We start from the raw sequence: 71696 nt of genomic DNA, 5'->3' as shown, positions 1-71696 counted from the left end.
TTATAACGCAGAGCCGTGAAAATAAAAAAATAATTTTTCTTTCCTCAAAAATGATTTTTAGCCCAGAATTTTTTATTTTCCCAAGGGTAATAGGAGAAATTGGACCCCAAATGTTTTTGTCCAGTTTGTTCTGAGTACGATGATACCCCATATGTGGGGGTAAACCACTGTTTGGGCGCACGGCAGGGCTCGGAAGGGAAGGCACGCCATTTGGCTTTTTGAATGGAAAATTAGCTCCAATCATTAGCGGACACCATGTCGCGTTTGGAGAGCCCCTGTGTGCCTAAACATTGGAGCTCCCGCACAAGTGACCCCATTTTGGAAACTAGACCTCCCAAGGAACTAATCTAGATGTGTGGTGAGCACTTTGAACCCCCAAGTGCTTCACAGAAGTTTATAACGCAGAGCCATGAAAATAAAAAATAATTTTTCTTTTCTCAAAAATGATTTTTTAGCCCACAATTTTTTATTTTCCCAAGGGTAACAGGAGAAATTGGACCCCAAAAGTTGTTGTCCAGTTTCTCCTGAGTACGCTGATACCCCATATGTGGGGGTAAACCACTGTTTTGGCACACGTCGGGGTTCGGAAGGGAAGTAGTGACGTTTTGAAATGCAGACTTTGATGGAATGCTCTGCGGGCGTCAGGCTGTGTTTGCAGAGCCCCTGATGTGCCTAAACAGTAGGAACTCCCCACAATTGACTCCATTTTGGAAACTAGACCCCCAAGGGAACTTATCTAGATGTGTAGTGAGCACTTTGAACCCCCAAGTGCTTCACAGAAGTTTATAACGCAGAGCCGTGAAAATAAAAAATGTGTTTCCTTTCCTCAAAAATATTTTTTTAGCCCAGAATTTTTTTATTTTTGCAAGAGTAACAGGAGAAATTGGACCCCAAAAGTTGTTGTCCAGTTTCTCCTGAGTACGCTGATACCCCATATGTGGGGGTAAACCACTGTTTTGGCACACGTCGGGGTTCGGAAGGGAAGTAGTGACGTTTTGAAATGCAGACTTTGATGGAATGCTCTGCGGGCGTCAGGTTGCGTTTGCAGAGCCCCTGATATGCCTAAACAGTAGAAACCCCCCACAAGTGACCCCATTTTGGAAACTAGACCCCCCAAGGAACTTATCTAGATGTGTGGTGAGCACGTTCAACCCCCAAGTGCTTCACAGAAGTTTACAACGCAGAGCCGTGAAAATAAAAAATCATTTTTCTTTCCTCAAAAAAGATGTTTTAGCAAGCAATTTTTTATTTTCACAAGGGTAACAGGAGAATTTGGACCCCAATATTTGTTGCCCAGTTTGTTGTGAGTACGCTGATACCCCATATGTGGGGGTAAACCACTGTTTTGGCACACGTCGGGGTTCGGAAGGGAAGTAGTGACGTTTTGAAATGCAGACTTTGATGGAATGCTCTGCGGGCGTCAGGTTGCGTTTGCAGAGCCCCTGATATGCCTAAACAGTAGAAACCCCCCACAAGTGACCCCATTTTGGAAACTAGACCCCCCAAGGAACTTATCTAGATGTGTGGTGAGCACGTTCAACCCCCAAGTGCTTCACAGAAGTTTACAACGCAGAGCCGTGAAAATAAAAAATCATTTTTCTTTCCTCAAAAAAGATGTTTTAGCAAGCAATTTTTTATTTTCACAAGGGTAACAGGAGAATTTGGACCCCAATATTTGTTGCCCAGTTTGTTGTGAGTACGCTGATACCCCATATGTGGGGGTAAACCACTGTTTTGGCACACGTCGGGGTTCGGAAGGGAAGTAGTGACGTTTTGAAATGCAGACTTTGATGGAATGCTCTGCGGGCGTCAGGTTGCGTTTGCAGAGCCCCTGATATGCCTAAACAGTAGAAACCCCCCACAAGTGACCCCATTTTGGAAACTAGACCCCCCAAGGAACTTATCTAGATGTGTGGTGAGCACGTTCAACCCCCAAGTGCTTCACAGAAGTTTACAACGCAGAGCCGTGAAAATAAAAAATCATTTTTCTTTCCTCAAAAAAGATGTTTTAGCAAGCAATTTTTTATTTTCACAAGGGTAACAGGAGAATTTGGACCCCAATATTTGTTGCCCAGTTTGTTGTGAGTACGCTGATACCCCATATGTGGGGGTAAACCACTGTTTGGGCACACGTCAGGGCTCGGAAGGGAAGTAGTGACATTTGAAATGCAGACTTTGATGGAATGGTCTGCGGGCGTCACATTGCATTTGCAGAGCCCCTGATGTACCTAAACAGTAGAAACACCCCACAAGTGACCCCATTTTGGAAACTAGACCCCCGAAGGAACTTATCTAGATGTGTGGTGAGCACTTTCAACCCCCAAGTGCTTCACAGAAGTTTATAACGCAGAGCCGTGAAAATAAAAAATAATTGTTCTTTCCTCAAAAATTATGTTTTAGCAAGTAATTTTTTATTTTTGCAAGGGTAACAGGAGAAATTAGACCCCAGCAGTTGTTGCCCAGTTTGTCCTGAGTACGCTGGTACCCCAAATGTGGGGGTAAACCACTGTTTGGGCGCACGTCGGGGCTTGGAAGGGCGGGAGCACCATTTGACTTTTTGAACGCAAGATTGGCTGGAATCAATGGTGGCGCCATGTTGCGTTTGGAGACCCCTGATGTGCCTAAACAGTGGAAACCCCTCAATTCTAACTTCAACACTAACCCCAACACACCCCTAATCCTAATCCCAACTGTAGCCATAACCCTAATCACAACCTTAACCCCAACACACCCCTAACCACAACCCTAACCGCAACACACCCGTAACCCTAATTCCAACCCTAATCCTAACCCTAATCCCAACCGTAACCCTAATCCCAACCCTAACCACAACTGTAACCCCAACACACCCCTAACCCTATCCGTAACCCTAACCACAAGCCTAATCTTAACCCTATTTCAAACCCTAGCCCTAATTCCAACCCTAACTCTAATTCCAACCCTAACCCTAAGGCTATGTGCCCACGTTGCGGATTCGTGTGAGATTTTTCCTCATGATTTTTGAAAAATCTGCAGGTAAAAGGCACTGCGTTTTACCTGCGGATTTACAGCAGATTTCCAGTGTTTTTTTGTGCAGATTTCACCTGCGGATTCCTATTGAGGAACAGGTGTAAAACGCTGCGGAATCCGCACAAAGAATTGACATGCTGCGGAAAATACAACGCAGCGTTTCTGCACGGAATTTTCCGCACCATGGGCACAGCGGATTTGGTTTTCCTTAGGTGTACATGGTACTGTAAACCTGATGGAAAACTGCTTCGAATTCGCAGCGGCCAATCCGCTGCGGATCCGCGGCCAATCCGCTGCCAATCCGCTGCGGATCCGCGGCCAATCCGCTGCCGATCCGCGGCGGATCCGCTGCCGATCCGCGGCGGATCCGCTGCCGATCCGCGGCGGATCCGCTGCCGATCCGCGGCGGATCCGCTGCCGATCCGCGGCGGATCCGCTGCCGATCCGCGGCCGATCCGCTGCGGATCCGCGGCCGATCCGCTCTGTGTGCACATGCCATAACCCTAACCCTACCCCTAACCCTAACCCTACCCGTAACCCTACCCCTAACCCTACCCCTAGTTCTAACCCTAGTTCTAACCCTAACCCTAGTGGAAAAAGAAAAAAAAATATTTTCTTTATTTTATTATTGTCCCTACCTATGGGGGTGATAAAGGGGGGGGTTTATTTATTATTTTTTTATTTTGATCGCTGTGATAGAACCTACCACAGCGATCAAAATGTACCTCTAATGAATCTGCCGGCCGGCGGGCGCACTGAGCATGCGCCCGCCATTTTGGAAGATGGCGGCGCCCATGATGGAGGCGGACGGGGACCGGGAGCCTCGGTAAGTATAAGGGGGGGGAGATCGGGGCACGGGGGGGGCGTCGGAGCACGGGGGGGTGACATAGGAGCAGGGGGGGAGCGGGCAGGAGGACGGGGGAGCGGACAGCAGGACGGGGGAGCCGGCAGGCGGACGGAGGGGACCGGACCCTATAACGGAGCACTGGGGGGGCGATCGGTGGGGTGGGGGGGGGGTCACATTAGTGTTTCCAGCCATGGCCGATGATATTGCAGCATCGGCCATGGCTGGATTGTAATATTTCACCAGTTTTTTAGGTGAAATATTACAAATCGCTCTGATTGGCAGTTTCACTTTCAACAGCCAATCAGAGCGATCGTAGCCACGGGGGGGTGAAGCCACCCCCCCTGGGCTGAAGTACCACTCCCCCTCTCCCTGCAGATCGGGTAAAATAGGAGTTAACCCCTTCACCCGATCTGCAGGGACGCGATCATTCCATGACGCCACATAGGCGTCATGGGTCGGATTGGCACGGGTTTTCATGACGCCTATGTGGCGTCATGGGTCGGGAAGGGGTTAAAAAAAGAAATAAAATAAAAAATAGTTACATACTCACCTTCTGGAGCTTCCGGATCGAAGCGCTCCGGTCTGAAGATTGCATTGCGGTCTCGCGAGATGATGACATAGCAGTCTCACGAGACCGCACGTCGTCATCTCGCGAGACCGCACTGCATGCAGCGGTCACCGGGGTGTCGCGAGGAGCATCGGTAACCGGCCGCTTTGATCCGGGGGGGGCACCAGAGGGTGAGTATGTAACTATTTTTTATTATTTTTAACATTAGATATTTTTACTATTCGTGCTGCATAGGCAGCATGAATAGTAAAAAGTTGGTCACACAGGGTTAATAGCAGCGTTAACCGAGTGTGTTACACCGTGGTCAACGCTGCCATTAACCTTGTGTGAGCGCTGACCGCAGGGGAGTACGGAGCGGGCGCTGTGACCGGAGGGGAGTACGGAGCGGGCACTGACTGCGGGGAGGAAGGAGCGGCTATTTTCTTTCGGACTGTGCCTGTCGCTAATTGGTCGAGGCTGTTTTGCCACGACCAATCAGTGACTTGGATTTCCATGACTGACAGAGGCCGCGACCAATGAATATCCGTAACAGACAGACAGAAGGACGGAAGTGACCCTTAGACAATTATATAGTAGATGGGGACACAGACTGCTTTATACCTCTCATAGAAGATTGGAACTGCTGTATACAAAACATGGGGACAGACTGCTCTATACCTCACATTGGAGAGGCTGCTTTATATACAGCAGTCAGTTTCCTAAGTGATGTATATACATCACATGGAGACACAGGCTGCTCTATACATCACATAGACTGCATATACATCACATAGGGGACACAGGGACTGCTGTTTATACACTGCAAAAAATAAAGGGAATACTAGGTATCACTGAATAAAATGTTCCAAATCTTTATTCCTTACAAAGTGGAATATGTTAAGCGAAATATAAAACAAGGATCTATGTAAACCAAAATTAATATCCCATGGAGGTCTTGATTTGGACTGATATGCAATCGAAGTAAAAAAATCAAATTACAGGCTGATTCAACTTCAGTGGAAATGCCTCAAGACAAGGAAAAGATGCTCAGTAGTGTGTGTGGCCTCCACGTGCCAGTATGCCCTCCCTACAACACCTGGGCATGCTCCTGAAGAGGTGGCTGATGTTCTCTTGAGGGATCTCCTACCAGACATGGATTAAAGCACGAGTCAACTGCTTGAGTTCCCTCTTATTTGGCAAGCTGCAGGGGGAACCTGGCTTCCTGGACCGCACTGGCCGATCGGCGCCACAGCTGTATGTGTTGTGACTGACGCAGCCGTGACACATGCAGCTGAAGCGATGGATCGGCCAGCGCGATTCAGGAAGCCGGGTTCCCTCTACAGCCTGCCGAATAAGAGGGAACCTGAGCAAATTCGCTCATCTCGTCAACAGGACAGTCTGTGGAGCAATGTGATGTTGGTGGATGGAATGAGACATGATGTGCTCAATCGGATTCAGGTCTGGGGAACGGGTGGCCAGTCCATAGCTTCAATGCCTTCATCTTGCAGGAACTGCTGACACACTCCAGCCACATGAGGTCTGGCATTGTCCTGCATTAGGAGGAACCCAGGACCAACCGCACCAGCATATGGTCTCACAAGAGGTCTGAGGATCTCATCTCGGTACCTAATGGCAGTCAGGCTACCTCTGGCGAGCACATGGAGGGCTGTGCGGCCCTCCAGAGAAATGCCACCCCACACCATTACTGACCCACTGCCAAACTGTTAATGCCGGAGGATGCTGAAGCAGCAAAACGTTCTCCAGATCCTGTCAATGTGCTAGGTGTGAACCTGCTCTCATCCATGAAGAGCACAGGGTGCCAGTGTTTAATCTGGGAATTGCCAGTCGTCCTGCATGGTGTTGGGCTGTAAGCACAACCCCCACTTGTGGACATTGGGCCCTCACCCTCCTGGAGTCTTTCTGACAGTTTGAGCAGACACATGGATGTGAGCAGCCTACTGGAGGTAATTTTGCAGGGCTCTGGCACTGCTCCTTGCACAAAGGAGGCGGTAGCAGTCCTACTGGGTTGTTGTCCTATGGCCTCCTCCATGTCTCCTGGTATCTGCTCCATGCTCTGGACCCTGTGCTGGCAGACAGCTTTTACCCTTCGCCATGACAGCACCCCACATGAGAGAGGGATCCGCCAACAGGAAACCTACAGAATAAAAGGAGGCGGTCCCCTCTCCTCAGTTTAGGTTTCCTGTTCCTATAGGAATCCCTGCTTGCCTACAGATGAAGAGGATCCCTGGGCCATGCACCCGCCTGTGTCAGTTCTGTGGGAACGGCAGGGGCTGCGGTTCCAGAAGCAGCGGCGGGGGAGCCCCTGCTTGCAGCCTCCCCCCTCTTCTGTCACACACCCATGGTCCGGGTCCGGTCACCGCTGGTCCACCCGGCTCCATGAGGGCGCGCGCTACAGCGGCCGGCTTAATATCTCTGGCCGCCGCATGGTGAGGAGAGCGGCGCGTCTAACCTGGAAGTCGCCGGAGCACTTCCGGGTTGGGTCCGGGGAGGCAGGAGATTCGGCACCAGATTTAAAAAGCGGCGCTGGCGTCGGACCGGTGTGTATGAGATGGCTTCACCGGCCGACGAAGCACACCTGCCTGCAGCAGAGCAGCGTTCTCCCAGCAAGGAGAGAAGCGCTAGGAGGAGCACTAAAAGTGATGGTCGACCTCCAGAAAAGAAATCTACCACCAAACAGAAGGATCACTTGCCAAAAAATCCGCCTCCAGAACCGGTACCTGTCAGCTTCACTGGGTGAGTTTTTAAAAAGCCTCTTCCTATATGCTGATATATGTTCCTCCTGTATCCCCTTCCTCTAGACTAAGAAAAGGACACACAAGTCCAAGCACAAGGAATGTGCCTTATGTACGCAGCCCCTTCCGGATTCTTATACCAAAAGGTTATGCTCAGAATGTATTATGCTAACCTTACGGCAGGAGAATATAATGACTCCATCTGATGTTAGAGCCATAATCCGGGAAGAGATGCAGGGTTTGGCGCATACAAGTAGCACCAGTACCCGTCGGCCTAGCAGGTCCCGATCTCCAGTTAGTTCAGAATCAGAGGATGTACATAGATCCTCAGACGAATCTGGATCCCAGCCGAGTTCATCCGAGAATGAAGGGGGGCTTTGTCTACCTAACAGCAGTATAGACAACTTAGTAAAATCTGTCAGAAGCACAATGGGGTGCCCAGACGAGAAAGGGAAAAAATCAGCTCAAGACATCATGTTTGCGGGGTTAGGACAGAAAAAACGTAGATCCTTCCCCGTCATACCCACTATTAAAGAGCTAATTAAAAAAGAATGGGATAAGCAAAATACAAGAGGTTTCCTACCATCATCCTCTAAGAGACGCTATCCCTTCAGCGATGAGGAACTAAATTCCTGGTCAAAGGTTGATGACGCAGTTGCTTCAACTTCTAAACAATCGGTCTTGCCAATTGAAGTTTTGGGGGTCCTAACAGACCCGTTAGACCGTAAAGCAGAAGCCTTACTAAAAAGATCGTGGGAAGCTAACAAAGGGGCATTCAGGCCAGCTATCTCTAGTACCTGCACCGCAAGGTCACTACTAGTGTGGATGGAACAGCTGGAGGAACAAATTAGAGGTAGAACTTCGAGAGAGTCAATCTTACCGAAAATCCCTCCAATAAAGGAAGCGATAGCATTCCTGGCAGATGCCTCTGTGGATTCGCTATGCCTAGCAGCCAGATCAGCCGGCCTAGTAAACACAACCCGGCGAGCACTCTGGTTAAAAAACTGGAAAGGGAACGCACAGGCAAAGGCAAAACTTTGTGCGATCCCTTGCCAGGGTGAGTTCCTTTTTGGGAAAACATTGGATGAGCTCCTAAATAAAGCAGGAGAGAGAAAGAAGGGCTTCCCTAATCAATCTCTTCCATCTTACAGGAGAGCCTTCAGAAGACGCCCCTTTACCAGAAACAAACCGTTTGAAACTCAAAGGGAGCGCTGGGAGACAAAGGATCCAAAACAAAAAGGTGCTCTGTTTAGTGGATCCTATAATACGAAGCGTAGCAAGTACCACTGACCATGAAGTGGGCGGCAGATTAAAATTTTTCTTTCCTAAATGGAAACAAATAACATCTAGTCAATGGATTCTGGACATTATTCAAATACGGGTTAAGATTGGAGTTTGATCGAATCCCTTGGGATTCTTTTGTAGTAACAGCACCAAAAGGACGGAAACAACAAAGGGCTCTGGAATCAGAGATCGTATCTCTTCTATCTAAAAGAGTCCTGATAGAGGTTCCCCAGGATCAAGAAGGGAGAGGGTTCTATTCCCCTTTATTCTTGATCAATAAACCAGATGGTTCATTCAGAACCATCATAAATCTCAAAAAAATTAAATTCTTTTTTGCGTAATCATACTTTTAAAATGGAATCCATTAGTTCTACCATTAAGCTTTTGTTCCCTAGATGTGTCATGGCCGGGATAGACCTAAAAGATGCCTACTATCATCTTCCCATACATGCCGAACGCCAGCAGTATCTAAGGGTAGCAGTCATCCTGGCAGGACAGGTTCGTCACTTTCAATATGTAGCAATGCCCTTTGGGCTTTCTATGGCTCCCCGCATCTTCACAAAAGTGATATTAGAAGTGATGGCTCATCTACGCCAACAGGACACTTTGATAATACCCTACCTAGATGATTTTCTAGTAGTAGGAAATTTTATACCTCAATGTAAGATTCGATTGTCTAATACGATCTCGTCCCTACAGGAGTTGGGTTAGATCGTCAACTTCGAAAAGTCCAGGCTGAATCCAGAAATCGTTCAAATATTTCTAGGAATCCAGCTAGACTCCGTAAGTCAGAAATGCTTCCTCCCACAGTCAAAAAGAGTGACTATACAATCAAAAGTGTCAGAGGCAATGGAAAACCCACACATGACACTAAGGAAGGCTATGTCCTTACTGGGATCATTATCCTCGTGTATTCCAGCTGTGCCGTGGGCTCAACTTCATACCCGTCAATTACAGTATGAAGTATTGTCGGTTCAGGGAAAAGAAGGACATCTGGAAAGTAAACTAATTCTTTCCAGAAATGTCATAGAATCACTATCCTGGTGGGTAGATATGGAGCACCTTTCAAAGTACCATGGATAATAGATCCTTCTAAGATAATTACCACCGACGCCAGCCCTATGGGGTGGGGTGCACATATGGAGGATAGTCTGGCCCAAGATACCTGGGATCAGGCAGAATTAACATGTTCTTCCAATTGGAAAGAATTAAGAGCGGTAGAATATGCCTTAAATCATTTTTTTTCCACAGATTCAAGGAGCACATGTAAGGGTTTTCTCGGACAATTCCACCACAGTGGCATATGTGAACCATCAAGGTGGTACACGGTCAGGAAGTCTGATGACCATAGCAGCAGACATCTTCCAGCTAGCAGAGACTCATCTCGCATCCCTAACAGCCCTACACATCAGAGGTGTAGAAAACATCAAAGCAGACTACCTCAGTCAAAACATGTTACGCCAGGGGGAATGGACCATATTCAGAATGATAACAAGAACATGGGGTATACCACAAATAGATCTATTTGCCACAAGAGACAACAGACAAAAAGGTTCACTTCCCTGAACTTCATGGATCATCCAGACATGTTGGACTCTCTTCACCACCCTTGGAAGTTCAAACTGGCATACGCCTTTCCTCCGATGTCTCTGATTCCACTAGTGATCAGAAAAATCAGGAGGGAACGAGCAAGAGTAATCCTCATTGCAGCCTTTTGGCCAAGGAGACCATGGTTCTCTTGTCTCCAGACCATGTGTCTATGCGACCCATGGATTCTTCCATCAGACAAGGAGCTGCTGTTCCAGGGCCCCTTTTTCCACCCGCAAGTGAAAGGTCTTCACTTTACGGCGTGGAATTTAAGAGGCAACTATTAAGTTCAAGGGGGTTTTCAGTGGAACTAGTAAACACCCTTTTACTAAGTAGAAAAAGATCTACCACCCTAATCTATAGTAGGGTATGGAATAAATTCTTAAACTTTTATACGGTACCGTTCACTATGCAAGTTCCGGTGACACCTATTCTAGAGTTCTTACAAAAGGGCCGAGAATTAGGATTATCGGTAAACACCTCCAGAGTTCAGGTCTCAGCATTAGGAGCCCTATATGGATGCAATATAGCAGCTAATAGGTGGATCTCCAGATTTATAAAGTCTTGTGAACGTAGTAACCCAGTCCATATTCCCCGTCTACCGCCGTGGGATTTAAATCTAGTACTGGAGGCCTTAACCGGCTCCCCATTTGAGCCACTAGATTCCATACCTCTAAATGTCCTAACATATAAAGTAGCCCTATTGGTAGCCCTAACCTCAGCCAAATGGGTTAGCGACATCCAGGCCCTATCAGTAGACCCACCCTTCTTACTGATATTTCATGATCGGATAGTCCTAAAACCAGACCCCTCATACCTCCCTAAGGTAGCATCCACCTTCCACAGATCGCAAGAGATATTTCTCCCTTCCTTTTTTGATTCCCCTGTAACTCCAGAACAACATAAGTTCCACACCTTAGATGTCAGAAGAGCCATCCTGACCTATATAGAAAGGTCTCAGACATGGAGGCAGAGTAGGGCTCTGTTTGTCTCCTTTCAGGGCCACAAGAAAGGACATGGGGTCACAAAAGCTACCATATCTCGGTGGATCAGAGAAGCTATCTGTTTGGCCTATGCATCAAAAGGCGAGATTCCTCCAGTGGGTATAAAAGCACATTCAACACGAGCCATGGCTTCCTCCTGGGTGGAACAAGCAGATGTACCAATCTATTTAATATGTAAGGCCGCAACCTGGTCAACACCTTCTACTTTTTACAACCATTATAGACTTGATCTATCTACATCTTCTGACCTGACCTTTGGTAGAGCTGTTCTTAGTACAGTAATCCCACCCAGATAATGACTCTCTGAAAATCTCTCATGTGGGGTGCTGTCGTGGCGAAGGGTAAAAAGCCCGATTACTTACCGGTAATGCTCTTTTAATGAATCCACAACAACACCCATTTACTACCCTCCCAAATTTTGCACAATTTCCTTCTTTTAAGCTCACAAATAATGGTTGTATAGAGTTTAAGACCATTTTAATTGCTGATTCTGAGTTAATACTAAAACTTTGCGGTTTCCTTTATACTCTGAAAACTAAACTGAGGAGAGGGGACCGCCTCCTTTTATTCTGTAGGTTTCCTGTTCCTATGGGCGGATCCCTCTCTCTCATGCCGGGTGCTGTCGTGGACTCATTAAAAGAGCATTACCGGTAAGTAATCCGGCTTATTCTTGACACAGCTCGAATTGATGTGGCATCTTGGATGAGCTGCACTACCTGAGCAACTCCTGTGGGTTGTAGACACCGCCTCATGCTACTGTACCTCTAGGGGTGAGAGCAATGATAACATGTAAAAGTGACCAAAACAGCCAAAAAAGAATGAGAACAGAGAAATGGTCTGTGGTCACCCCCTGCAGAACCACTCCTTTATAGGAGTTGTCTTGCTAATCGTTTATCATTTCTACCTGTTGTCTGTTCCATTTGCACAACAGCAGGAGAAATTGATTCACAATCAGTGTTACTTCACAACTGGACAGGTTGATTTCACCGAAGTTTGATTGACTTGGAGTTACTTTGTGTTGTTTAGGTGTTCCTTTTATTTTTTTTGAGCCGTGTACACTATACCTCCCATAGGCAGACTGCATATACATCACACAGGAGACTGGGACTGCTGTATATACTTCACATAGGAAGCTAGTACTATATATACAAAACATGGGGACAGACTGCTATATACCTCACATAGGAGGCACTGAGACTGCTGTATATACATCACATGAGGACACCGAGACGGCGCTATATTTTACATGGAAAGCACCGTGGAATAAATGTCGCTATAAGAATAATATAGCTCATATAGGAGACACCTTGACTGCTGTATATACACAGCACATAGGAGATACTGGTGCTGGGGTATATATCATGAGAAACGGGCTGTGGCATACATGTCACAAGAGCCCACAAAGTATGTTCTGCACTGGCTGGTGTCTGGATGTAATATTTCACTGCGTGCGCTGCTTTGTTCATTAGTGATGATGTGTGCTCTCAAAGTAAGAAGACATTAAAAGGGCCAGCAGCCATCAAACTTCAGCTGCTGGCCTGAGCACTGCGGTCCCTGGGAATCTGCTGGAGGACAGGTTATCGGCCTGGGGCCCTGAAGTTCCCGTCCCCTGTCCTAGGTGCTCACTGCTGAATTTACATTTTATAACCAAGAATGGGCAGTGACAAGGTATTTAGCGTTAATACTAAATTAGAGCCTCACAGACATCATTTTTACATAGAAGCCAACCTGGATGGTTAATCTTGTTACTAACAGGACATGGATTCTAAGTGCAGTCATGCTGTGGATTTTGCGATCGCAGCAATAAGATGACGTCCCAAGGCCTTGTTCACATGTGAGAATTTTAGTTGTATTTATGAGAAAGCAAATTAATAGATGCATAAACCATAAGAGGAAAGACGCCTTCCTTCAGGGCTCGTGGTCCTCGGTGTCCATCCTAATCTGCAGGAGTTATTTTCTGCTAACTCCTAGGTAAAAAGGGCGAAATCCACAACAAATTAACATGAAGCAAAATCTGCAGCCCAGGTCTACTTAATTCTGTAACTAGGATAATATCTGCTCGCTGGTGCCGGTCATAGGAGTAAGACTCCCAGCAATCAAGAAGTTATCACTGGAGAACCCCTATAAATAGGGATTTTTGTGTACTCACCTTAAAATCCTTTTCTCCTTCGCCTCATTGGGGGACACAGACCGTGGGTGTATGCTGCTGCCACTAGGAGGCTGACACTAAGTGATACAAAGAAAGTTAGCTCCTCCCCTGCAGTATACACCCTCCTGCTGGCTCTCAGCTAACCAGTTCGGTCTAAAAGCAGTAGGAGATCAATAACAACATATGAGCTTACAGCATGTCATATTATATATGAGAGTATAGCATAACAGATTATAAAACAAGCATAAGCTAATACCAGGGTGGGAGCTGTGTCCCCCAATGAATGGCTTGGAGAAAAGGATTTTACGGTGAGTACACAAAAATCCCTATTTCTCCTTCGCCTCATTGGGGGACACAGACTGTGGTACGTCCCAAAGCAGTCCCTGGGTGGGGACAACATCTGATCAGGCCCTGTGTAACCGCTACTTACAAGTGCGCCACCGCGGCCTGCAGAGTCCACCTGCCCAGACTCCCATCTGTGGAAGTGTGGGAATTATAGTGCTTCAAGAAACGGCTAAACCCTTCCTGTAAACGTCAAGAAGCCTTCCTCTTACCGTCAGGAAGCCCAAGAAACAGTGTCCAACCTTCGGAAGGACGCCTTCCTCGAGACGTACCTACTCAGAGCACTCACTTCGTCCGGAATATGGGGAACTCATTCCATTTTGTGGACTGGTGCCGAAAGAGATGAGGGAAGAACTATGCCCTCATAACAGTGGTAATGCAATACCACCTTGGTAACAAGGGACGGGGATGGCCTGAGGACAACCTTGCTTTGAAGGAAATAAGGGAAAAAAGTCTGAAAGGACCGAGCAGTTAGCACCGAAGACTCGTCAGGATGAGGATATCGCAGAGAAAAGAGGGACGACCTTCCCTGATAGTAAGGTCTGTCCGGATCAAAAAAGAGTCTACTGTAAGACTCCTAGGACCATTAAGGTCCCAATGATCTATCGGTATGCGATAGGGAAGAACTACGTGTGAAAACTCCCTGCGAGAAAGTCCCTACTTGCAGTTTTGTTGCAGAAAGGCGGAAAGCTACCAGCTCCGCAAGCAAAAAAACTGACGTGGTCAGTGCGGATTTCCGAGGATCACTGGGGGCTCTTTCTGCTTCTGAAAAGCTTTCGGAAGTAGTGGAAGGGGAGTTATGGAAACTTGGACCACGGAGGAACCAGAGCATGCAGTGCGATGGCTCTTGGATCTCGAGGCCAAATCACGAACGCAAGTACATAGGCGATCAGTCTGGACGCCATCCGACCTACAACTGGAGAGCTCCAGTGAAGGCAGGTCTGATGGAAGACTTCCGGGTGAAGTTCCCTCTCAAGGCGAAACCCTGACGGCTGAATATGTTCGCCGCCCAGACTTATACTCCTGGGATATGTACTGCCGAGATCACCGAATGATAGATCTCGGCCCATCAAAGAATGTGAGGTACCTCGGCCATGGTGCCTGAACGTGGGTAACTGCTAGATGATTGACGTATGGCACAGCCGTGGCATTGTCTAATTGAATTCAGATGGGGTGACCCGCCAGAAGGCAGTGGACCTACTGTAGGACTACCGTTCGGATCTCCAGAGCAGTGATCGGGAGAAGAGGACTGGCATTGGTAGTTACTAGTAACCATTGAACTGGGAGAAAGGCCCTGGATGAAGGAGCTCAGAGACTATCGACTGAAAGTCTGTTTGACTTGCTGAAAACGAGCGGAGCGAAGTAAACTGCTTCCATTGTCGTCACCATTTTTCCTCAGAACCCTACCAGCAAATCGAATGAAATGAGGGGATGAGTGATCAAGTGCGCGAGCTCCCTGTTGAAGGGCTATGACCTTGTCTGGAGGGAGAACTACCATCCTTCTGGAAGTGTACCGGATCATCCTCAAAAAGGATATCTGCTGGGCTGGAAATGAGGAGAACTTGTCTAAGTCTAGCCGCCAGCCCAGGTGAGAGGGTATCGCAAGTGATATAGACTACTTAGCGTAGTACTGGAAGTCCGGCTAGACAGTCGGCCAAACAGGGCAGGACGACCATGCCTCTAGGGTGGAAGAGGAACATGACAGCCACCATGAGCCTTGCAAACACTCTGGGTGCGGTAGCAAGGCCGAAGACAAGGTCATGACTTGAAAATGCTGCTCACCAATGGAAAAGCGAAGGAATTTTTTAGGAGGGTAAGCATCTCGAATGTCGATGGATGCCAGAAACTCCACCTTTTTCTGTTGAAGTAATGGCTGAGCGGAGGAACTCTATTCGAGGAAGGAGAACCTTGTGAAAAATTGTTAGAAATTTGAGGTCCAGGATCGGTCCTACTTCTCGTTTCCCTTTTTGGAACCAAGATCCCTTAGATCTAGACTGTCCTGGACAACCCTTCCACTGCTGGTCGGGGCTGTAGGAAAGTACGATCCTTTGTTAGTCTCCCGCTCAAAAGATTTGATTGACCAGTCGTACTGTCTTCAGGAAAGGGTTACTGGTGTGAATCAAAGTAGTTAAGGTCTCCAGCCAGGAGACCATTGCTCTAGCAATCCATGCGGCGGCTAAGGAGGGTAGAGCGCTGGACCCGAAGCCGCAAAACGGAATGAACCAGATTTGCTATCTGACAGACCGTGGCATTTTCAATTGATGACACATCGGGCAGGGATACTGGTAGGTATACCACAGGAGATTCTACCCGGTTAATCTGCCAAGTGGCAGAATGCGTGGCTGCATCCAGCAGGTCATAGTCTCTTGCCATCGCCGCTCTCGTTTGACGGTGCAGAGTTAAAAATTAGGAACCCTAGATCCACCATCCTCTTAACAAGGAAGTGGAGAGGGATCATCCGCCTTCTTGCATCTTCTTTTAAATAGTGGTGATGCAGAGTGGGGTGCTTAGACGCCCAAAAAGGGTGCCTCTGTACATCCACAGAGTTCAGGTCTCCGGGTGGACAGGACAGGTTGTCTGGCATTAGGCCTGGATGCAGAAGAGGAGACATGGAGGTGACACTCCGTGTGCCCGACTGTTGATGGTGTGGGGAGATCGGTGCCCTTTAAAGGGTCTGTTGCCCTTAAAAATCAGACCAGGCATGGCATCCCACGTAGAGGCTTCTGTCCAGAGAATCGCTTATCCGGACTGAATGGCAAATGCTCTACGAGGGAGTTTAGTCTCCTTATGAGGGACCCTGCTTAGTCTAGAGCAGGACCGGAGTCCTCGTCAATGTACCGGGATTGGTTGATGGTATAAATAGGCAAGTTCATCCTTTACTGAAGCTCTGGCAAGTCCAGGTCCAAGGCAATATCCGATCCGTGTTCAGAGTCTTGTTCTCAGAAAATCCTTGGAGAGAGATCATGAAATGAAAACTTCTGTTTTCTAGGTGCCTGTACGTTTCTATATATTGAGCGAGGTGTACTTATCCAATAAATTAGAATTGTATTTATAGCACTGGATAAAATGTAACCTTTATTAGGTATACTTTGAAAGGAACCAGTCAATGGCCCATTTGTATATATCCTCGAAAAAACAAAAACAAACAAAAATGAATACCTATTGTGATAAGTGCCCTATTACCAACACAGAAAGGGGGAAAGAAAATATATCAACAGACAAATACAAATATAGACACATGTACCAACAGCACTGTAAGAGTAGCGAATCACTCACCAATCCACAATTGTTTACATAGATACCCAAAATATAATGCAGTGTAGACTACCGTATGTAGATATTAATTATTCTCCCACAATACGGTTTTCACTATAACTGCTTGTATCTCACTAGAAAAAATGTATATAATGCAACCTCTAATCAAAACTTACGGTGATTTCTAGACCACCAAAATCCGTATGCTGTGTGTCTATTAAATACACCAATGCCCTGCATACAAATATTCCACTTAGTCTGTACATTTAGATACTATGTAGGATTGGGGTACTTTCAGTGCTGATTAGCAAACCATACCAAGTATCTTTCAAGATGCAACCCCAACATAACTCCCCATCCGTATTCATGGGAGACTGCCTAACTCATTTTCATTATATGAGTGTTCCCTGATGGGTGAATGGTTGCACCTTATAAGGGTAATGATGGTGGGATATCCTTCATTAGAACGTTGCAATGCTTGGGACAAAATAACTATAAGTTTGGGTGGATCTCACCGCATATTTAGCTCAGTCATTTCCCAGCTGTTCCTCTCATCTCCGTCCACCTCATATCCGTCCCTAATGTACCGGTATGCTGCTAGAAGGAGCGTCTCCCGACGCGTTTCTTCCTTATGGAGTCATCAGGGGAGAATGCTGCTGCCATTACGGGTCTCCCCCCTGTTCTCTGTGTTATTTATCAAATCAGCTCGTGCCGCGCTAATCTAAGCTCCGCCCTCTGGCGTGTGACGCGCACACCGGGCTTACCCTTGTGTTTCCGGTTAGTTTCAAATGCTCTCCTGTGTCATTCAGCACTAGGATTCCCCGCTCAGTAGCGCATGCGCACCACCAAGTCTGGGATCTACATGTCCCTAGATATACGAGCACACTATTGCCGGATATATATACAGTGAAGGGTTATAACTTAAATGCATTTGTTAATGCTATTTAGTCCCCTTTGGTGCCTCTTCATACTGCGGCACTGATTCTATTCTCAATTCATTGTGCCGTATATCACAAGAGACCTTAATAACAGGAAAATCAATGTACTAATTAATCCTGTTCACCTATTGGCATGATTCATGATTTTCTCAGTTTCTTCTTTGACTACACAATTATAAGAGACCCAGGTTGTGCTCTCAAAAATCCCTTTCAATAATGTAACCTGGAGAGCAAGCAAGGATGAGAGGAGGAGTACCAGTAATGTATCAAATCATTGCAGTATGAAAATGATGATATGAATTGAAATAATATATATATACAGCCTATTATTAAACTAAATATGGGGTACAAATTCCCATGTGCGGGACAGCACCCTCCATCACCTTCAACAAACGTGGGAAAGGGTGACCCTATGGATGCCCTACTTCATGTATCTATACTCCTTTCCCTACCTGTCGCGGAGGTTGGCACCCTAGGAGAAACCTGCGCTTATGGCGCCCCCACTCAACGTAGACTATCCCGAATTAACTCTCCCTAAAAATCCCTCTCATGTACATAGGACAGCTGGAAGGAAAAGAAAAATATGTAAAAGAAATCGTTTATCCCGAATAACTTATAGGGGCTTCTTGAGGTGTTGTGGGGCATCTCACTATCTCTGGCCCTACCTATCGCGGGGGTTGGCACCCTGATAACTTTCGCTTATGGCGCCCCCACTCCACGATGGCTAGCCCTCATTAGGATTCTATTGTTCTTCGTATCAAATGTATTACATAGTTATTATCAGGACAGTCTTGTATAATTTCACTAAAAGCTACTGTATAGTTGTGTTTCGTTCAAAGAGATACTCTGATAGTTGTGGTCGGGATAATCTTATCACATTTCACAAAAAGCAACTATATGATTGTGTTTCATTCAACCCTGACGGGTATACTGTCCTCAACATAAATATCCATCTGGTCTCCTTTTGAAGTATGCGTTTGTCCCAGTCCCCCCCTCTTGGTGGAGGCACTATCCTGTCAATCCCCATGAAGTAAATTTTCTTAGGATTACCCTCATGAAAACGATTCATGTGAGATGCCACCGGAGTCTCTCTTTTGTTTGCAATGTCACAAAGATGCTCTCCGACCCTTCTACGAAACTCCCTTTTTGTTTTGCCAACGTACTCAAGGCCACATTCACACGTGGCTTTATATATAACACCTTTCGTGCGGCAATTGATTAAATGCCGAATCGTGTATGTGGTCCCCGTGACATTGCTTACAAAACTTTTTGAAGATCTAATGGAGGCACAACTTTTGCAATTTCCACACCTGTAACAGCCTCTCACTTGGTTTGTTATTATACCAGATCTGTTTCCAGTGTCAAAATGGCTATGGACAAGTCTGTCACGGAGAGATCTACCCTTTTTATAGGTGATTTGAGGTACCGGTGAGACATATTTATTTATGTCTTTATCCATTTGTAAAATCGACCAATGTTTTTGGACAATTTCTCTAATCTGATTTGCACCGTTAGAATACCTGGTAATGAGACGTATCGTGTTTTCGTCATCAGATTTAGGCCTAGGTGTCAATAAGTCTTTCCTTTCTTTTCTCAAAGATTCTTTATAAGCTCTATTCAGTACACCCTCGGGATAACCCCTTTCCAGGAACCGATTTTTTAGGTCCTTAGCCTGTTCTTGAAACATGTCATTATTTGAACAGTTTCGACGTATTCTAAAGTATTGTCCCTTGGGGATGCCTCTTTTCAATGGAGCAGGATGACTGCTCTCCCACCTGAGGAGAGAATTTGTGGCTGTGTCTTTCCTGTGTGTTCTTGTGATTAATTCACCATTGGGACACTTTTCAATGTGTATGTCCAGAATCTGATGACGAAAACACGATACGTCTCATTACCAGGTATTCTAACGGTGCAAATCAGATTAGAGAAATTGTCCAAAAACATTGGTCGATTTTACAAATGGATAAAGACATAAATAAATATGTCTCACCGGTACCTCAAATCACCTATAAAAAGGGTAGATCTCTCCGTGACAGACTTGTCCATAGCCATTTTGACACTGGAAACAGATCTGGTATAATAACAAACCAAGTGAGAGGCTGTTACAGGTGTGGAAATTGCAAAAGTTGTGCCTCCATTAGATCTTCAAAAAGTTTTGTAAGCAATGTCACGGGGACCACATACACGATTCGGCATTTAATCAATTGCCGCACGAAAGGTGTTATATATAAAGCCACGTGTGAATGTGGCCTTGAGTACGTTGGCAAAACAAAAAGGGAGTTTCGTAGAAGGGTCGGAGAGCATCTTTGTGACATTGCAAACAAAAGAGAGACTCCGGTGGCATCTCACATGAATCGTTTTCATGAGGGTAATCCTAAGAAAATTTACTTCATGGGGATTGACAGGATAGTGCCTCCACCAAGAGGGGGGGACTGGGACAAACGCATACTTCAAAAGGAGACCAGATGGATATTTATGTTGAGGACAGTATACCCGTCAGGGTTGAATGAAACACAATCATATAGTTGCTTTTTGTGAAATGTGATAAGATTATCCCGACCACAACTATCAGAGTATCTCTTTGAACGAAACACAACTATACAGTAGCTTTTAGTGAAATTATACAAGACTGTCCTGATAATAACTATGTAATACATTTGATACGAAGAACAATAGAATCCTAATGAGGGCTAGCCATCGTGGAGTGGGGGCGCCATAAGCGAAAGTTATCAGGGTGCCAACCCCCGCGATAGGTAGGGCCAGAGATAGTGAGATGCCCCACAACACCTCAAGAAGCCCCTATAAGTTATTCGGGATAAACGATTTCTTTTACATATTTTTCTTTTCCTTCCAGCTGTCCTATGTACATGAGAGGGATTTTTAGGGAGAGTTAATTCGGGATAGTCTACGTTGAGTGGGGGCGCCATAAGCGCAGGTTTCTCCTAGGGTGCCAACCTCCGCGACAGGTAGGGAAAGGAGTATAGATACATGAAGTAGGGCATCCATAGGGTCACCCTTTCCCACGTTTGTTGAAGGTGATGGAGGGTGCTGTCCCGCACATGGGAATTTGTACCCCATATTTAGTTTAATAATAGGCTGTATATATATATTATTTCAATTCATATCATCATTTTCATACTGCAATGATTTGATACATTACTGGTACTCCTCCTCTCATCCTTGCTTGCTCTCCAGGTTACATTATTGAAAGGGATTTTTGAGAGCACAACCTGGGTCTCTTATAATTGTGTAGTCAAAGAAGAAACTGAGAAAATCATGAATCATGCCAATAGGTGAACAGGATTAATTAGTACATTGATTTTCCTGTTATTAAGGTCTCTTGTGATATACGGCACAATGAATTGAGAATAGAATCAGTGCCGCAGTATGAAGAGGCACCAAAGGGGACTAAATAGCATTAACAAATGCATTTAAGTTATAACCCTTCACTGTATATATATCCGGCAATAGTGTGCTCGTATATCTAGGGACATGTAGATCCCAGACTTGGTGGTGCGCATGCGCTACTGAGCGGGGAATCCTAGTGCTGAATGACACAGGAGAGCATTTGAAACTAACCGGAAACACAAGGGTAAGCCCGGTGTGCGCGTCACACGCCAGAGGGCGGAGCTTAGATTAGCGCGGCACGAGCTGATTTGATAAATAACACAGAGAACAGGGGGGAGACCCGTAATGGCAGCAGCATTCTCCCCTGATGACTCCATAAGGAAGAAACGCGTCGGGAGACGCTCCTTCTAGCAGCATACCGGTACATTAGGGACGGATATGAGGTGGACGGAGATGAGAGGAACAGCTGGGAAATGACTGAGCTAAATATGCGGTGAGATCCACCCAAACTTATAGTTATTTTGTCCCAAGCATTGCAACGTTCTAATGAAGGATATCCCACCATCATTACCCTTATAAGGTGCAACCATTCACCCATCAGGGAACACTCATATAATGAAAATGAGTTAGGCAGTCTCCCATGAATACGGATGGGGAGTTATGTTGGGGTTGCATCTTGAAAGATACTTGGTATGGTTTGCTAATCAGCACTGAAAGTACCCCAATCCTACATAGTATCTAAATGTACAGACTAAGTGGAATATTTGTATGCAGGGCATTGGTGTATTTAATAGACACACAGCATACGGATTTTGGTGGTCTAGAAATCACCGTAAGTTTTGATTAGAGGTTGCATTATATACATTTTTTCTAGTGAGATACAAGCAGTTATAGTGAAAACCGTATTGTGGGAGAATAATTAATATCTACATACGGTAGTCTACACTGCATTATATTTTGGGTATCTATGTAAACAATTGTGGATTGGTGAGTGATTCGCTACTCTTACAGTGCTGTTGGTACATGTGTCTATATTTGTATTTGTCTGTTGATATATTTTCTTTCCCCCTTTCTGTGTTGGTAATAGGGCACTTATCACAATAGGTATTCATTTTTGTTTGTTTTTGTTTTTTCGAGGATATATACAAATGGGCCATTGATTGGTTCCTTTTAAAGTATACCTAATAAAGGTTAAATTTTATCCAGTGCTATAAATACAACTGTACGTTTCTAGAATACTCGCGGCCCCTGCTAGCCGACGGATCCCATGTAGGAGAGGGACCATGTATATCGGTCCTGCGAGCACTCCGACCCATGGAGGGATCACGGAGGGATTCAATCTCTTGGTCAGAGAAACCATTAGTTGCGACAGTGACGAAGTCCACTGAGGGAACTAGTTACACTGGGATAAACTGGGATCAGTGGTTGAGGGCTCCTTATTTATGACCAGCTTCGGATTGGTCATGTACCTTTAAGACCAGAGAATACTGGACATGTGCCTTTAAGACCAGGGAATACTGGTCATGTGCCTTTAAGACCAGGGAATACTGGTCATGTGCCTTTAAGACCAGGAATACTGGTCATGCGCCTTTAGATAAAATCTTGCAGAGAGTGAGAAGCGCCAATTCGGGGGGCGGAGCCACAGGCACGACGTGGGCAGAGCCTCGAGACTTCCATGAATAGGCTCAAGCCGGGTCCTAAATTTCTGCAGCCGGCGCCAGCGTAGAAGTGAGGGGCGTTGCAGTGGCCGAGAAAATTGAGCGCTTCCGTGCCAGGCGAAAAGCGCCAGAAAAGCGGGCAGAGGCGCCATAGTGCGCTTCCGGGGTGCGGACTGCACATTGGCCGAAGCCGGGGGCTAAATTTTTGCAGCCAGCCGGAGCGTTACCTCAGGGAGGTGGACCACAGGAAAGCCTGAGACTGCCTGTGAATATCCCGCTGCAGGGGCCCATCGCTGGCAGTCCACTCACCATCTGTGCGCGTCCCGGCATGGAGCCGCCGCGGACGTCGGGTATTGCAGCGTGGACGGTGCAGGGATAGAGGGATAAACCTCAATCCATCATCCCTTTGTTCGGGAGGTGGAGAGGAACCGTCCGCCTCTTTGTGCCATCCGCTTTCACAGTAGTGGGACAGTGGGGGCTGCTCGGACGCCATAGAGAGGGGCCTCTGTACATCCACGGAGTTCAGTCCTGTCCAGCATTAGGCCTGGCTCCAGGAGAGGATACATGGAGGCGACACTCCATGTGGTCGCCTGCTACTGGTGTGGGGAGATCGGGACCGTGAAGGAACCGTTGCCCCTGAAGTGAGCTGGGCGGGGCTCCGGCGGTTGGCGGGAGATTTCAACTGTGGTCTAGTCCGGCTGAAAAAGCCGGGGACTAAATTTATGGAGCCTGCCGGTGGAGCGCATCGGCGGGCCGCGACGTAACGCCGAATGATTGCCTCTGATGTCCAGCCAGCGGCACCTCTCCCCAGGGACCAGGACCGCACCTTCCACGCAGGCAGCGTGAGGAAGGAAACTACTCACCACCACCGAGCAGAGATGCAGCCTCCATTGTGAGGGAATAAGCTCAATCTTTGCCGGGGGATGGAGAGCATCTGTGCATCTTCATATGTGCCTGCAGCAGGGGGCTTACAGCTACTGTGGGGACTACATGACTCCAACAGGTGAGGGCCTGAGTGCGGAGGAGCCAGGGGGATGCACATAAGAGGTATACTCTATGTGCTCGCCATCTTACAGGGGGGAGATCGGGACCGTATAGGAACCATCGCCCTAGTGTAGATTAGGCGTGCCCCAGTCGTCGCAGGGGAGGTATACTCGCCGTGCTCGCCTGTTGATGGTTCGTGGGAGAGCGGACCCTAGAAAGGAATCCGTCGCCCCCTTCACTCCGTTAATTAAAAAATAAAAATTTACAGAAAATAAAAATAAAATAAAAAATGTTGAGGTCAGAAAGCAGACTCAAAAAGTGCCTCCTACAGACACTAAGCAAGAACTGGTTAGCTGAGGGCCAGCAGGAAGGTGTACACTGCAGGGGAGGAGCTGAGGGCCAGCAGGAGGGTGTATACTGCAGGGGAGGAGCTGAGAGCCAGCAGGAGGGTGTATACTGCAGGGGAGGAGCTGTGAGCCAGCAGGAGGGTGTATACTGCAGGGGAGGAGCTGAGAGCCAGCAGGAGGGTGTATATTGCAGGGGAGGAGCTGTGAGCCAGCAGGAGGGTGTATACTGCAGGGGAGGAGCTGAGAGCCAGCAGGAGGGTGTATACTGCAGGGGAGGAGCTGGGAGCCAGCAGGAGGGTGTATACTGCAGGGGAGGAGCTGAGAGCCAGCAGGAGGGTGTATACTGCAGGGGAGGAGCTGAGAGCCGGCAGGAGGGTGTATACTGCAGGGGAGGAGCTGAGAGCCGGCAGGAGGGTGTACACTGCAGGGGAGGAGCTGAGAGCCGGCAGGAGGGTGTATACTGCAGGGGAGGAGCTGAGAGCCAGCAGGAGGGTGTATACTGCAGGGGAGGAGCTGAGAGCCAGCAGGAGGGTGTATACTGCAGGGGAGGAACTGAGAGCCGGCAGGAGGGTGTACACTGCAGGGGAGGAGCTGAGAGCCGGCAGGAGGGTGTATACTGCAGGGGAGGAGCTGAGAGCCGGCAGGAGGGTGTATACTGCAGGGGAGGAGCTGAGAGCCGGCAGGAGGGTGTACACTGCAGGGGAGGAGCTGAGAGCCGGCAGGAGGGTGTACACTGCAGGGGAGGAGCTGAGAGCCAGCAGGAGGGTGTATACTGCAGGGGAGCAGCTGAGGGCCAGCAGGAGGGTGTATACTGCAGGGGAGGAGCTGTGAGCCAGCAGGAGGGTGTATACTGCAGGGGAGGAGCTGTGAGCCTGCAGGAAGGTGTATACTGCAGGGGAGGAGCTGAGAGCCAGCAGGAAGGTGTATACTGCAGGGGAGGAGCTGAGAGCCAGCAGGAGGGTGTATACTGCAGGGGAGGAGCTGTGAGCCAGCAGGAGGGTGTATACTGCAGGGGAGGAGCTGAGCCAGCAGGAAGGTGTATACTGCAGGGGAGGAGCTGAGAGCCAGCAGGAAGGTGTATACTGCAGGGGAGGAGCTGAGAGCCAGCAGGAGGGTGTATACTGCAGGGGAGGAGCTGAGAGCCAGCAGGAGGGTGTATACTGCAGGGGAGGAGCTGAGAGCCAGCAGGAGGGTGTATACTGCAGGGGAGGAGCTGAGAGCCAGCAGGAGGGTGTATACTGCAGGGGAGGAGCTGTGAGCCAGCAGGAGGGTGTATACTGCAGGGGAGGAGCTGAGAGCCAGCAGGAAGGTGTATACTGCAGGGGAGGAGCTGAGGGCCAGCAGGAGGGTGTATACTGCAGGAGAGGAGCTGAGGGCCAGCAGGAGGGTGTATACTGCAGGGGAGGAGCGAGCTTTCTTTGTATCACTTAGTGTCAGCCTCCTAGTGGCAGCAGCATACCCCCACGGTCTGTGTCCCCCAATGAGGCGAAGGAGAAATCTGCAATTACCAATATGATTGGAGACCCTACATCTCGTGACTGAGTAATATGGTGCACGGCGATCTCAGAGCAGTATATAATCTCTTACCTACATACAGCGGCCGCAGACACCACAACACTGATCTCCAGATCTTTATTTTACGCTTTAGTTTTATTTCTTTCATTTTAGAACATATGAGAGACAAGTAACATAAAATGTACAGGAGATAATTTATTCCAGGTTAGCATTTTCCTGTGCAGCCGCCTTCCTCTCCTCCATCATCCTCTGTCGCTGCTTCATGAGACATTTCCTGGCCCCCGAGAAATATCCCAGGTCCTCATCTGTGAAAAAAAGGGTTCACCTATTAAGGCAGACATACCGGCAGCAGGAGACGACCGCCGGCGAGGTCACTGGTGGTCTAGGGGCGAGAAGGGATTATTGGTGATGTCACTGGTGGTCTAGGGGAGAGAAGGGATTGATGGTGAGGTCTCTGGGGGTCCAGGGGAGAGAAGGGATTGATGGTGAGGTCGATGTTGGTCTAGGGTAGAGAAAGGACTCATGGTGAGGTCCCTGGTGGTCTAGAGGTGAGAAGGGATTAATGATGAGGATGCTAATGGGATAGAGGAGAGAAAAGATTTATAGTGATGTCCCTCGTGGTCTAGGGGTGAGAAGGGATTTATGGTGAGGTCCCTGGTGGTCTAGGGGTGAGAAGAGATTCATGGTGAGGTTCCTTGTGGTCTAGGGGAAGAGAACATTCATGGCTAGGCATGGTCCCTGGAGGTCTAGGGGAGAGAAATGGATTAATGGTGAGGTCCCTGGTGGTCTAGAGGCAAGAAGGGATTCATGGTGATGTTCCTGGTGGTCTGGGGAAGAGAATATTCATGGTATGGTCCCTGGTGGTCTAGGGGAGAGAAATGATTCATGGCGAGGTCCCTGGTGGTCTAGGGGTGAGAAGGGATTAATGGTGAGATATCTGGTGGTCTAGGGGGAACAGATTAATGATGTAGTGGCTGGTGGTCCAGGGGAGAGGATGATTTCATGGCAAAGTTCCTAGTGGGAGAGCAGCAGGAGAGACACTGAGCCGGGTGACGGAGGACTCCTTACATCTGGATTTATATGCCTTGCAGACTTCGGCGTACTGTTTGAGCAGCGGTGCACAATTCTGGTCAGCGCTGTCCCCTTCTCTTGTTCTGCACGCCTGCACACGGCTGCGGATAATCTTCACGATCTCCTGATCTACAAGGCTGGAAGACAGAAAAGGGAAGAAAGTCACTACTGGTCAATGACGGCAGAGGACACATGGCTCCCCTAAAGGGAAATGCCATTCTCCTAGAGCAGGGGTGGGCAATTAATTTTCCCAAGGGGCCACATCAGAAACTGGCACTGCTGTGGAGGGCCGAAACAATCGCTGAACTTAAAGGGGCGGTCCAAAACCAAAGGTGAATTTCATATTAAATGTATATCTATTCAGTGTAATAATCTAATCTTGCTTTCTAATATACTTCAATGAAAAATTCCCTGACGTACCCTTTACATTCTGACTTTCTGTCTTTTTTTTTTTTTTTTTTTTTTTTAAATGTCCCATGACATTTTGTTTGAGATTCACCAGTGCATTCTGGGATACTCAAATTAGCCGTCATCAGGGGGCAGAAGCTGCGGTCACTGTCACAAGCTCTGCACCCTCTCTGAATTTAGGCGCCATCAGTGATGTCTGTTTTGGAGGCTCGGCTAGTCCTCACCTGATAATGCTTCGGCTGTAAATTCTGATGCATACTCGGTATGACTTTTCTGTGCTATATTCCTTTGAATGCACAGTGTCCGTGCGCTCCTTTGCTGGCTCTAAGGAGAAGAGATGACCCGGCAGGGGCCAGTCCAGTCCCTGAAACAGATGACGCTATTTTCATGGTGGGGAAAGCAGCTGGGGCAGTGACCGCAGCCTCTGCCCCCTAATGATGTCCCACGTGAGTATCCCAAAGTGCACTGGGATTCTAAAAAAAATGTCATTGGAAGTAAAAGAAAAAAAAAAAAACACAAGCAGACAGGAAGTTACATTAGAGAGAAAAAGGTAGAATTTTTTTAACTGAAATATATTAGTAAAGTGATTAGATTATTGAATTAAATTTAGTATGAAAGTCACCTTTGTTTCGGATCACCCTTTAATTCTGCTTAATATTAATTTTATTACTTTTTAAAAAGCAGTTGCTTATGTGATGAAGTTTACATGAGCATATAAAAAAATCACGATTTTTGTCCAGAAAAAGACGATTTTCCATCTGTATTGTCATCTGTATGGCATCCATTTTTATAGAGCAGAAGTGAATAAAATTTGAAAGAAGAAATACAGTGTCCTGTGTTAGTACTGGAAATGTATTCGTAAAAATCGGATGCTATATGGATGATTCATATGGGATCCAAATTTTTTTTATTTTTGCACACCCATAGACTTCAACAGGCGGAACAGTCTGGAGTGGATGTGATAAGCCACAGATCACAGGGGGGAGCACTATGGGGGACTTAACCCTTACCTCTCCTGCACAGGACATACAACAGTACAAGCTGGAAGCAAAGAGGGAGGTAAGGGTTAACCTTCACATACACAGGTGAGGAGGCATACATGGTGGGGGCAGAAGAGCAGTTTGGGGAGCACAGAGAATATGTATGTAGTGGAGGTGAGGGGGCACTTCACTGCTGGACCCCATATTCAGAGGGAATACTCAGTCCAAGTGTTCTAACCCCCTTCAGCTTCCAGAGAGATGCAGTGGCTACTAATAAGCTGCTCTCCCTGAACCTAAACTACAGCCCCACAACTTTCATTCCACAGTGTGAATGGAGGCAACGCAGGTGCTGTGACCTCCTCAGCACAGCGGACACAGGATGCTGCTTCCCAGGTGGTATCTGGGCTCCTCTTAGAAGCTACCTGCCCATTATCTGCAGAAGATGGGTGTTGTAGTCCATGCTTCCCTCCTCCGGTCCTGACCGCTCTGCCTCCTGACCTGCACAGGTTTCAGCAGCTCTGCAAGCCAGGAACTGAGCAGCCCCGCATCCACCAATGAGAAGACGGGGCAACAATCGCTTCTGAGAAAGATCAGACTCCTAGATCAGTCCCTCTCCGGCCCGCTGGCTGTGAGAGTCAGCGGGCCGCACAGAAACAGTCAGGGGGCCGGATGTGGCCCGCGGGCCGGTTTGCCCAGGCCTGTCCTAGAGGGTCCCGTGGAGGATGGGCACCTATTTGCCCCTCTCTGGACCAGTGGGAGCACCCAGCACTCACAAGTCCCTCTGCCACTGCATGTCGGCCTCGTAGTGGCACACGTAGTCCTCCTCCAAGCAGTGGGTTATATCGGGGATGCGTCTGAACTCGCGGTGGTAGTAGTGAAGCCTCCTCTTCGCTCGCTGACGTTCCATCCAATCTGTAAGAGACGATCCGGGGGACATTATTGTTGTGTTTACACATAAAATGTTAGAACAACTAGTGACATTCCCTGCTGGCGGCAATTTTTTTTTTTTTTTTTCATTTTAGGAACGATGTCAAAACTTAGAAGACCTAAGAAGGCTGGTGTACTTACTTTGAAAAATCATTTATCAGTATTATTATTATGGCTCTGTATAATCCTTAGTGAAAATGTTGCTGCCTATTATTAACCCCTTAGTGATATCACAATATGGAGCGGGATCTATATTTTATACACGCATATATTATATACATTTTCCCCAAAATATTGAAACATTTCCTTTTTTTACATATTGCTGCTACTTTTGGGCAAAATGTTTAAACATAAAATATATAGATGTGATTTTTATTACATATGATAGAAGTCACAACTATATATTTCATGTTTAAACCTTTTGCTAAAAAATACGATATAAAAAAAATCCTTATTTCTTATTGCCATAACTAATAAAATACAAAAATATTTATCCCATAAGGTAAACGCCAAAATGAGAAAAAAAATAAAATAAAATTTGAAAATTTGAAACCTCCAACATTATCGTCTTTTCGGTCACCGCACGTTCCCAAAATACGCAGTACAAAGTGGTCAAACCCTGTAAAGACCCCAAAAAGATATCAATAAAAACTTCAGCTCAGAGAGAAAGAAGAAAAATCCCAATAAAGTCAATTTACAGAAAAAAATTGTTCAGATAAAGGCAAAACAAACCAAGAATAACAAACAACCAAACACTGTGGCAGAATTTGGTATTTTTTTCAGTACATTTTAGGGTAAAGTGAATGGGGGTTGATCAAATCTACAACTCGCGCTTTTTGGATAAACCTGGGATTAGGCACAATCATTACTTGGCCGTCCAGGTTAGGCTGTGGTACTACAAGTCCCAGCATTGCGCCCCCTGCTCACCATGGAAGGCTGTCACCGGCTTGTCTATGGCGAAGTTGAACAGGCTGACCACTAGGGGCACCGGGTCGGGGAGGGTGGACAGCCGGTTCGGTGCCGGGGTCTGGCGCGGAGGCTCCGGGTACACATCTCTATCCACGGATTCCGGCATTTCTCAGGTCACCCCGACCCCTGTGACAGGGAATATGGCGGCCGCAGGACCCCAGGACTCAGGACCCCAGCACTGCCGCCCCTGCAATAATTCACACACACATTGTGGCATCAAATGTATTGAAGTTTCTTTCCTAATACCTAACGAGGCGCTTCTCCCACACGGGACCTTCCCACATTACCTCATATCTACACAAATCAGGTGACATTGAAATGTCAGGCGCCGAGGGCAGCTCACTTTAGGCACGTGATGACTCGTAGCCAATCACAGTTTGTCTTGCGTTTCATGCCTCGATTTCGCATTTATTAGCTCTGGTATGGGTGTGTTATTCTTTTTTTTTTGTGCAGGGGGCGCTCTAATGCTGCTGAATATAAATAAAACACAGCAGCCATTGGATTTTTTTTTTATTTTTGTGCTGAGCTGTTGGGGCTAAAAATTGAATTGTATACCTACAATAGAAATGTATCAAAACTAGTGCAACTAGCATGAAGGGTTACCCATAGCAACCAATCAGAATTCAGCTCTCATTTCACAGCAGGCCTCTGGAAAATGAAAGCCGTAAGCTGATTGGTAACTGTTGTCGTGTAGCACTTATTTTTACTAAATCCGCCCCAAATTCACTTGCTGGTTTCCCCGACCTGGTTATTTAGTTACAAAACATACAGGGTCCGTGACATACAGGGGCCACTCATAAACTAGTTAGGAATTATTATTGTAGTTTACTGGGTGACTCTACTGGTTATGGAGATCCAGTGTCGTCACCCACTGGTTGCAGCGCCTGTTGCTAGGCAACAATGTACAAGTGTTACCTGCAAAAGGGGCCACTTGTAAAATTCACACATAACAGATTTGAAGTGGAAAATATCCGTGCATTTAGCTGTTGGCCTATTCTAATAATCCCAGGTGCAGACGGGGGTATGTCACAATCTGTAAATGGACCGCCATTCCCAGACTGACCACGTCCTGGCTGGGAGACTCCTGCTCAGTCGCAGGATTGTGGTCCGTATACAGGCCGTAAAATACCATCTGACCCGGCCTGACTTATTGTTTAACATGAAAAGAACAATCCCATATCCCTCCCATGATGACGCTTTCTGGTCCCCCTGCCGGTCTTTGTTGCCCCTGCTCCAGTAATACCATGTTCACACAATCACCGAGGGCCTCATAGGTCGTACCCCAGCGGCCACAAAGTTATGTCCTATCCCATGGATAGAGAATAACTTGTTTTTTTGGGGAAATAACCCTTTAAAAGGGGTTGTCTCCTTTCAGAAAAGTTTCCCTATAAGCTCACTTTGTAAGAGAAAAAAAAATCCTTTACTCACCCTCCCCGGGTCCAGCTATGCATCATTGGAGAAAGGATAGAACTCGGTCAAAGGAGCGCCGAAAGGAAACTCTGACACCAAAATGGGGTTAAGCCACAATGTGTAAGCCACAATGTGTTTCAACGGAAGTCAGACGCCCACCTGATGAAGACAGTACTTCCGTTGAAACGCGTTGTGACTTAACCCCATTTTAGTGTCAGAGTTTCCTTTCAGCGCTCCTTTGACCGAGTTCTATCCTTTCTCCTGTTTTTGTCCTCCATTGGAGGTGTTCGGCTGGAGCTGCGGGGGGACTCTGCACCCTTCCCCCACTGGGGCTACCTTCCCAGTGCTCATAAATAATCCGCCTGCTACTGACTTTGTTTCAGCTATGCATCATTGTCACTATTCCCACAGTTTGTTATTGTTTGTAGCGCTAATGTCATGTCGACAGCGCTGCAGCCAATCAGTGACCTCCGCGGTTCTAGAAGGCCCATGCTATCTACATTGGCAGAACCGCTGCGCTCACTGATTGAGTGCAGCGTTGTCAACGTGACATCAGCACTGCAGACAATGAAAGACTGAAGATGCAGGGGCGGAGACTCACCGCTGGACCAGGGGGGTGTGAGTAAGGCACAATTTGTTTATTTTTCACAGACCTTATGGGAAAAACTTTTCTGACAGGTAAAAGTAAAAAACAGAGGCCTTGACAACACTGTGAATACCAACTTCCCAATGAGCCTTTACTTATGCACGGCAACCAATGTGAATGAGAAAAGCTGCAGTGTAAAGCAAGGAAGATGAGCATAGCAGGAGGGGGATTTCACCCTCCAGTAAGCAATGCAGCTACGTTTGAGTCGCTAATGGAGAATGTGTAAAGAGAAGAAAATAAAATTCTCCATAGATCTTGCTGTGTGACTTGGACGGCAGCAGTAGTGACGACGGGGGCGAGATTTGTTTCCGTGCCTTCTGATATATCGGCCTAATTTACCGTCTACACCACTGAGAACAGGACTTATTCAGGATGAGAAAAAAGCGTAGGTCCTCATTCATTCCGAAAGGAGCGGGCGATAAGATGCCAGCGAGCCTCTCACAATGACACGCTCTGTGCAGCAGTGCCACCTTTCTAGGTTAACGTTCCTCAGGGAATTCACTGTCCTCCCCTCATCGGACGCTCCTGATTAATATCAAGGGTTCTCCGCACCCCCCTCTTACACCCCGTGCCTCTGACATCAATATAGAAGACTATGAAGCCTGGAGCTAAATTTGTGCCTCCAACTTCTTAAGTATCACGGTTGGATCAGCACTTGGCACAGGCCCCTTTCCTCCAGCAGCTCGCTCCGGAGCAAGTCCTATGGTCTGTATCTGTATGTCTCTATCAAAGCTGGGCAATTTAATATTAACCTCCTCATAGCAGGGATCAGTGGGATTATTGCTGCCGGGAGGGACAATTATTTTGTGCCCATCCATTTTGGCATGGGACCAGTCTTTGTCACTATAAACAGGTGTCTTATCTTCAAGGGCAAAGAACAAGTTTGGGGGTAAATGTACTATTACAGTCACCTCCTTCTAATTTATAAGAATTTGCCTTCTCTGGTATCCATTAATCAGAGTTTGAGGGGCCACCTAGTGGGTGACCCAACTGGGGTGAGAAACCATGTGCTTATCTAGATAGTCAAGGGACTGGGCTACATGTCTGTCTGTTTGGAAACGGAGGATACCATGGGAATAATTTGTATAATTTTGACTTTGCTTCTTTTTTGTAACTGAAAGGTATGGACACAGGGCAGACGTACAGAGCCCCAAAGGGTCAGTGGGTCCTCTTTGGCTATAACCATGAAAACGTTGGTCCCTTATAGATTACACTGTAGCTCTGTAATTTGCAAGTGTACTGTCCAGTTGGAAGGGACCCACATGTTGTGTTTTTGAGCAGGTGTCCCCTACAGTTGTCTATGTTTGCCATGTCTGGACTTATGACTATAGGTGCATTATTACTGAGTCTCCAAATGTTGTTGTGAAGGTCATCAACCTAAGAAATCCTATATTAAGTTGTCACTTTTACAAAGTTTTTGAAACTTTTTTGATTCTCAGTTTTTAGACATTCTCTTTTTTTTTTTGGGGGGGGGGGTGAACTATTCGTGGCTCCAGTGAAGGTCCGGTGTATTGTCTCTGATGCAGATTTGATAATTTTGGATGTGAAATTAGCCATGCGTGCCAAACTATTTTTCCCAGCAAAATGAGGGATATGTCAGCAGACCCCATTATAAGTCAGTAGGGTCTTTTTTTTATCGTGGGTTATGTTCATCGTGTATAATAGATCTAGCACTGACTGAGTTGTGGTGTCCATTTATGACGGAAGCCACTTTGCAAATGTGTATAAGAACCTAACGTAGGGTGGGGAGGAACAATTGGAAGGAAAAAGAAAAAGTCAAAAGAAAAAGTGGGCAAAAGAGAGAAGAGAGACTTAGAAGAAAGAAAGAAGACTTTCAGAGCAAGGGGGAAAGAAGAAAAGGAAGGAAACTGGAGCGCCCCCACACCGCCGCAGGGCCTAGGGGTACCCGGAGCTGGGCCTCTAGGTCTCAGTCCTGGGGTTGTCACGGTGGCTAGACCCGGTCCGTGGCCCTGTCTGTCAGTGGGGGACGTCCGGTGAAATAAGAGGTGTTGTAACGGTGCAGTTGTGGGGTGCAGGTCGCGATAAATAACAAGGACACCAGGTTGCAGTCTCTTTACCTCTTTACTGAAGATCTCTGAGTCCTCAATCCAGAATACGGCTCACCAGGCTGCGCAAGTCCGGCCGGTCCAATGGCACTTCCAGAGTTCTCTTCACAGGAGGAAATCAGTGCCTTCCCCCTAGCGCTATGTGTTGTAGTCCTTCCCTGCTGTGCTTACGGAAAGTACCCCACAACTGTTGTGTCTGTTTCTGATGTTCCCTCACAACTCGATTAGATGATGTTCTGCTAATCCTCCGTCCCTCCCTGAGGTTCGGGTAGGAACGGCACCCGTTTGATGGGTAGGCCTGGAGTTCTTCCGGGACCCTAGAGACGCCCCTCTCCCACAATTGCCTCCCAAGACTTCATAGGTGATTTGAGTTAGACAGCCCGCCTGAGACTGACTGTCCTGCCGCTGTTTGGAGTATTGCTTGAAGCTGAATGTTATGATACTCCCTCGGCGTTCCGGCCACCGGTTGTGCGCCTCAGTAGGATGTTGCTTCGGTCTTACAGCACGACTCCTACTGTTATTTCTCCTTTGCGTGATCCCGTTTCTCACTCAGCACAATCTATCTCTCTTCTAATCATTTCTTGGGCACCGCCGCTACCCGGAGCAGGCACGGTCCCGTTACGTTCGTTCTCGTTGCCAAGCCTCTGTCAGGATCCCACCCCTGACAGAGACCCTACTGTATCTTCCCCTACAACACCCTCTGCCACAAGGTGTTGCCTGGTTCCAACCCAGTCAGCTTCTGATCTAACTTCTTGCCTGACCCCCAGTTTACCCACTATGGTGGGGAGTGGCCTAATGAATAGCACCCTTAGCTCCCCCCGGAGGCCCGGCTGTGAAATGTATTGGTGTCTGTGATACCTGATCAGATGAACTCCTTCAGTGCCATCGGACGCACCGTAGCTCCCCTTAGTGGCGGAGCCACGGTACTGCAACGACCAGGACTCTGGGGTGCTGCACTCCCCCCTGGTTAAACACAGTATGCCGGGACTGGGAAGAAAACAACAATACAAGTTTAGCAAAAAGACATACAATTTTTGTTGAGTGCAAATAACAATACGTATACTTGAACAAGCTTCCCTTTATGGGAGGTGAGGACACTTGAACGTTACAAAACATGGTTAAACATTAAACATTATAAGTTGCAGGCTATAAATAACTCCTGTTACCCAACCGGGTATTCTACTAAGTGCAAAAATTGCTGAACAATACTTTAACATTGCCTTTAAGGACATACACTCTGTATCCACTAAAGACCTTCCTATAATCACATTATAAGGTAATTTTAACTTTTTCATTCTCCTTCTTTAAATCTACAGGACCGCCTGTCCTATCGGCACCAGACCTACTGCCTCTCCTTTCGGTTACAGGACCGCCCCGTTCAGCCAGGGCCTACTGCCTTTTCAACTTCTATACACAGTATAGAACATAACATTACTTTCAGTTTTAGAAGCACTGAGCCATCTACGTATAGCTCCTAGGAGGACTCACTACCTAACCCCTACGGGTTCACTTTCTGTCCTCTGTAACACATTATTAACTCTTTCTTTACAATAACCAACTTACTATGGAGGACTCAGGGTTTACCTTCTATCCCCAGTTTCTTATCAACATTATCACCTATCCCCTTATAACATCAATCTTCATTACTACTTTCTTGCTGAAAACATCATCTGCATTTCTTTACATTTAACCAATCAAATACATATAACTTTTACATGTAAGGACCATCATCACTCTTGTTCATCAAAACATTATTGCTATCCATCAGTCTTAAAGCAATACGGTTCTGCAAATGTAAAACATGGAGGTCCCCTTTAAGAAGGGACCAAGTCTTTAGGAGGTAGCATTTGTTCTCTAGCTACCAGTCCATACTCAGCAAAGGCTCCAGTGTGGTATCTTCACAAAGAGTCTCTTTCTAAGTAAAACCAGTAGGAAGCGCCTTTAATAAGGTGCAAACTATTTACAAGGAAAAGTTTGTATCATGCACGGTCCATGATTACTGCAGTTCTTGATAACAGGAAACAAAAAGTGGAAAAACAAACCAAACAATTGGGATCCCGGGTCAACAAAGGGATCCATAAGGAGTTAACCCTGGACGGGTTTAGCAGCAACAGTAAACAAACAGTTAAACAGAGAACTATTCACATTTTCATGGTTTCGAGGTTTATTCTTACTCAGGTGGCCTTGGCTCCGGGCCCCCGACTACTGTGGCACGGATACCAGCGGCAGGCCCCGCAGGGACCACCAGGTCACCCGGTGTCTGAATTTGAAGACTGACCCTGCTGGCGAGTTCGGGAGCTACTACAAAGCGCACAGTGGAGACAGTAACGAGATCTGGCAAATCTGGATCAACCATAATTGGGGCCACAGGTGACACTCCCTCAGGCTCACATCGCTGAACATTCCGGGCACGCCATCCTTGTGCGTTCCAGTGACGGGTGTACGTCACCTGATCCCCTTCTCGCAATGGTTCGCCATCCCGATCACAGCAGGGAGTTTCCACGTCATAACTAACAACGAAGACATCAGTCGATAGACCCGGTTCCTGTATAGAGCCCCATCCTTTCCTTGGGTGGAAGGCCGACACCATTCCTCGCTTCACCACGTCTTTCCTGCCATGCACAGACTTCTTGCGTTGTGTCTCCCGTTGTTCAACTCCATCTCGCTGTTTCCAGTGCTGGAGCACGCATTGATTGTACTGGTCCCAGGTAAGTATCGCGATGGTGAGACCATCCACCGGAACCCCATCCTGCTCAACCCAGGGGGTGTCCCACCGGAACATCACTCTGTCCGGGCCCATCTCTATGGGCTCCCCCCACCTGGTTGGTAGTGGCGGCAACAACTTCCCGATCGCGCTGGGGCCGAGGACCACCCGCTCGATGGTGAACGAAGGATTACTGCTGCGGGGAGGATCGGTCGCGGGAGCGGGATCGAGCGTGGGGGCAGGGGTATCTGTCGTACCTGCGCCTGATGTGGTTCCACTGGTGTCGATCCGGTCCGCTGACAAGAACGCTGGAGTCGTCTGCTGCTCGGACTGCGGCTCTTCCAATACGGTCCCCGGACGCGGCTCCGCTCGCTGTGGTTCCTCCTCCGCTGGCTCCGAGGTCGGGATTGGTGGACTCAGCTCCGCTATCTGTTCCAGGGGCTTCGGATCCTCCGGCTGCAGGGGACACGGGTCCGCCTCCGGTGAACGAGGGCAAACCGGGACTGCTCCTTCCCCGTTCCGGCACTCGCTGTTCTTCGTCATGGTCCGCTGATCGGTGGCAATGCATGCATCGGACTCCGCCATTTCTCCGGGGCCGAGCTTCTCCATCTCCTGCTTCCCGCTGTTGCAAATCAGGGGGTCGTCCTCTGCTTGAGGGCAGGTCCTCACTCTGCAGCCAGAAGCGCAGGGGGCGGTAGCCATTTCTCGCGCCACTCTGGTGGTCTCCTCCCATGGCACGCCCTCCTTCTTCTCTGGCGTAGCAATGGCGGCGGCTTTTGGCGGGAACTTCTCTGGTCAATGGCAATACACAGTCTCTCAATAAAGCACAATAAATCACAGTTCCAAGGCACACATGACCTGATTCTTCAGGCTTAAGTAGATCCTGTTCGTGACGCCAAGTTTTGGAGCGCTCTCACACCGCCGCAGGGCCTAGGGGTACCCGGAGCCGGGCCTCTAGGTCTCAGTCCTGGGGTTGTCACGGTGGCTAGACCCGGTCCGTGGCCCTGTCTGTCAGTGGGGGACGTCCGGTGAAATAAGAGGTGTTGTAACGGTGCAGTTGTGGGGTGCAGGTCGCGATAAATAACAAGGACACCAGGTTGCAGTCTCTTTACCTCTTTACTGAAGATCTCTGAGTCCTCAATCCAGAATACGGCTCACCAGGCTGCGCAAGTCCGGCCGGTCCAATGGCACTTCCAGAGTTCTCTTCACAGGAGGAAATCTGTGCCTTCCCCCTAGCGCTATGTGTTGTAGTCCTTCCCTGCTGTGCTTACGGAAAGTACCCCACAACTGTTGTGTCTGTTTCTGATGTTCCCTCACAACTCGATTAGATGATGTTCTGCTAATCCTCCGTCCCTCCCTGAGGTTCGGGTAGGAACGGCACCCGTTTGACGGGTAGGCCTGGAGTTCTTCCGGGACCCTAGAGACGCCCCTCTCCCACAATTGCCTCCCAAGACTTCATAGGTGATTTGAGTTAGACAGCCCGCCTGAGACTGACTGTCCTGCCGCTGTTTGGAGTATTGCTTGAAGCTGAATATTATTCTACTCCCTCGGCGTTCCGGCCACCGGTAGTGCGCCTCAGTAGGATGTTGCTTCGGTCTTACAGCACGACTCCTACTGGTATTTCTCCTTTGCGTGATCCCATTTCTCACTCAGCACAATCTATCTCTCTTCTAATCCTTTCTTGGGCACCGCCGCTACCCGGAGCAGGCACGGTCTCGTTACGTTCGTTCTCGTTGCCAAGCCTCTGTCAGGATCCCACCCCTGACAGAGACCCTACTGTATCTTCCCCTACAACACCCTCTGCCACAAGGTGTTGCCTGGTTCCAACCCAGTCAGCTTTCTGATCTAACTTCCTGCCTGACCCCCAGTTTACCCACTATGGTGGGGAGTGGCCTAATGAATAGCACCCTTAGCTCCCCCCGGAGGCCCGGCTGTGAAATGTATTGGTGTCTGTGATACCTGATCAGATGAACTCCTTCAGTGCCATCGGACGCACCATAGCTCCCCATAGTGGCGGAGCCACAGTACTGCAACGACCAGGATTCTGGGGCGCAGCAAAACTATAGGGCTATTAATGGGAAAACTTATACAAAAAGATGCAAATTACCCCAAAAAATTATTTGCAGTCATATGAGAATGTCTCCAGGTGTTTACATGCTCCTACACAGTGTACGTGCAGTCAGTAGATATTAGATGATATATTTACAGACTGATGACTTCACGTCGAAAGACGGATCATGTTACCCCTCTACTCCTCTGTGTAGAAACTGCGAGTGATTATAAAGAGGCTCTTCCTCTGCTAAAACCAACCAAGCTTTCCCAATTCAATGGTGGTCACCATTTCTGGCAGAATAGGAATATGAGTACGTAAATTCAATGATAGCTCCAGCCAAAATATTCTCTATAATTTAGGATCAAAGCATCAAAAGATAGGAACAACAGATTATTTTATTCTCACCCAAAATTACGCAGAAGATATTGATATCAGTAGCCTTCACAATCTCTTCTAAAATTATATTTATTTGTATGAGTGATAAATGACCTAAATTTTATAAAATTTGTTTACATGTCGTTTTCAGTCTCATCGGAAGTTCTCAGCCCCCCGTCATGGACATCTTGGGTTTCTCCCCCATAAGCGCAGCAAACGCCATCGGGGTAAAGTGAAGACTTGGCCAAAAGATGACCCTAGCAAACCGGTTCACCTCACGGCCTTTCTTGGTTACAAGGCTGGAATGACCCACACTCTACGAGAGGTCCACCGAACGGGACTCAGTATGTGGAACAATATGCAAAATGATATAACATAATCCATCTATTCTGAGCTTTGTTCCAAAATCAGGAAGAGGAGAGAAAGTTGAGAATATTCTTATTCAAAAAGTAGGACTGAGCATTTTACTGGAGGAGGGAAGAGCCTTATCCAAAAAGTAGGATTGAGGCACAGACCTCCTTCCTCCGATAGCTCGCTCCGGGGCACGTCCTATGGTCTGTAGCTGTATTTCTCTGTCAAAGCTAGGCGATATAATATTTACCTCCTCATACACATAGGAATGATGAGTGGGATTCACTCTGCCCACATTTTGTGACCATCGGTTGTGGGATGGGACCATCCCATGCACTATAGAAAGAGGTAATATCTAGGGCAAGATGCAATTTTTAGTTACTCTCCAGGATAAATTTACTATTACAGTCTCCTAATTTATAACGATTTCCCTTCTCTGATATCGATTAGGCGGGGCGTGAGGGGCCACCCAGTGGGTGGGAGCCACTCCCTTTATGGACCTGTAAGTATAGGTGTCATTGAGTCTCCACCAGTCGTTGTGAAGGACACTGACCTAGAATAGGGAAGTAGGAAAGAAACATCCAAAAAGTAGGACTGAGCTTTATCAAAAAGTAGGTAAGAGTCATATCCTTGAGTAGGACTGAACTTTGTCCTGTAGTGGAGACTTAGCCATTAGTAGAACGGAGCTTTATACTAAAGTAGAAAAGAATCATATCCAAAAGAAGGACTACTCATTCTCCCAGAGTAGGGAAGACCCTTTATTACAGTAGGACTAGTAGAGATGAGACATCTTCAATAGTAGGACTGAGCTTTATCCTAAAGTAGGGAAGAACCGTATCCAATAGTGGGACAAGGAAAAAGTATTCTTCTTTAGAAGGAGGTCTGAACTATATCCCAGAGTAGGAAAGAGCCTTATGTAAAAGTTGTACTGATCTTTAGTAGTAAAGAAGAGCTTTACCTAAAACATGACCAACTTTATGCTGGAGTTGAAAAGAGACATCCATAATTTTGAGTAACTTTATCCAACAGTAGAAACAAACGTTATCCAAAAGCAGGACTAAGCTTTATTCGAGAGTAGAGCCTTTTGGTAAAAGTAGGACTAGGCTGTATCTGAATTGGAGTCTTATTCACAAGTAGAACTGAGCATTATAAGAGCCTTATTAAAAAATGGGACTAAGCTTTAAACGAAAGCAGAGACATTTTTTTTTCCCAAAAGTAGAAGTGAGCTTAATCTTAGAGTAGAAACGAGCATTATCCAAAACTTGGAATGAGCTTTATGCTTAAGAAGGGAAGAGCCTTATTAAAAAGAATAAAGCTTTGTGGTAGAGTAGAATAAAGCCTTAACCTAAAATAAGACTGAGGTTTATCCTAAAGCAGAGACCAGCTTTTTTACATAAGTAGAGCTGAGCTTAGAGTAGTGAGGTGTCTTGTCTAAAAGGACTGAGCATAATCCTAGAGCACCAGAGTACGGGCATTTAAAGATATTACAGTGTATAATCTTTGATGCTTCTATAAGTAAAAAATTCATGATAAAAAAATGTGCTGCAAAATTAATTTAGAGATTTCTAAACGTGAAGAAGTGGAAGCAGTAACAATCATAGAAACTCCTCCAATGGTCGTGGTGGGAATAGTAGGATACGTGGAGACTCCTCGAGGCTTGAGAAGCTTGAAGACCATATTTGCTGAGCACATCAGTGACGAGTGCAGGAGACGCTTCTACAAGAACTGGTACGTTTTTCAGGGATAGACCTGTAGGAGAACTTGACTATTATTTAATCATTGGTGTTTTATAGGTATAAGAGCAAGAAAAAGGCCTTTACAAAGTATTGCAAAAAATGGCAAGATGAACAAGGCAAGAAGCAGCTTGAAAAAGACTTTTCCACTATGAAAAAGTACTGCAAGGTTATACGGGTTATAGTGCATACTCAGGTAATGAAAGGTCATGGATGAAGAAGAATAGACTTAATTTAAGTTTTTGGTCAAGTAGGTGGAGTTTATAAAATGAGCACATTTCTCATGTCATCTTATTGAAACCGTTGAGCACTGCCGATCAGTAGAGTTGAAGTTGCAACCTCCAACTAATCCATCTACTTGGTCAAAACCACGAGGAGGATCCAAGCCTCATCACTGCTTTGATTTTAATATCTGAACTCTTTAAAGTCATTGATCTTCATTTTTGCAGATGAAACTTCTGCCCTTACGGCAAAAGAAGGCCCACGTCATGGAGATCCAGCTTAACGGCGGGACCATGTCTGAGAAGGTAGACTGGGCTCATGAGAAACTGGAAAAGCAAATCCCAGTGAACACCGTCTTTGGCCAGGATGAGATGATTGATGTTATCGGTGTGACAAAAGGAAAAGGAATGAAAGGTGAAAGAATGGGTTCTCTCCTTTCTACCACCCAAAAAATATGCCTGTTTTATCAACCACTAAAGTAACATTTCTGGTCAATTTCTGTTGCCAATATTTAATACTATTCCATTCATATTAGGTGTAACCTCGCGCTGGCACACCAAGAAATTACCCCGTAAAACACACAAGGGTTTACGTAAGGTAGCCTGCATTGGAGCCTGGCACCCTGCTCGTGTGGCTTACACCATTGCCCGAGCTGGGCAAAAAGGCTACAACCATCGTACCGAGATCAACAAGAAGGTACAAGAAATATTTCTGAAGACAAAAATTGCTGATTAATGATCAGTGGTTTGTCTTATGAGGGTCAAACCTAAGTTCCTAAGTAACAGACTACTGATTAGTCATATTTGTGTTTTCAACAAAGATTTATCGTATTGGCAAAGGTATCCATATTCTTGATGGAAAGGTTGTAAAGAACAATGCGTCAACACAGTACGACGTAACAGACAAGTCCATTACACCACTGGTAAGTAAATCAGTAAGAAGAGCTCCCCAATGTGATGTAAAAAGAAAACCCTCCAAGTCCTTGAGTGGAGGAGACAGTCAATGTGGTCACAGTTAAAGCTCCACCAGAAGTGTAACTTGCAGCTCCTACCAATGCAAAATTTGTACCTGGTCCCCCCAAAGAAATATGTAACATTCATAGCGACCTTTATGGTCATTGAGACTCTAGTGAAAACCCTACCCTAGTGGTTGTCACCTGCCAATTCTTAGTAAATTGCTAGACACTTTTAGTGTTTAGGAGTCTAATGGTGCATAACGTCACTGAAAGTGGTAATTTGGCAGCATCCAATGATACCCCCTACCTCTAATGCCAAGTGATGCCTTTTAAATATCACAATTTTTTTCACCAGGGAGGCTTCCCACATTACGGTCTGGTAAACAACGACTATATCATGGTTAAGGGCTGTGTTGTAGGAAGCAAGAAGCGTGTCCTCACCCTCAGGAAGGTAAGTGAATGATCGAGAGTGGTGCAAAAAGGAACAGTGGTTTTCACCCCACAGATATCAATCAGTGGTGAATATATATGATCATTAGCGATCAGATCAAATATGAAGAGCATTGATATGGACAATCACTACTAAACAGCCATATAAGAAGATCATTGCTATAATTGTTAATTAACAATCAGACTAAATAGGAATATCACTGATGTAGATGATCATTAGCGATGAGACCATATATACGAACCTTGATGATGTTGCTAATCATCTTACTATATTCTAAAATCCTTGATGTAGACGATCGTTAGCGATTGGACCAAATTTGAAGATCATTGATATAGAGGTTCATTGGCGATCACACCATATCTGAAGATTGTTAATATAGATGATCATTAGAGATCAGACCATAAACGACGATTGTTGATATAATCATTGGCGATCAGATTATATACAAAGATCGTTGATATAGATGATCGTTAGCGATTAGACCATATACGAAGATTGTTGATGTAGACGATCATTAGAAATCAGACTAAATTTGAAGATCATTGATATAGATGATCGTTAGAGATTAGACCATATACGAAGGTCGTTGATATAGATGATCTTAGCGATCAGACCATATACGAAGATTGTTGATGTAGATGATCATTAGCAATCAGAACAAATTTGAAGATCATTGATATAGATGTTCGTTAGAGATTAGACCATATATGAAGATCGTTGATATAGATGATCGTTAGCAATCAGACCAAATTCGAGGATCGTCTATATAGATGATCATTGGCGATCATAAAATATACGAACATTGCTGATGTAGACGATCATTAGTGATCAAACTAAATTTGAAGATCATTGATATAGAATATTATATTATAGATGATCGTTAGAGATTAGACCATATATGAAGGTCGTTGATATAGATGATCGCTAGCGATCAGACCATATTGAAAGATCGTCGATTGTTGAGATGATCTTCAGCAATCAGGCCATATTCGAAGAATGCGAATAGTAATAATTGTAATAAGATTATCCTTTTGACTTATTGAAATATGTTTTCTTGGTTGGAACGTGTAAGTATCACATTACATATATTTCAGTTTATGCTTCTTTATCAAATAGTCCAGATAATGAAAACCGAAGCATGTCTTTATGTCTATATGTGGCTTCAGACAGGTTTTGAAGAAAAAAAGCAGCTACTGATTGCTGTAGAAAACAGAAGATATTGTGCATTAAACAACACCCTTACAATACCCTCAATGCCAGGTTGAGCCTTGGTAAACATCAGGGTTGGTAATATGGCCTATAAAGTCAGCCATGTTGTGACTTCATTGAGCTTTTGTCAGGAAGAGAGTCCACTTGCCCAATACAGAGCCAAAAAATAATCACTACTGAGTATGATGTCAATATTTCAGCTGGTATTTTCCTCTCACAGTCTCTGTTGGTCCACACAAGTCGTCGCGCTCTGGAGTCCATCGATCTGAAATTCATCGACACCACATCAAAGTTTGGCCATGGATGCTTCCAGACAGACCAGGAGAAGAGAGCTTTCATGGTAGGTTTACAGAAGTTGAACCACCAAAAACGTTTATCAGCTAGACAGATCTGATCAATGAGAGTCTGACAACTGATCCCAAGAACATAAATCCTCGTCATGTTTCCGAGTGGAGAAATAACCGACAACTCTCCATGGGAGATATGAAAATAGTCAGACGCACTCTTTGGTGGGAAACCCTTCCGTATAGGCTTGTATTGCAGAGCATTGGGAATGATGAGGTCACTATTTGACAAATGGCTTTTGTGTCGCCCCCTACAGGGACCCCAGAAGAAGCATCTGATAAAAGACAAAGAGGAACCAGCAGAGGAGCTGTAGGCTTTGTGCCATTGAATGTTTCTGTAGTCAAGGAATGGAAATAAAAATGGCCCGATGAGGTCATCACCCTCATATTGTTCTTTTCTCCACCCTGAGCCCAAGCTTTAAAGTGGGGGCAAATCCTTTAGCGGTGGCATAAGACAGGGGGTCCTTATACACATCATAAGGTCAGTGAGTCCTGACAAAATTGTCGAGTTCTGATTAATTTAATCTAATGTGCATAGGGGCTTTAAGGGGGACTTTTCACCAAGTTAAAAGTGGACAGTTTTTGCTCTCATTTTATTCCCGCTTCTCCCCTTAGAATTAGTTTTTTCGTTTTTTTAAAATCTGCCAATTGGTTCTAGAGATATGAGCCTTTTTAATTAGGCCTAGTTTTTATAGCTTTTATGAAGGGGCGTGTCTCACAGCAGCCTTAAGACACGCCCCAGAGGTTCCTATGAGCCACACCCCCTTGAAAGACCATAAAACTTTGCGCTAAATGGCTCATAGTTATGGAACCGTATGGCAGATTTTAAAAATGTAAAAAAGCAGAAAACTCAGAGTAGCAGCGGAAATAGACTAAGAGCAAAAACTGGCCACTTGAATTAGTCACACGTCCTCTTTACATGGTCAATCATGACTACCCAAAAGGGAACCATTTTGATTTTTATGTTACCTTCCTTAATCTGGACCCCCAAAACGATGCAGCGGAGTTTTGCAAATTGAATACATCCATCCCGACCCTCAGAGACAAAAATAACAACTCGCCCACACTTGTTTAATGGTGTTTATTCCAAAGTGCCAAGAAATATCCACAGCGAGATGGAATCCATGATGGAATAACACACGATATGGAACAATTCACTTCACTGGAGAAAAATGATATTTTATTGCTTGTGCTCCCTACTAGACACAGTTCCAAAATCAAGCTAATCTTGAGGGATTTCTGAAACGCACTCAGGAGGAGGTAGCCATTCTTGTGGGATCCAGACGTAGACATCCATGACCCTAATTATGGGAATACTTTATAGAGCCGCAACAACATTGCCCAATATTAGGAAGAATTGACGTAAATTACAGGAGCTTTCCTGAAATCTCTAACACAATGTTCTAGAACGAGACCCTATGAAATATATCTACTACCACTGCCAAAGGGGGGCATGCTCCCTATAGAACGCTCTTATATGCTATACCAGGGACTTTTAGGGTAACAGTAACCCCCAATAACCCTCCCTTCTACTAACCCGAGCAGAAAGGCTTTCTATTTAGAAGACTGCGATGCTCCATTAAAATAGGACCTGTCTTGGACACACAAAGTCCAATCCATCACCATAGTGTTGCCTATAAAGAAGGCCGAGAGTCAACTCTCCACCGTATCTGCAGATCATACATATCTTCCGTGGAAGGATCTTCTTCTGGTGAACTGGACCCATTTTCTCCCATGAACAGATGAGGCCTACAGTAGGTCATGCATTTCACTTCTGTCCAGTTATTACTATTTGACTGTAGGACCATGCAGGGTCTTGTATCCTATGTATTCACAATGGGACTGGCATGGACTGGTCGCTCGGTGGCTGCTTGGAGGGATCCAGCCCTGACTGCATGATTGGAAATAATAGGTCATCCATGTTTGGCATCACTAAAATTTTCTGTAAAATAAGAGTAAAAAAAAATCATAGATAAAATTATGAATAGATGCAGCCACCACTAGAGGGAGCTCACTGCACACTGTTCTATTATTGAGTTCTCTGTACGCAGAGTCTGCAGTGAGCTCCCCCTAGTGGTGACAACAGGCAGACAGAATGTCACCATATATCCCTCTATGTTTATGCAGGGGATTTGGAGCGCCGTATCAGGAACATGGAACTTTGACATATTAAGCTAATAATCAGTACAGAATTTAGGATCTTTTTATATAAAATAATTAATGTTGAAGACTGGAGACTTTTTTGATATTGGAGCAGGAATCAATCTGGGTAGGAAGGGGGCTGGCCTGATAGATTGTGAGTCCTATGGGTACCTGAAACTCATCTTGTAGCTTCTTCTCGATCCACTCCGTCACGTGCATGAATGTCACTTCCCTTTCCCCCAGTTTTGGCCGAACCTTCATCTCCACGTGTGGAGGCGCCCGGAAGCTGTACCTAAAATAAGGGGCAACGGATGGTGAAACTGTCACCATAGTTATTTTAAAAAAATAATAATACTCTAAAATGACAAAATAAAATCCCCAGTAAATATAATCCAACTTTTTTTAATTACTCAAGTTTCATAGAACTTCCCAACTTAGTAGAACTTTTGGCAAGAGGTGACTGGGGATTCTGTAATTTTGGAGATGCCCTTTAAGTTACCATATGCGGTCAGTAGGTGGCGGCGGGATGTTCACGGCCAGCATTCCCCCCAGCTCCTGCAGCTCCACCGTCAGCAGCAGGGGGGTATTGGACACCTCTTCTATCTTCCTCTTGATGTACTCGTTCTCTGTGGCTCTCTGGAAGTAGCGAGATTTGGCGATTTTATCTACAAAGCGCAGGATCCGACGACTGGTGCTGTTTCCGCCTGTAAAACTGCAGAATATTCGGGGATGAGAAATCATTAAAGGGGTGTGTGGGAAAGCTGGGTGACAAATAATAAATTTTTTAAATTGGGGATATCCCTTTAAGCAGGTGCAAGGACCACTCTGGTGCTTATGTGTGCCAGGGATGCTGCAGGATGCAAATAAAGAGATGGCGTGGCGCAGTGAGGAGGAAGCAGGCACAGGGGCCCTGGGCGCAAAATTTTGAAAGGAGTAAAAGATAAAGTTCAGCTGCCGTCACACACCCTGGACCTGACCGGGTCCCTGGGTGTCCGGACGGGAGGCACTTTGAACTGTAGGACCTAGGCATACTCCCATAAAAAATTACGTGTATGGTGACCCCCCAAATGTCCCACAAAAAATGGATTTCAGGGGAAATAACTATCGGTCATGTTGAATCCAATGCCCAATCCTTTTTATCACGGAGGAGATAATCAGGACCAGGAGCTTCAGGTTATGCCTCTGACTGCACCTTTCAGCATTATTGGGGCTGGCTCTGTCTGCCAAGTTTCCCGGTGTCTCTGTGATGGTGATCTCCTCGTCTTCGGATGAGCCGGCGCTCGAGGACTCCTCGTCACTGTCCGTGAAGATCCTGCATCTTGGTATCTTAGCCCTGCAGTAGATACATAGGTAAAGATGTAACATTACTGCCACCTGGAGGCTGTACAGGATATTACAGCACCTGCAGGGTTTTATGTAACTAAAGGGAACCTGTCAGCAGGATTGTGCTCAGCAACTACAGACACTGTCAGGTCGGCGCCGTTATACTGATTACAATGATCCTTGGTTGATAAAAGTCTTGTGGTTGCTGTTTAATCCTTATTTTCAGTTTTGAGTTAACGATATGCTCGTGCTCCGGGGGCGGCCTGTGGGGGTCTTCATGTGGTGCTCTGATTAGCTATTCATAATGAAACTTGCTGACAGATCACTGATCCCTCATTGACCGCCCCCTAATTTATATAATAAATATTATACATATTAAAAAAAAATCCCCTTCTGCAGGCATCGGCACCTGCGCTGCAGCATGATCGCATTTATAATGGGTATGTAATTATTGCTTTTGATGGTATAACACAGGTGCCGGTGGTGCCATCTTGCTAGAAAAATAAAAAATTCCTCCTCCAAGATGGTGCTGCCTGCCATTGCCTGCACAATAGCAGCCATCGGATCGCAGATGGTCGTTACTGCGCAGACGCGGCCAGTGCCATGTTAGTAGAGACAATTTTTTTTTCTCTAGCAAGATAGCGCCACCTGCACAGTAGCAGCTATCGGCGATCCAATAGCTGCTACTGCGCAGGCACATTTGGCGCCATTTTCAGACTGATTTTTTTTTTTAAATTTATCTATACCATCAAAACAATATTTAAATACACATTATAGATGCGATCATGATGCAGCGCAGGTTCCGGCGCCTGCATAAGGGGATTTTTTAAAATATATATAATATTCATTGTGTAACCTAGGGGGCAGGTCAGTGAGGGATCAGTGATCTGTCAGAAGCCACATAGATGAATACCTAATCAGAGCACCACATGAAGACCCCCACAGGCCGCCCCGGGGCACGAGCATATCATTAACTAAAAACTGAAAATAAAGATTAAACAACAACCACAAGATGGATTTCATCACCAGGTACCATTGTAATCAGTATAACGGCGACGACTTGACACTGTAGGTTACTGTGCACAATCCTGCTGACAGGTTCCCTGTGAAGTGACAGTAATATAACAGGAAGAGGAGTAATTAAAGCAGGAAATGTTAACCATCAAAACAGGAAGTGCAGTCATCACAACAGGAAGCGCAGTCATCACAACAGGAAGTGCAGTCATCACAACAGGAAGCGCAGTCATCACAACAGGAAGTGCAGTCATCAACCATGGCAACCATTTTTATTCGGGTCATCACCTATTTGGTCATAACTAACTATGATATATTTTTACTTTGTCTCTATATTGCAGCAATATTACAATATTAAGCAAAATTTACTTCCAAGAGTCTAGGAAAAATGGGTGAAAACTTCCATAATAGTTTTAATGGCTGCTAATTCGCATTTTCACTTGTACAAGGAGAAGAAACAGTTATAATAAGAGGAGAATAATCTGCGTCTCATATATTCGCTGGGGAGTTTTTGATATCAAGTGGAAATGCCCTTTAATGGTGTTTTTGGTGCTTTAGGAAAATAGGTCACAAGGAGGGAGAAGCAGTCTATACTTACCGATTTATTCCCCACTGCCTGTTTGGTCGTCCCTGTAGGTCTGTGCTTACTGTTCCTTCAGTGTTGACATGCAATGTGACCGCTGCAGCCAATCACTGGCAGATGGAATGAAGAGACCTTCAGGGAACGCCAGAGCAGCAGTGCTAAGCAGTAAGCAGAGGATACTTCTTTATCTTATAGCACGTTAATGCGGAAGGTTTCCAAAAAAATAATGGAAAACTCCTCTAAGTAGGAAAGTTATCCTAGTGTTAAAAACCAACCCAACTCTGTGCCCACATTCTGGCCTTTGCTCCATAGACCCGACCTGTTTTTGCTGTGTCTTCTGCACATGTTGCTATATTGGGCGGCCTCATGTGACAGGTGCGCCCCCTCCCCGCAGGGTTTCGGAGGTCATAGTGTAGAGCTTATTCCAGCACTTCTCTTAATTATCCGTTTCCAGCTGAATCAGGCGGATCCTCAGTTCTGCACATTGTTCTGCACCTGACAGAGTGACGCTTCGGCCTCCTCACAGTCTAACTACTCCTCCCAACATCCGCGGGTGACAATGCCGCCCCCGCCATAGTCATCAGCTCCCACCGGCACCGGGGCCCTGAATTCACTGCTCGGATCTCTACTTTAACTCTTAAAGGCTTCATACCCCAATGAGTGCTTTACATGCCAATTTTTAAAGTGGGGGAAATAAAATGAAACTTTGGGCCCTTTTTTATGCACAATTTTAGTAAAAATATAATGTACAAGGGAGGTGAGGAAATCTCTGGGGGTGCACTCACAGGAGGCGGATTTGTAGCAGAAATTATCATACATGGATTTGTGCAAACTCCACAAATGGGGCATTCTAAGAACGTTGTGCCACAAATCTGCCACGTGGAAATCCAGACTCAGTACTTTGCTGTGTATGGTCCAATTACTCTTCATCGCCATGTCGCTCTTTTTGCTGTCATGGGATTGTGGAGCTGTGCTCCAGTGGATTGTGGAACTGTGCACCAGTGGATTGTGGAACTGTGCACCAGTGGATTGTGGAGCTGTGCACCAGTGGATTGTGGAGCTGTGCACCAGTGGATTGTGGAGCTGTGCCCCAGTGGGATTGTGGAACTGTGCACCAGTGGATTGTGGAACTGTGCACCAGTGGATTGTGGAGCTGTGCACCAGTGGATTGTGGAACTGTGCACCAGTGGATTGTGGAGCTGTGCACCAGTGGATTGTGGAACTGTGCACCAGTGGATTGTGGAGCTGTGCACCAGTGGATTGTGGAGCTGTGCCCCAGTGGGATTGTGGAGCTGTGCACCAGTGGGATTGTGGAGCTGTGCACCAGTGGGATTGTGGAGCTGTGCCCAGTGGGATTGTGGAGCTGTGCACCAGTGGGATTGTGGAGCTGTGCAACAGTGGGATTGTGGAGCTGTGCCCAGTGGGATTGTGGAGCTGTGCACCAGTGGGATTGTGGAGCTGTGCCCCAGTGGGATTGTGGAGCTGTGCACCAGTGGGATTGTGGAGCTGTGCACCAGTGGGATTGTGGAGCTGTGCCCAGTGGGATTGTGGAGCTGTGCTCCAGTGGGATTGTGGAGCTGTGCACCAGTGGGATTGTGGAGCTGTGCTCCAGTGGATTGTGGAACTGTGCACCAGTGGATTGTGGAGCTGTGCACCAGTGGATTGTGGAGCTGTGCCCCAGTGGGATTGTGGAGCTGTGCACCAGTGGGATTGTGGAGCTGTGCCCCAGTGGGATTGTGGAGCAGTGCCCAGTGGGATTGTGGAGCTGTGCACCAGTGGGATTGTGGAGCTGTGCCCCAGTGGGATTGTGGAGCTGTGCCCCAGTGGGATTGTGGAGCTGTGCACCAGTGGGATTGTGGAGCTGTGCACCAGTGGGATTGTGGAGCTGTGCCCAGTGGGATTGTGGAGCTGTGCTCCAGTGGGATTGTGGAGCTGTGCCCAGTGGGATTGTGGAGCTGTGCCCCAGTGGGATTGTGGAGCAGTGCACCAGTGGGATTGTGGAGCTGTGCACCAGTGGGATTGTGGAGCTGTGCACCAGTGGAATTGTGGAGCTGTGCACCAGTGGGATTGTGGAGCTGTGTTCCACTGGGATTGTAGAGCTGTGCTCCAGTGGGATTGTGGAGCTGTGCCCCAGTGGGATTGTGGAGCTGTGCTCCAGTGGGATTGTGGAGCTGTGCACCAGTGGGATTGTGGAGCTGTGCACCAGTGGGATTGTAGAGCTGTGCCCCAGTGGGATTGTGGAGCTGTGCACCAGTGGGATTGTAGAGCTGTGCTCCAGTGGGATTGTGGAGCTGTGCACCAGTGGGATTGTGGAGCTGTGCACCAGTGGGATTGTAGAGCTGTGCCCCAGTGGAATTGTGGAGCTGTGCACCAGTGGGATTGTGGAGCTGTTCCCAGTGGGATTGTGGAGCTGTGCCCCAGTGGGATTGTGGAGCTGTGCCCCAGTGGGATTGTGGAGCTGTGCACCAGTGGGATTGTGGAGCTGTGCTCCAGTGGATTGTGGAACTGTGCACCAGTGGATTGTGGAGCTGTGCCCCAGTGGATTGTGGAGCTGTGCCCCAGTGGGATTGTGGAGCTGTGCACCAGTGGGATTGTGGAGCTGTGCCCCAGTGGGATTGTGGAGCAGTGCCCAGTGGGATTGTGGAGCTGTGCACCAGTGGGATTGTGGAGCTGTGCCCCAGTGGGATTGTGGAGCTGTGCACCAGTGGGATTGTGGAGCTGTGCACCAGTGGGATTGTGGAGCTGTGCCCAGTGGGATTGTGGAGCTGTGCTCCAGTGGGATTGTGGAGCTGTGCCCAGTGGGATTGTGGAGCTGTGCCCCAGTGGGATTGTGGAGCAGTGCACCAGTGGGATTGTGGAGCTGTGCACCAGTGGGATTGTGGAGCTGTGCACCAGTGGAATTGTGGAGCTGTGCACCAGTGGGATTGTGGAGCTGTGCTCCAGTGGGATTGTGGAGCTGTGCACCAGTGGGATTGTGGAGCTGTGCACCAGTGGGATTGTAGAGCTGTGCCCCAGTGGGATTGTGGAGCTGTGCACCAGTGGGATTGTAGAGCTGTGCTCCAGTGGGATTGTGGAGCTGTGCACCAGTGGGATTGTGGAGCTGTGCACCAGTGGGATTGTAGAGCTGTGCCCCAGTGGAATTGTGGAGCTGTGCCCCAGTGGGATTGTGGAGCTGTGCACCAGTGGGATTGTGGAGCTGTGCCCCAGTGGGATTGTGGAGCTGTGCACCAGTGGGATGGTGGAGATGTGCATCAGTGGGATTGTGGAGCTGTGCACCAGTGGGATTGTGGAGCTGTGCTCCAGTGGGATTGTGGAGCTGTGCACCAGTGGGATTGTGGAGCTGTGCACCAGTGGGATTGTGGAGCTGTGCACCAGTGGGATTGTGGAGCTGTGCCCCTGTGGGATTGTGGAGCTGTGCACCAGTGGAATTGTGGAGCTGTGCCCCAGTGGGATTGTGGAGCTGTGTTCCAGTGGGATTGTGGAGCAGTGCCTCAGTGGGATTGTGGAGCAGTGCCTCAGTGGGATTGTGGAGCTGTGCACCAGTGGGATTGTGGAGCTGTGCCCCAGTGGAATTGTGGAGCTGTGCCCCAGTGGAATTGTGGAGCAGTGCCCTAGTGGGATTATGGAGCTGTGCACCAGTGAGATTGTGGAGCTGGGCACCAGTGGGATTGTGGAGCTGTGCCCCAGTGGGATTGTGGAGCTGTGCACCAGTGGGATTGTGGAGCTGTGCACCAGTGGGATTGTGGAGCTGTGTTCCACTGGGATTGTAGAGCTGTGCACCAGTGGGATTGTGGAGCTGTGCACCAGTGGGATTGTGGAGCTGTGTTCCAGTGGGATTGTGGAGCTGTGCACCAGTGGGATTGTGGAGCTGTGCCCCAGTGGAATTGTGGAGCTGTGCCCCAGTGGAATTGTGGAGCTGTGCCCCAGTGGGATTGTGGAGCTGTGCACCAGTGGGATTGTGGAGCTGTGCACCAGTGGGATTGTGGAGCTGTGTTCCACTGGGATTGTAGAGCTGTGCACCAGTGGGATTGTGGAGCTGTGCACCAGTGGGATTGTGGAGCTGTGCACCAGTGGGATTGTGGAGCTGTGCACCAGTGGGATTGTGGAGCTGTGCCCCAGTGGAATTGTGGAGCTGTGCCCCAGTGGAATTGTGGAGCTGTGCCCCAGTGGAATTGTGGAGCTGTGCACCAGTGGGATTGTGGAGCAGTGCCCCAGTGGAATTGTGGAGCTGTGCCCCAGTGGGATTGTGGAGCTGTGCCCCAGTGGGATTGTGGAGCTGTGCACCAGTGGGATTGTGGAGCTGTGCACCAGTGGGATTGTGGAGCAGTGCCCCAGTGGGATTGTGGAGCTGTGCCCCAGTGGGATTGTGGAGCTGTGCCCCAGTGGGATTGTGGAGCTGTGCTCCAGTGGGATTGTGGAGCTGTGTTCCAGTGGGATTGTGGAGCTGTGCTCCAGTGGGATTGTAGAACTGTGCCCCAGTGGAATTGTGGAGCTGTGCACCAGTGGGATTGTGGAGCTGTGCACCAGTGGGATTGTGGAGCTGTGTTCCAGTGGGATTGTGGAGCTGTGCTCCAGTGGGATTGTAGAACTGTGCCCCAGTGGAATTGTGGAGCTGTGCCCCAGTGGGATTGTGGAGCTGTGCACCAGTGGGATTGTAGAACTGTGCCCCAGTGGAATTGTGGAGCTGTGTACCAGTGGGATTGTGGAGCTGTGCACCAGTGGAATTGTGGAGCTGTGCACCAGTGGAATTGTGGAGCTGTGCACCAGTGGGATTGTGGAGCTGTGTTCCAGTGGGATTGTGGAGCTGTGTTCCAGTGGGATTGTGGAGCTGTGCTCCAGTGGGATTGTAGAACTGTGCCCCAGTGGAATTGTGGAGCTGTGTACCAGTGGGATTGTGGAGCTGTGCACCAGTGGGATTGTGGAGCTGTGAATAGAATGAATTGCGGAGTTCTGGATGTGTTACACTGACACTATGATCGCAGCCTTAATGAAGGCATCGCTGGAATAAAATGCACCTACGTCATTAAGAATAATAAATGAGGTGCGTTTTACCACTGCCAGGAGGGTTTCTCCACTCAGGGTCTGGAATACATTTCTGGTGTGTGCAACAGATTTAGATGCAAAATATTTCAAGGTGTTTTAAACCCTAACACTGGAGAACCCCCCTGAAGACTCAGACCCTACATCTCTCTGTAGGTTCAGCCCTATAATTTGGATTAGACTATTGCAGTTCTGTGACTTGGGGATAATAGTGTTACAAGCTAAGCCTACTAGGCAAATCCACTGAGGCTGCAGCATACCCCCTTGCATGTTCACGAGATTAACCGTTTAACTCTTTGTCATCTGGACTTCTCGGCTTAGGTGCACATTAGTCATATACCTGTGCTGGAAACCTATAAATACCTGTCCCAGAAGTGCATGGATTATACTGACCCTTCGGTGGACATCAGGAATATGTGCTCAGCGCTTCAAGGGTTAATTGGCGGAAGATCGGCACATCTGCGATCGTCTTATTAAAAGGAGATGGAGCAGAAGGTCTAATTAAGCCGACAAGCACCCTCTAATTAATTCCAGAAAATTAAACCTTCAACAACCCAGTATTTATTGTGTCTGTGGGAGCTAAAAGCACAGTGACAAGTCTTATTAACTGTGGGAGGTGATTATATAACGGCACTGGGGAAGGGGGGGGGGGGTGAGGATAAAAACAGTGCAGACCCCGATCACATTCAGGTGCTTAAGGGGCAGCATTATAGTGGTTGATTTATTATATACACTATACAAGAAGAATTTAAACAGCTGAACACAACTAATATAACAATTTATTTTCTCCAAATTTATATCAAATGCCTCTTAATCTGAATACTGCAGGCTCAGAATGATTCACATATGACTTAGTAGAGCCCATCTGGTTGTTAAGACCTGCTGCCCCACTGGCTGTTGTAACCTGCTGCATATGTGATGCATAGCCGGGGACCAGCATCTGGCAGCATTCCTGAGGAACCTTAGCCCAATGCTCATCGGTAATGGCCTCCAGGTCACTAATATTCTTGGGTTTGCTGCTGCAATCGCTTTCTCAAATCCCATCCAAGAAGTTCAAGTCAGGAGACTGTGACGTCAACTACAGAATCTTCCAGAACATCTTCTGATACACAGCCTTGGTGGACTGTGAGGTATGATTGGAATTGCTGTCCTATTGGACGGTCCAATACCACCCAAGCTTTAGCTTCCTCACAGAAGACATGACGCCTTCTCCTAGGATTTCCTGATACTCGATTGAATCCATCTTACCCTCCAGGTTTCCAGGGCCAGCAAAAGCACGACAGTAGCAGAGCATCACTGAGTCAGCCACCACCATGTTTCACTGTAGATATTACCAAGCCACTGCCATTCTTCACTGTAGACTTCACTAAGCCACCTCCATGCTTCACTGTAGGCATCACCAAGCCACCTCCATGCTTCACTGTAGGCATCTCCGAGCCACCTCCATGTTTCACTGTAGGCATCACCAAGCCACCTCCATGCTTCACTGTAGACATCACAGAGTCGCCACCAATGATTTATTGTAGACAGGATGTTCCAGAAAAGTTCCAGATTTGTGTCATCCCTCCACAGAACAGAATCCCAGAACTCCTGCAACTTATTTCTACACCTTATATGTAGCAGAGTGGCATCCCCACATCCCAAAGTGCTTCTTCCGGGGAATTCCACTGTGAATTCGGTATATCTTCCACTACATCTGATATTTGGAAAGATTGCACACCACCTATTAAACCAATGCCTTATGTGACCTCTCCATATGATGTTTTGACCTCTCTTTCCTGCCCTCTTTTTTTGCCGGCGTTGCGTATCACTACCTCACATTGTAGCATTCATTAATTTTGATAGATTTTCCTCTATTATAATTGTTTATTACGAGTCGGTGGCGTCTCCCTTGTGAGGCACTCTGCTTTTTTACCTACTCTTTTTTAACCGTTATTAATAAAGTTATACATTTTATTACTGTGGATCTCTTCGTTTTTCCTGATGTAATTGGGTACCAGGATTTTTTGATTTAACTATTGATGTGAAGTGCCATTAATTCTACATATGTGGACACCTTCTTGTTCGTTTATACACTGAATATTGTTGCCTATGCAGGAAACAATTTTCGTCAAGGTCTTTTTGAAGAGCCCCATAGTGGAGGTTTCAGCGCTCACCTATGTCTCCTGTGGTCATACGATCCGCCCTCATCCGCTGCCGCCTCCTTTCCCAGCTTGGATAGGTTCATCTTTGTCTCTAATGTGACTTGTAAAGATCCGCTGTACGTCACGTCCATATCCATCCATAAACCTGAGGACATATGTACAAGTATAGGCTCGCAGACATAGACTAGAGTACAAATATCTACTATTTTACAATACAGGTCAACGTCGCTCCCCGCTGGTCACAATGGGTATTGCAATTATTCCTCCTGAATGCTACAATACTGCACAACCCAAATCTGCTCCCTTTCCGCCTCCTGCCTGACACGGCCGCTTCTTGGAGCTGTTTATGGGTTAATGGTACTGGTACTTCACAGTAGAGGCCGATAATCCCGAGCTTAGCCTCTGGCCGGCACTCCAGCGGTCTCCTTAAAATGATTTGCTTTCTCATAATGGAGTTTAATTGCTGTGGGTAATATCGAACACTCGGCACCCACTCTTGCTGGCGGCAAAAGCTGTCGCCCAACTAATCCCTAAAATGGCACAAGAAAAACAGCTCAGGCATCCGAACCATGATGTCACACGATGGATTGGGCTGCCTGTATCAGTGTAGTCTGGGACTAAATTAATTTTTTTGATTATCTGACACATCGCGGGAACATGTGGGTGGCGGTGTGGTGACAGCAAAAATAAAAATAACACTTATTTGTCCGTCACTGCAGCAAAATTACATTACTAGTGTGCCCACCACATAGCGTATGATGTCGTCCCCTCGAGAGGAGCCTGTGCCGCCATATGGTGCCTTTATATTGTACCGTACTATGGAGATTTTCCCGGCTTTTAAGTTAGAATTCCTCCATAATACGGTAATTGATGGGATAACCCATCTATATCTGTATGATGAAATCAAAGCCATACAGTGGTACAAAATGGCTCCATCAAAATAAACTGACGGATTTTCAGTTAACTCGTTCTGCAGCCAGCAATCGAGACTATAGAAGGAAAACGGTGCAAAATGATTAATAAAACCCAATAGCAAAAATCATTTTTAGCCAAAAATAAAATAATTTAAGAAGAAATTTTTTTTAAAAAAGTTGCCTCTAAAAATGACCTTATTTTTCAAATTTTTTTTACTATATTTGTATTGTGCACAGGTTTTGACTATTTCGGGTCTTTCGGTTTTTGCCTTCTGAAAACAGAACTTAATGATACGTGAAATGTGCATCCTCTTCCACAGCTCTGTAGTCGAGGAGCCTAATAAGGGAGTAATGCGCTCGCTCCGGAGCTGCGTGCATTATAAATAGATGCTCTGATCTGCTTTTTTGTGCCTCGGATGACAGCGGCCCAATACTGGGTATCTTCGTGAGACTGGGCACATGCCTGCTAAGCTGTGGTAGTGCCAGCGGTATATAGAGAGGGGGTTAAGAACAACTGGCTATATGGCCCCCTTTTGGCATTTTGAGGTTTGTCTAGAGCCCTACTTACCTCTATCATTCATGCTTGGGGTGGAGATGGTGAGAATCTGGGGGAGCGATGTCCCCATATCCAAGCCCGTTAGTGTCAGTTCATCCATAAAATTTGGCAGCTGGGTGAAAAAGTGTACAGAGAATATCATAGTGAGTATAGACAGTGCCTCACAGATATTCCCGATCCTATAAGATACAACACTAGTGAATATTTTTGCTGAATACGTGTTAAAAGATATGGACACATTGAGGGGCAGGGTTCTGGTGTCTTCATTAGTTCCTATGTGAGCACAGCTTCTATCCTGCTCTTATTTACTTTCCATACTTTCTTGTCTCTACTCTACATAAAACTAGATGCTTTCTCTCCTCTCCATATTGAGGTAATCTGTGTGCAACCCATTTTCTCTTTTTGCTGCTTTCAATAAAATTAAGGAAAGGAGTAGTACCTTACATTCTGCAATGATCTCTCTGTATGTGTTCCTCCTTGTCTAGAACCTCTTTTAACTACTCTACATAAAACTTTAGATGCTTTCTCTCCTCTCAACATTGAGAAAATCTGTGCAAGATCACTTTCCTCTCTTTGCTGCTATCTATATATCTGTATAACAGAAGGAATGGAGGAGCAGCTTGTATACTGCACTTATTTCCTCTCCATATGCTTTCCTCCTTGACTAGAACCTGTTTTCTCTACTCTCCATAAAACTTTAGTTACTTTCTCTCCTCTCCACATTGAGAAATCTTTGCACAACCCTTTCCCACATTGCTACTATATCTAACACTGAGAAAAAGGAGGAGAGAGTAGAGAAAGAAAATCAGGAGCTCCTCTGATAGATAGATATATATTTTTTTGCAAATCACTCAGCTGGCTAAAGAACTTACAGACAATTGCATGCAGCAAAATGGTTTAAATAAATATTGAAGACTATTTAGAAAGTATTTTTTTTTTTACTTTGCATTTAGGAAGCAAATGAACAATAAAAGAAATACTGTGCAATGTTGGACAAATCATTTAAATGGTGGTTTGTTTTTTGGAAACTTTCTTGGAAACCATGAGCCACCATAATTTAGGATGATCCCCATTACATTTTATGGGTGTAGGCTGGCCTAGTGAGAGCAACACCTGGGCTCTTACTCCATGCCACAGTTTTTCAGGTGATTTAGGAAATTCCAAGGAGATGTGGTATCCTTTTGAGCACAGCATCTCATTTCGTGGGACAAGATGTCATGGTGTCTCACAACCTCAATTCTTAAAAATGTGTCAAGAAAGATGTTATCAAATTTGTTCTTTCCAATGGCCGTCTCCCCAGCCGACATGTGCACATCCCAATCCAGGACCTTCCCGGTCAGCTGCCTGCTCTTTCTACCCCTGATTCCGCCCCTGAGGAGAAGTGGCTGATTCCGATTCAATTTAGACTTGGTGTCTACAACCTTACCTTAATTTTGGTCAACTTTTTCTGGATTTTATTGGCCACAACATCTTCCCAATACTTCTCCCGCAAAAAGTCCCAGAATATCCGTCCAATAAAGGCATTGACCCAGCTCACATCAGGGTTAGTGAAGAGGGTCTGCTCCATAGGGGGCTGGGTAAGGGTAAAGACAAGGAATTAGACTAACGTCATTTACGCAGAGGCATTACTTATGATTTTGGGTAGTGGAATAAAGCCAGATACAATACCATCCTTTTCGGAGGGACTGGGCTGCTGGCAGCGCTCTGAAGAGGACTTTGGACTGGACTGGTTTGCTCTGTTGAGATGAACTTGGACATGTAAGTGGCATAGTCCAAGAGGATCTTCTGCCTCATGTTCCCTGCCAAGTCCTTTGGCTTAAACATATGGGAAGTGTCCTCCGTGCTGTCCATGCTGCTGTTACTTGTGCCTCCCCAACTGCATGGACTGGAAAGGGGGTTTTGTAATGGCCCTAAAAAGGTGAAGCCCAAGTCAGGGAGCATCCATCAAAACTCAAGGCATTCAAAGCCACTGAGAAGTCAACCACAACTTACCTGTTTTGCTGTCATTTCTGTTGCCATCTTGCTTTCCAGCCATGCTCCCTCGAGATGCCTTCACCAGGTGTTGATACCATTCTTCCTTTTCCCTCCCAGTTCTGCCAAATAGATATAACGTCCCAGCCTTACATTCTGCATTTGACTTCTCAAGGTCATCTGGATATTTTCTTGGAGATTCATCAATCTCGAGATCTTTGTCCACGGGTTCTCCATTCTCAACTTCAGGTTCTTCGGGATCATGTAACTGGATGCAGATCGGATATTTTTTGTTCCAAAGTCTCTTGTTTGCCAGTCCGTCAGGATGCAGGAATACCTAAAATAATCATCATCACCATCATTTCCTTCTCCAAAGCTGGAGATGTTCACCAGTCGTAATGAATACGAACATGAAGATTTTTATGCTTTGGTCAATAAGATCGGTATATGGAGTCCAAAATGCATACTGTATCTAAAGACTATGTTGACTTTACTGTAGAATAGTCAGTCTTTATAGGGGTTAGGACATTAAAGAAAGTCCTTCCACATAGATCAATTTTTGGTGGACGATCCACCCCTTACCTGGGCATTGGCTAAGTTGTTGGTTTCATGACTGACAAACACAGTTTCCGGTATCTCCTCTCCATAGATAGACCTCCGGGACAAGCTGCTCTTTGGATAGCAGCGTTTCAAGGTTGTACCTTCTAGCGTCACAAACACAGAGTGGGTGAGACCCGGGTGATAGGTCTCAGGGTCGTAAGAAAAAATCTCGTTCATCCAACTCTGAGAGGAAACAATAAAAATCGGTAATTATCTCAATGATTACATTACACCTTAATTATATGATTGCCTAGATGGCCACATTATCTGTGCCAAAATGGTTAACGCAGCCATATGAGGGCACGCCTACATATATGGCATTTAACACCCATTGAACAGTCTTTGCTTTATATACTTTTGCATTTTAATTTCTCTGCAATTTTTAAGACCTCTGCTTGCCATTGGAGAATGGGATCCTTCAGGAGTTAAAATCAGTTCTGACCCTGTCCTATTCACAGGTGTATGGCACACGTAGAGTATTTGCTGTGGCTCTTCCTCTTGGATTAGAATGCGAGCAATAGTGTAAAAGGGTTCCAGCTAAGCAGATTCGATTTTATCTACACACTGTGTTTCGCAGACAAGCTTCATCTGGTGATGTGAAACACATGTCAGATGCTGTGGCTGCCTGGACTCACAGTACTTTTTGGTCATATACATTATTGTGCTGCTTTCATTCTCCAGTACATACATCTCTGTACTATGTTTTGACTTTTGTATGTACCAAATTACTGCCCTTTATATGTATCACACTGTACTTTGATCTAGGTCCAGGCAGTCACCTTTTCTCCTGCTTTCCTTTTTATCTCTGTCTAATAACCATGTCTGTACAGTAAATATATCTATTTATAATAAAACTTAATGCATTGTTTTACTAATACTTTTTGTCCTACTCTGATGTCAATGAAAGCTACAGAAAAAAAAAGACTGCTTCAGAGACCGTATTGCGTCTACATTCATACATTGCATGGTACTGTGTGAACAAGAATATTTCCATTCACTTATTGCAAGCAGAATTCTTGACAATTAAATAAAATCAGAATATTAATCTAAAAAAAATAAATGTGTTCATGCTCTGGATCACAGCTCCCTCTGCTCCGTCCTTGATGTTATCCATTGTGATTTTACTTCTGGGTTTTTTAATGAGTGCACAAAATAATGATCAGAGTCAGTGAGATTTTCTGATCTGACAACACTAGATCAGTATCGGCAGCACGTGCTGCCCGCTGAGGATGTCACCCATCGAGTGTTATCTGTGGTGCCCATAATGACGGCCCCGGCTCCTGCAGCTGCTCCAACCGCTCCTTATATACTCTTTATACCCATGGCAAAATTACATTTCTGAGAGAGAGAGTGTGAAGTGATGGAAAGTGTGCAGTCATGCCGAGAATTACTCCTCCGTGTTCCCGAGACTGGCAGAAGCTGGACTGTGAACCATTAATAAGGAGGAGACAATGGGGGTAACATGTCTGCCCTGTGTAAAAGGACAGCTGGAAGACATGGATATTAGATGGGGATGTGAGGGTCATAGGTAGCGATATGTGGCACATAACCATATCCTCAAATATTCTGACCATGTTCTCATATTTTCCATCCAGAGCCTCCATATTGATAGCCATAATGCCAACATAACATTGCCAGCCAGAGAGCACCCATAAGTGCCAACCATCATCCCCTGATACTCAAAATAGGACCAGACAGAGTATCCCCATAATAATCACTCCATATCTTGGACACAGTCCCCGAAGACACTTTCTTCTCCTAACAGGCCTGTGCAGAGTACCCCATAACAGTACCCCACAACAGAGCCAGCCATTATGTCCTGATTAATGCCAGACATCATTGCCAGCCACAGAACACCCATAACATTACAAACCATAATCCTCCAATACTCAAAACAGGACCAGACAGAGTACCCCCATACGGACACCATATCATCCCCATGTCCAGAACAGATTAGTCCCCAAAGACACTTTCTTCTCCTAACATACTCAGAGAGAGGACACCCTAACAGGGCCAGCCACTGTGCCCTCATACGAATGACAGCCACATTGTCAAGCATCATTGCCACATTTCCACAGCACACTGCCAACATAATGGATCTAGAGAGTGACCCATGGCGGTACCCCATAACAGAGCCAGCCACTGTGCCCTCATACCAATGACAGCCACATTGTCAAGCATCATTGCCACATTTCCACAGCACACTGCCAACATAATGGATCTAGAGAGTGACCCATGGCGGTACCCCCTAACAGAGCCAGGCATTGTGTCCCCATATTGACCACATTGTCAAGCATCATTGCCACATTGCCACAGCACACTGCCGACATAATGGATCTAGAGAGGGACCCACGGCGGTACCCCATAACAGAGCCAGGCATTGTGTCCCCATATTGATGACAACCACACTGCTCAATATCATTGCTAACCTCAGTGCTGCCATAATGGACAGAGACTGAGTATCCCCAAAACAGTGCCTCACAACATAGCCAGTCACATTTCATGTAGCTGGCCAGAGTGCCAAAAACACAAATAACCGCTTAGCCCCATAATAGCACAAGGGACGTTAACTTCATAACATTGGAAACATCTCAAACTGAGCTCAGGATCAGCAGGGTTGTGAAAGTCACATTCACACTAATATGTCAAGAAGCGAAGGTGACAACCAATATGGCTGCACTTCTCATTGTCACTTTGCCTAAAATTATCACCATGACACCTAAAAAAGATTAATATCCCTGTAAACAATAAAAAAGCAGGACGTCTTACCTGCAGCAGATTTGGTTCCTGTAGGTTTTGCATGGATAAAGGAAGCATTGCACATTCCTGCAGGTAACGCTTGTGTCTCCGGGAATAGGAATGCTTGGGCACAAATAGTAATACCAGAAAAAATCCTAAAATAAATCCACTAGCAATGCCCATGAACAGCCCCGAGATGTAGGCAGGAAAGGGCCAGATGAAGAAGTTATAGGCTAGAATTGCTAAACAGACCAGGGCACCACATGGCACGTCATTGTTATGGGATGGAGATTGGCGATTGTCCATGGTTGAGGTCAAGCCTTGATCTTGTGCATCCTCGCTGGCTATTTCTACAACCTGGATCATGTCCCCATAAGAGCAGATCTTGTATTTGCAGTGGTTCTTTGGTGCTTCTTTGTGGGTAGCTTTAGAAGGATCTACAAAGTCCATGATTTCTCCTTCATCTACCCGTCCACAGTTGGTAAACGTGTTCTTGGACTCAAAACTACCTTGGTCTTTTAAATGACTCGATGGGGATTCCTGGTTGAAGAACAATGGGGACATAGTTCTGTGTTTGGGGTTTGGGCTCGTTGTCTCCTCACCTATAATCTTACTGAGCATGCTCAACGGTTCTTGCATAGCTTCAGACAATCTCCTTTTGGTGTCTTCTAACTTGGCCTCCACCTCTTGGACATTGAAGAACATTCCTTTGCTTTCAGAAGGTGATGTGCTTGGGGAGGATGGTGCTGTCCTAGAGTCTCCATTTTTGCCCTTTGGTTGAGTTATCTGTCTCCAGAGATGAACGTTGAGCTTAGAGTCTGACTTGGATTGTGATACCTCCGGCTCTAGTCTGGAGATTTCAGTGGAAATCGATTTGACCAAGTTGACGAAAGGATGAGGTTTATGAAGAGTGGAGTCTTTAACATCGATTTCTGTGGAGACAGACTTCACCAAGTTGATGAGTGGTGGGGAAGTGGGTGAGCTTGGCATGAGGGGACTGCTGTGCTTTTGGGTCTCATTGGACAGTAGAACATCGCCAGCACATTCGTAAGCAGCCAGGGCCAGCTCGTTAATAACAGTCCCATCTTGTTCGCTTGACTGCCCATACACCGGAGAAGAAGTTCTACCTGCTAAGGTGGAGGCCGCTGCTTCTTCTTCATCCTGGTCCAAAGTGAATATGAGTTCACTTTCATCTAAGTCTTCCCAGTTGTCTTCACTGTGCACTTTTGTTAACTGGATCGTTATTCCCTGTGGTTTATGTTGGGAAACTGGTTCATATTTTGGACCTGGCAAAGAATGGTTGAGTTTTGGGGAACCAGTCAGCACAGGACTAATTTTGGCAGAGTTAGACATTCTTCAGAGCATGGCTGTTCTATCTGGAACAGAATGGGAAACAAGTGTAAAATGGGGGGGGGGGGGGGGAAACCCACATACAAACAGCCAAACCATTGTCGGAATGGAATTGATTCTGAAGACCAAGTAATTATCTTTAAACTCTAAATGTGATTGTCTTCTACTGGACCCCTGAGACCATTATTGGGTCCATCATAAAATCTTCTTTTGGGCCACTCCAAATGCAAGTCAAACTATTACAATTGGCTACTCAGCCCTCTCGGCATCGCGTAGATTATCAGAAAGTTAAAGGGTTATTCTCTATTCCTATCTTTAGGAGTGCACCGTTCCTGTGTCTCCTGGCTTCCCGGTTGCTGGGGATGGTGTGCGGAGAACGATTCACAGTTCAGACCAGAGGCATGGCCCAAACTGCGCTCTCTCAGATGCAGCTAGTAGGGACTGCTTTGCCTCTTGGGAATCAGAGGAGGGCAGCAACACTAACTGACCAGATCAAGCAATCTGGTCTGCTTCAGAGCTGCGCTTGCAAGCTTTATAGCAAAGAGCTTGTAAGCGCTGCTCTCTTTGCTTCGTAAATGGCCACCTCTGATAACCCGCAAAGATCGGTAAGCTATAGAATAAAAAAATCCTTCCATTCCTGAGAACAGGAGAGATTATTAATAAGAGGTAAAATTGCAAAGTTGCTTGCTTCTCAAAACACTTTGCAATTTTGCTCATTTCGGAAGCTGACAACCCTTCAAGGTGGCTGCTACTTCCTTTAATGTAAATGGCTCTATTGCAATGTAACATAATTGTTTTGCATACTATGTTAGAACAAAAAAGAATATGTGTGCAATTGATGCAAAAAAAAATAACCATTTTCAATCTGGCCACGGTTGTGTCGGCCATTGTGTTTCCAGCGCTTAGCAGATCAGTGTGGATGGGGCTGAAGTGTGATTGACAGTTCTATGTTCACTAATGACCCAGCTCCGTGGTCATCTTTGTGCTATGAAATGTTACTAGAGCCCAGGAATCTTTGTGCACTATATACACATAGGCATCTAGCCAATATAAACATTCACTATAATTATTCTTAGTATATAAGCACAATACTGTTTTGCTCTTTCTGCTGACAAGTTTCCACACAGCACAGGATCCCGCTGGCTTCTCCTGAATCCTGACTCCATTCCTAATTCCCTTTAAAGTTCTTTTCCTCTGATCTATCAGTTGGCAGGTTGGAATAAGTGACAATCTCTGTAAGGTTGATGTCAAGACATAAGTCTGGGACTCCCTGGGAAGTTCACACAGATCCTTTGTTGTCAACATGATTAAATACTGCCTGAATGCTGGAGATGCTTCTACTAATGCCTGTAACGTGACCAGTCCCCTACAAAGAGGAGATATTGCCTGCCCCGATGTACAAAAGTATAACTAAAAGTAAAGCCCCAGTGTACAAGAATATAACTACTATAATACTGCCCCCTATGTACAAGAATATAACTACTATAATACTGCCCCCCATGTACAAGAATATAACTACTATAATACTGCTCCTATGTACAAGAATATAACTACTATAATACTGCCGCTATGTACAAGAATATACCTACTATAATACTGCCCCTATGTACAAGAATATAACTACTATAATACTGCCCCTATGTACAAGAATATAACTACTATAATACTGCCCCTATGTACAAGAATATAACTACTATAATACTGCCCCTATGTACAAGAATATAACTACTATAATACTGCCCCTATGTACAAGAATATAACTACTATAATACTGCCCCTATGTACAAGAATATAACTACTATAATACTGCCCCTATGTACAAGAATATAACTACTATAATACTGCTCCTATGTACAAGAATATAACTACTATAATACTGCCCCTATGTACAAGAATATAACTACTATAATACTGCCCCTATGTACAAGAATATAACTACTATAATACTGCCCCTATGTGCAAGAATATAACTACTATAATACTGCCCCTATGTGCAAGAATATAACTACTATAATACTGCTCCTATGTACAAGAATATAACTACTATAATACTGCTCCTATGTACAAGAATATAACTACTATAATACTGCTCCTATATACAAGAATATAACTACTATAATACTGCTCCTATGTACAAGAATATAACTACTATAATACTGCTCCTATATACAAGAATATAACTACTATAATACTGCTCCTATGTACAAGAATATAACTACTATAATACTGCTCCTATATACAAGAATATAACTACTATAATACTGCTCCTATGTGCAAGAATATAACTACTATAATACTGCCCCTGTGTACAATATAGGCATCCCTCTTTTTGGGTGGAGTCTATACATCCTTCAAGTCTTATCCATGTAGTAATCGGTTGCATCTTATTGATTTTGACCCAGACAGAAAAAAATCCTAAAAAAATATCTATATTGCATTCTCTATGAATGGGATCATCATATATTGCCCCAATCAGCATATTGGCGCTAATTTCAAGCTGATTGCACCTCAGAGCGGTTTGCTGGTTAATGGCCATGTATGTATGCAAATAGTCTGCCTTTAATGTGGTTCATAACGCATCATGTACACAATGCAGCATGGCGGAGCCCTGAGGAGTATGTACTGTAGACAGATACGCTGATCTGCTTCTTGTGTTGGTATTAATTGCTCTCTGTTTATACTGGGACACGGATTTGTAGATATATGAATGACCTAATTTATAGTGACGGGATCCAGGGGAGCAGGAAAAAAAAACTTTTACCAGCCATGGGGTTCAGACAGATTAATAAGCCTGGATCAACAAAAGCCACACATATGGCTGCTTTATCACTAATATCTAAGACTATCTATCATTTATCTTTTTATTATCTATCTATCTATCTATTATCTATCTATCTATTATCTATCTATCTATTATCTATCTATGATCTATTTTCTCTCTATTATCTATCTATTATCTATTTATTATCTATCTATCAATCATTGTATAGACCATCTGCCTTATCGTTGGTGGTCTGCAGACAGACAGTTCTGATTTTGGGGGGTCACCATTGTAATGACAGACGACACAGCGTGCTGATAATAGCTCCTCTAATATCTGATGATGGTGCTTTCAGATCAAGAATGGGCCCCTATAACAATACCACTGCTGTTGTGGGGGAACTTTTTGGATTTTGTAGCATAATTACCATAATATTTCTTGGGGGGGGGGGATGGTGGTCAGGGATGTACATAGAAGGTGCAGAATTCAGAACTGTATTGAGACCCCAATGTCTGTGTTTTTGTTCTCCGTAAGTGAGGGGCTTGTTGCACATTGTATAAGGTTGTATACAATTAGATAGTATCTATTGTTCACTGTTATCAGCCATTCCTATCTCTTTACGCTCCCTGTCCTGATCTTGGCTTCTCTCACACACGCTCCTGAGTTTGGGGTGAGTGTCCCTTTAGTCTCAGAACATGGCGATTACACCCATCAATATTTTCCTAATTTGGGACTAGAAGATCAATCATGTCTCTTGTCTGATGCTGGGATCTCCAGTCCCCCCGGGTTGTGCACCTGCCACCTACTACCTCTGCAGTGAAGCAGGATGGATGCCCACAGTGCAGCAGAACTCTATCTCAAGCCTTTGCTCCATGTAGCAGATGCGGACCCACCATTGGTGCAGGACCCCAGAGGTAAGGGGGCCACGACTACCTCCAAAGCGGATGAGCTATTGGCCCATATATTGTTCTTGCACAGGGGCCTCTTCTGTCTGCGTCCGTTTTGCCATTTCACTACATTACTATGATAATTCAGCTTCTTCACAAACTCGGCTCTGCTACATCTGACAAACTCGGCTCTGCTACATCTGACAAACTCGGCCTGCTACATCTGACAAACTCGGCCTGCTACATCTGACAAACTCGGCTCTGCTACATCTGACAAACTCGGCACTGCTACATCTGACAAACTCGGCTCTGCTGCACCGAAGCACGGTGACCTGTTTTAACATCACGAACACATAGTCATCTTCCCTGGTAGTAAACCAGTATAGATCTGAATCCAGCAAGTGCCCTCTCACCCCACCCGACTGGTGTGACTGGGATAGGTGACAGGGGACCAGTTTGGGGTCCTGCCAGTCACTGGTTGAATAGACAGCTGCAGTGGTGTGTGCACAGGGATGGTGGCACCTGCCTGGCATCACTGCGACAGATTCCGCTAAAGGGAATCTAGTCGGTTAAAGTTGGGTGCCAGTCGCTTGCGGTGTCTATGTATCTGCCAAAAAGGTGCCCTTGAATATGCCCAAATAATGAGTGCCGTCTGTAATAGGGACTTACCCCGGATCCTGGTTTCGCAGAATTCTGGGCTTCACCCCAGGAGACAGCTGGCATCTGCCAGGTTCAGGTGAGGGCTCTGATCAGGACGTCGGAGCATCTCTGCGGCTTTTCTCCGGCAGACGGGCAATGCGGGGATCTGTGCACCGACAGGAGCCGACAGCCCCCTCTGACACACACAGGGGGGCTCCAGGAGGACAGCGGAGCTCAGTGCCACAGGAGGCAGAGGATAAAGCCTCACTAATTGCTCTGCAGATGGATGCTGCTCCCCCGCTCCTGAGCTATTGGCCGCTGGCTGTTACTGGATCACAGCCCCGCATCCTGCCACAGTTTAGTCCAAGTTTCCTTCCATCTCTTCTTCTCAGATCAGCACATCGTGACAGACGCCGAATCCTGAGCATCCCGGGAGATCCTCAGCCGCCTGCATCTGAGAAATGCTGCATTGCACTGAACGGGATGGAGCTGCTGTGCTTCATGAGGCCGGACCAATGGAAGGACCGGGAGGAGTCTGCTCTCATCCTAAAAATAATTGCAAATATATCAATATACATTATATGGCAAATAAAGCGGCGCTTTATCTATGCACACAATCACTGCAAATATACATGCATTATAGGGACGTGATAGGCGCCGGATTTATCAGATATTTTGAATTGTTCCTCTTTGCACTTTTTTTTATTTTTTATGTCAACCACCACTAGGGGGAGCCGTGTGCATATGGACTTCAAAGGATGCAAGCTCCCCCTAGTGGCGGCTGTAAGCAGTAGGGATTTTATCATTTAAACAGACATCACAATATAAACTGCATTCATTATTAGATACACCTCGTAGACCTGATGAGGGTCGTGTACTTACTGTGAAAATCCATGTTAGATATAATATGTTCTGAAAGGTTAAACTCATTCTCCCCATCTAGGCTGACTGACAGCTCCTCAGTGTTCCTCTTCCCTGCTGCTTTCTGCCTACCTAGCTCCTCAGTGGCCCTCCTCCCAGAAGTAAATCTCCACCCTCCTTGCCTAATTGACAGCTCCTAATTGCTCTTTGCCCTTGCTGCTGTTAAACCTCTGCCCTCCTAGTCTGACAGCTCCTCAAGCTGCCTCCTCCCTGCTGCTAAATCTCCACCCACCTAGCTTGATTGACAGCTCCTCAGTGTCCCTCCTCCCTGCGGCAGCTGCTGAGATCTCACACTGCTCAGTACAAGAACCTTGGACACAGCAGTATGAGAGGAGACTGGGAGCTTGGATATGCTGTATATATATTCTGTGCCATCCTGAGTCTGGGGAAATCATTGTGCAGGAGACAAGTAACAGAATGGGGAAATGTCTGTAAATCTATTCTCCAGGGAGGACAGCGCAGACCTGACCCTGCGTCACCAACAGCGGCGAGCCCAAAAATCGTGTATGTCTTCAACATATGGAAAACTACAAACACCATAGATCCCTCATTGGGGCCACGAGCAGCAGAACACAGGGTCATCAATCACACTCGGCCCGATTCAATATTGCGTTTGCGCCTTTTTCTTTTGTCTATTTTTTGGCATTTTTCACCTGTTTTCATTTGCGCCTTTTTGAAAGCCTAGTGTAACAGAACACACCTCTTTTTTGCCATAAAAAAAAATAAATTGCAAAACAATTTAATGATAAAGAATATTTACTAGTTTGGGAACAAAATTCATGAAAATCGTGCGACATCTGGAAGAATTTGGTGCAAAAAAAAAAAAGTCAATGTATTACACAAAAGTAACTTAACAAAATACGCAAATAATTAATAATTAATCGGAGCCTTCCTGTCCAGATTTTTTTATGCCCGTAGGTGCAGATTCGCCATCACAAGCCGTGAGAAATAAATGGATAAAGTAATCAAAGGCTATGTGCACACGTTGCAGATTTTGCTGCGGATCTGCAGCGGTTTTCCCTGAGTTTTCAGTACCATGTAAACCTATGGAAAACAAAATCCGCAGAAAAAAACACGGGAAACGTAGCGTTGTTTATTCCACAGCATGTCAATTCTTTGTGCGGATTCCGCAGCGGTTTACACCTGCTCCATAATAGGAATCCGCAGGTGTAAAACCGCAGGCGGAATCCGCACAAAATCCGCAGTAAATCCTTGGGTAATCCGCAGGCTTTTTACCTGCGGATTTCTCAAAAGAGGTGCGGAAAAATCCGCAGAGGTTCCATCTACGTGTGCACATAGCCAAAGATTTTGCCTTTAAGGTTCTCTAGGATTTGATGGCGCGGCCGATTCCCCAACTCTGCCCTATTGACTCTCGGCAGCTAAGATTTGGTGATTTGGTTTTAGCTTTCCGGAGGTTCGAGGAGCTTCGGCCGCGCCTGAACACAAGCCGTATTTACTCATCAATTCTTAATGCCCTGGAAGAACAAGAAGGGAGATTGGCAGGATGTCCGGCATCTCCGCGCTTTTCTTAGCCCTGGAAGAGATACAAGTCCAGACTATGCAGAAAGGCAAATACCTGGCGGCAGCTAGAAAGAGGGCCCGGGCGCCAAAACATGGGGTGGTGGTGGGTGGGAGGTTTGGAGCCACAATATTTTACTGGAATTCAAATTT

At 46.2% G+C, this 71696-nt stretch overlaps 3 protein-coding genes across 3 annotated transcripts; 1 reads left to right on the top strand and 2 right to left on the bottom strand.

Annotated features, from left to right (window-relative positions):
• Positions 1-25683: 25683 nt before the first annotated feature.
• NDUFB10 (NADH:ubiquinone oxidoreductase subunit B10) lies at positions 25684-30085 on the bottom strand. The gene is made up of 4 exons (XM_077274430.1): positions 29881-30085; positions 28800-28938; positions 26636-26775; positions 25684-25872 (listed from the first exon to the last, which is right to left on the bottom strand). Exons 1-4 carry the CDS (start codon positions 30026-30028, stop codon positions 25763-25765), a joined length of 537 nt encoding a protein of 178 aa, XP_077130545.1. The 5' UTR covers positions 30029-30085; the 3' UTR covers positions 25684-25762.
• A 2459-nt stretch (positions 30086-32544) lies between these two features.
• On the top strand, positions 32545-44829 carry RPL3L (ribosomal protein L3 like). Its single transcript, XM_077274429.1, has 10 exons — positions 32545-32683; positions 39328-39520; positions 41087-41255; positions 41321-41456; positions 41710-41896; positions 42018-42178; positions 42303-42404; positions 42793-42888; positions 44318-44437; positions 44699-44829. Exons 1-10 carry the CDS (start codon positions 32681-32683, stop codon positions 44753-44755), a joined length of 1224 nt encoding a protein of 407 aa, XP_077130544.1. The 5' UTR covers positions 32545-32680; the 3' UTR covers positions 44756-44829.
• A 678-nt stretch (positions 44830-45507) lies between these two features.
• On the bottom strand, positions 45508-69580 carry LOC143785518 (testis-expressed protein 2-like). Its single transcript, XM_077274427.1, has 12 exons — positions 69135-69580; positions 63498-64843; positions 60711-60911; positions 60150-60465; positions 59826-60067; positions 59584-59730; positions 58170-58269; positions 56700-56832; positions 47776-47916; positions 47083-47295; positions 46755-46875; positions 45508-46383 (listed from the first exon to the last, which is right to left on the bottom strand). The coding sequence occupies exons 2-12, from the start codon at positions 64818-64820 to the stop codon at positions 46273-46275; spliced, it is 3048 nt and encodes a 1015-aa protein (XP_077130542.1). The 5' UTR covers positions 64821-64843; positions 69135-69580; the 3' UTR covers positions 45508-46272.
• Between the last annotated feature and the right edge of the window lie 2116 nt (positions 69581-71696).

The sequence above is a fragment of the Ranitomeya variabilis genome, chromosome 7, assembly GCF_051348905.1.
Source record: "Ranitomeya variabilis isolate aRanVar5 chromosome 7, aRanVar5.hap1, whole genome shotgun sequence".
In the NCBI taxonomy this organism is placed as follows: domain Eukaryota; kingdom Metazoa; phylum Chordata; class Amphibia; order Anura; family Dendrobatidae; genus Ranitomeya; species Ranitomeya variabilis.
The sequence above is the reverse complement of the archived record's forward strand: the minus strand, read 5'-3'. Positions and strand labels throughout refer to the sequence as shown.

Coding starts and splice junctions, on each gene's coding strand:
- NDUFB10 (XM_077274430.1), bottom strand. CDS start 30,028: ATGCCGGAATCCGTGGATAGAGATGTGTACCCGGAGCCTCCGCGCCAG. Junction 28,939..29,880: donor GCCGGTGACAGCCTTCCATG/GTGAGCAGGGGG, acceptor CGTCTCTTACAG/ATTGGATGGAACGTCAGCGA. Junction 26,776..28,799: donor ATGCAGTGGCAGAGGGACTT/GTGAGTGCTGGG, acceptor TCTGTCTTCCAG/CCTTGTAGATCAGGAGATCG.
- RPL3L (XM_077274429.1), top strand. Junction 39,521..41,086: donor GGTCCACCGAACGGGACTCA/GTATGTGGAACA, acceptor AAATTAATTTAG/AGATTTCTAAACGTGAAGAA. Junction 42,889..44,317: donor GTGTCCTCACCCTCAGGAAG/GTAAGTGAATGA, acceptor TTCCTCTCACAG/TCTCTGTTGGTCCACACAAG.
- LOC143785518 (XM_077274427.1), bottom strand. CDS start 64,820: ATGTCTAACTCTGCCAAAATTAGTCCTGTGCTGACTGGTTCCCCAAAA. Junction 46,876..47,082: donor CCACCTACTGACCGCATATG/GTAACTTAAAGG, acceptor CCCTTATTTTAG/GTACAGCTTCCGGGCGCCTC. Junction 46,384..46,754: donor AGCTACAAGATGAGTTTCAG/GTACCCATAGGA, acceptor CTTATTTTACAG/AAAATTTTAGTGATGCCAAA.